The 72,089-nt window shown below is 36.2% G+C and overlaps 3 protein-coding genes across 8 annotated transcripts in view; 1 reads left to right on the top strand and 2 right to left on the bottom strand.

Annotated features, from left to right (window-relative positions):
* The window catches only part of LOC132548884 (cleavage and polyadenylation specificity factor subunit 6-like), a 21,161-nt gene extending 14,172 nt beyond the window's left edge, over nucleotides 1-6,989 (bottom strand). For 4 of the 5 annotated variants that reach the window (XM_060212786.1, XM_060212801.1, XM_060212808.1 and 1 more), the window contains exons 1-7: nucleotides 6,930-6,989; nucleotides 4,855-4,935; nucleotides 4,461-4,556; nucleotides 4,121-4,224; nucleotides 3,764-3,960; nucleotides 2,775-2,987; nucleotides 364-488 (exon numbers count right to left, since the gene is read on the bottom strand). In XM_060212786.1, coding sequence (XP_060068769.1) covers nucleotides 364-488; nucleotides 2,775-2,987; nucleotides 3,764-3,960; nucleotides 4,121-4,224; nucleotides 4,461-4,556; nucleotides 4,855-4,935; nucleotides 6,930-6,989 — 876 coding nt within the window. The remainder of the gene's footprint in view (nucleotides 1-363; nucleotides 489-2,774; nucleotides 2,988-3,763; nucleotides 3,961-4,120; nucleotides 4,225-4,460; nucleotides 4,557-4,854; nucleotides 4,936-6,929) is intronic. The other variant, XM_060212815.1, reaches the window with a different exon arrangement.
* A 39,536-nt stretch (nucleotides 6,990-46,525) lies between these two features.
* On the top strand, nucleotides 46,526-53,430 carry LOC132549408 (ras association domain-containing protein 9-like). Of its 2 annotated transcripts, none has more exons than XM_060213344.1 (2): nucleotides 46,526-46,565; nucleotides 51,776-53,430. In XM_060213344.1, the coding sequence occupies exon 2, from the start codon at nucleotides 51,776-51,778 to the stop codon at nucleotides 53,402-53,404; it is 1,629 nt and encodes a 542-aa protein (XP_060069327.1). In that variant the 5' UTR covers nucleotides 46,526-46,565; the 3' UTR covers nucleotides 53,405-53,430. The 2 variants fall into 2 exon arrangements, with proteins under 2 accessions (XP_060069327.1, XP_060069335.1); XM_060213352.1 differs by lacking the exon at nucleotides 46,526-46,565 and adding an exon at nucleotides 48,500-48,535.
* Nucleotides 53,431-60,461: 7,031 nt separating this feature from the next.
* LOC132549135 (regucalcin-like) lies at nucleotides 60,462-64,501 on the bottom strand. The gene is made up of 5 exons (XM_060213060.1): nucleotides 64,327-64,501; nucleotides 62,355-62,543; nucleotides 61,776-61,991; nucleotides 61,504-61,647; nucleotides 60,462-60,667 (listed from the first exon to the last, which is right to left on the bottom strand). Exons 1-5 carry the CDS (start codon nucleotides 64,499-64,501, stop codon nucleotides 60,462-60,464), a joined length of 930 nt encoding a protein of 309 aa, XP_060069043.1.
* Between the last annotated feature and the right edge of the window lie 7,588 nt (nucleotides 64,502-72,089).

Raw genomic sequence — 72,089 nt, 5'->3', positions numbered from 1 at the left:
GTTAGAAGGGGCAAGCCACACCAGTCTTAAACTAACCAGGTGAACATCATTAGATCTTTTCTTTTTAAATTTTTCATATAACAGGGCTGGTGCACATATATATTTTGAAAATTTAAATTTTATGAAATATATTTACAAAAGAAAATTCTAAAACTGTGTATTTTGAACTTTACTTTTAACATTTCAAACATGGAGTACAGATGTATTTGTCAATCGTGAAATCATTTTTTTGAGCCGCCTCAGCCATTTCAACCAGTTCACATGGAAATAGCCTATTTGCACAGAAAATTGCTATTCAATGTCATTTGGTACTAGGTACTTTATCTGTAACTACAAACTAAGGTCATAAAAGTATATACATACCATTCCTGGTGGAGGTCCGATATTCCTTGGGGGCATAGGACCACCAGGATGCATCGGGCCTGGGGGTATGTTCATATTAGGGGGTCCACCCATCTGTGGAGGTCCACCATGACGTGGAGGACCACCTACAAACCAAAAGTCACTCATTAGCACACCAAGTCAACAACACATTTTGTTTAAAAGGAAGATATACCATCTAAATTCTTAAAGAAATAAAATATATGGTTTACTCCTTGAAATGTGTTTCCCAAATTTGTGGAAAAGACCCTGATTTACTATTTTGGCATTGTTGGTAGCCCCATACATTGTTTAACATTTTTAATAGAAACTTAATCAAAATAATTGTCTATCAATTAAATAAACTGAAGTAAGTATAAAGGTTTAGACAGATATGCATACAGCAATGGTGACAGACTCCACACGATACAGCTTTAACACTTGTAAATAACTGTTAAACTGCTTTTATTACTTACATGTGTGTGTTATATAATCTCTTTGTGAAACTCACAATATCATCTATATTTATCTATATCAGAATAAATTGCATGGTGATTTGGCTTGTATAAGGGTATATTATCTTGTCATTACTTACACAACAATTGTAAATGTACAATGTTTGCTTACATTAAATGGTATATAAATGTGGTTAAAATGTGAAGAGACAAGCAAGACATCTAAATATAACTCCAGATGATATATCTATATTTGTAAATAGTAAATAAATACATCTATTTGATAATTTTCTCTTTAAACTATGTTGTTGTTGTTGTATGATTGATGACACTAAAATGTCACCACCTACTTTTTCTAGTATAATATGGCAGTTCAAATGAACTCACTACTATTCTAACAATGTGAAGAAAGTAATTTGTTTTTTAAATGTTCTATGAAAATCTGTGGCTATCAAATGTAAATATAAGAATTATTTTTCATCCTCTGTATGTGCATCAAAGTGTATTTACATTGGGGTAACTGCCCTTCAATTTATGAATAAAAAAACAAATCAAACAATTTGAATTGTTGAGCAAAGAGGAAATAAAAAATGTGATGTTATAGGGACAGAAGAGTTCTATTTTAAGACCCTTCCATCCATGAAGAGTATTTAAATCTACCATATTTGGGTATTAAGAAGTCTTCAAAATTTCAGTCAATTTCATCCTTTATGGCTACATCCATCAGACCCTGTTGGTCAACCAGTGTTAAAGCACCAGTCAATTTGACCACTTCTGGCCCCTGCAGCGTGGAGACCATATAATTTACTATTTTTGTTTATCTTTGATGATGGAAGGTTTCTGCTAGATTTCATGGAAATCAGTTCAGAGGTTTCCAGAAGAAGTAGAAAATGAAAAAAGTTTACAGGCGCTGGGCAACACTGCACAAAAGGGTATTGTAATAAGTCATCATGAGACAGTCTCAGGTGACCTAATAAAGGTGAGGAACTTTGGGATTGAAATGGGTGAAACAGCAATATTTTACTTTAGGAATGTAACATTCATCAAACCATACCCTCCAAGCTCTAGAAAGTTCAAACCCTTGCCTTCATGATAACATCAATGCATTACATTATTTTGAGTAAGTATCTGATTATAAGGACTTCTTAAAACTTCATTTTACCTAATTACCTCTTAATGAGCTTACAAAACTCCCAAATCTAGTGAAATCCAAGACTGTGCTCTCCTGTATGTGTTAGGAGCACACTGTAACCCCAATTTCAAAGCACAAAGGTAACACTGAATCTTGCCAACAAATAAAACAAGAGATCCCAGAGGGATCTTGGCGCCCACCATTTGAGGATCTGTTTTCAGTTCTTGAAGATTTGTTTATGTTTTTTTTTGTTTGTTACAGGTGTTGTAAATGTTCATAAACTGGTCTTCATTGAATGTACTCAATGATGGCACAAGATATTTTTATTAAGCACCTGTTAGCAAATATCATTTGAAAAAGATCCCAAAGTATTATCAGTATTCAGTTACAGGTGGATAATGGACAATATGCTTGTGCTGTATTACTGTCGACATCCAAGATGGCTGCCTGTGGGCCACCTTGATTTCAAATCAGTCCAAAAAAGGTACAATGCACAACTAGGGACCAAGGGAAACCAATATCTATGAAATATCAGAAGGATCCATCCAGTACTTCCTCAGATATAGCAGTAACAAGATTTTACTCTCAAAATCCAAGATGGTCACCTGTCTGCCATCTTGAATTCGAATCAGTCCAAAAAAGGTACAATACACAACTAGGGACCAAGGGGAAACTGCATATGAAATTTGAGAAAGATCCATCCAGTACTTTTCCAGAAATAGCGGTAACAAACTTTTATTTCAAAATTCCAAGATGGCCACCTGTCTATTAGATGGTGGTCTAAAAAAATACCTTCCTGAAATATTAATATGTAAATCTTTAATTACCTGAGAAAGGAGGTCCGCCATGGGGTGGCATTGGTCCTGGTGGAGGGGGCCCTATAGGAGGTCTCTGTCCTTGATTTGGTGGGTGTTGATGTCTTTGTTGCATCATGTTTGGAGGTTTGTTGGACTGCATCCTCTGTTGTGGGGGCCCACCTTGATGAGGGGAGTTGTGAGGGGGCCCACGAGGAGGTTTGTTTCCTGTAGAAGCGTTAAATCCTATATGAAATCACAGACACTGATTAAAAAGACTGTAATTGGCAACAAAGAATCAATTTACAAGTAAAAGAAAACTTTTGTTCAAACAATGAATCACTAACAGGCTTTAAAAAATAAATCATAGAGAATTTGAAATCTGCAACCCTTAGCTGAAATTGCATTTGGCACTGATAGTAATGGGCACAAGTAAAGGTCTTCACAGAATATGTTTATGTTGTGTAGAAACAGTCTTGCTTGTAAAGTCTATCATTAGATAAGGCTTTTATTTCCAGAAATTGAATTGGCAAAGTTGAACACACTTGAGAATCAATATCTAACTTCAATAACTTGATTCAAGTCCAAACTCTCTTCATGTAACTCCAACTGTATTGTCACAATGCTTTCTGATCAAATATAGTAATTTATTCTTTTCCTCATTGTGCATGATGAATCAAAATCATTTCATATTTTGAAAAGTGGTTTGATTTTACTTTTCAGTTTAATGAATATTACATATAAATGAAACTGTAGCAAAATTGGGTTTGACTTAAGCTCAGGCAAAATTTAATAATTATTTAAATCATTTATTCACTCCAACCAAGTATAGTAAATTATCTTCATGGTAAAATTTCTCTCTGAAAACAATTTAGCACATACCACTTTAAGCTAATCTTGATTGTAAACTTGTTAAACACTAAGCAGCTGATATTGGCTTTAAAAATATGATTTCCTACTCATTATTTAATAAAAGAGTAACTTTTCTTTAAATACTTCTCTTAAAAGTAAACTCAGCTCACCATCCCTGGAGAACTTGTTTGAAGATTCCCCATTCTGTGGAGAGGCATCACCCTTGCGTGCTTGGGCTTCAAACTGACTGAGGGCCTGTTTGTTGCAGTGAGTGACAGCTGGCACCTGGCCATGGATCTCTTTCCTCTGGAGTTTGTCAAAGATGTGTCTTGATGAACTGTCTGAACCCACAACTACCACCGCAAAGCTTAAAATATAAACGCATGAAAGATTAGGATATCTACACAGTACTTTTACAACAAACAAATCATTAATATGGAAACAATGAATTAAAACATCATTAAGAATACATCTAGTGAAAGCATCCACTCAAATGAAACAAGGACGATAAAAATAACTTTTCTTACCCTTTCGATTGGCCATTAGCTCTGTTTTCATAAAATTTGATTTCCACAAGGTCGGTGACGCCAATGGAAGCTACAGCATCAGTAAGGTCCTGGTCTGTTGTCCACTACAAAGGACAATAATAAGCAACAAATTACAAGCACACTCCTAGGAAAACATTCTTAACAAATCACAAATCTAAACCCCAAGGTACTTCAGTTTAAAATGTCGACTAAATCTGAGAAAGCTTTACTTATTATTACATTTCTTTACAAAGAAAATCAGTAAATAATCTGTCACAAATTTTGTTCTCTAAAGATATATATATAATGAAATTTGTTGACATTCAGTATATGTACTTACCCATGTTAGATTTCCAACATATAAACTGATTCTTCTCCCTGTGTATCCATGAGGGACAGATATACTCGACAGAGATTTGCTGTCTCCATCATTTTGCTATTAATAAATACAAGCAACATTATTGAAACATCCTATGTATAGAAAAACATCACAAAATACTGAGTTACACTGAATTTAAGTGGCATATGAAACAAGATTATAAGACAATCTCTATTGTTTGAGACAGTTAGGTCAGTCTAATGGGAGGGTCTTGATTATCAGAACAGTAATGTGAATAAATCAATAGACTCTTTGTGATTTATATTTAAGAAGTCAAATATAATACATTTAAATTGAAGTTGGAAGTTCTGGAAACTTTAAAAGGGTGACAATTATACTGTTCAACATATCTTACCGGTAAATCTATTCTTTCAGAACTGGAAGATGCAGTTATAACATCATTGTACAGGTCATCATCTGGAACAGCGTCGTTGTCCTGAAAAGGATTTAAATCAGTAATAATTTGTGTGTAATTGTAATATCATTAAAGATATTTCTTAGGGTGAACATTTTTGCTCTTGTATTCCAAGTCAAAATATGCAGCAATTCAATTTTCTGCTAAATTTTCTTTTTCATTCCTAAACTGAATGGATCAAGGTGCAGTGAACTAAAGCGGATTTCTACTAAATGATTCACAAACTGAATGGGTCAAGCTGCAGTGAACTAAAGCAGATTTCTACTAAATGATTCACAAACTGAATGGATCAAGCTGAAAAGAACTGAGTAGGATATGTTACATCTTGTCGAAACTTCATCCCCTGGATTTGTCATTTGTAAAGACCATGTACTTCATTATTCTTAATAGTACATAAACCTATCCAATAAGGCGCATGTAGATCTAAAAGTAAACTTTTCTCTAATTTCAGTCATAGCAGTAACATATTGTTTGATTTTATAAGCCCTTTACATTTTCAATCTATGGAATTGATCATTTGAAATGAGGGAACTTCATGAATTGTTTCATGCAAAACATTATGCTTTCTTTGCCAACATGGAGCAGACAAGATATCAGCATTCTCGCTTCTACAGTTGAGTGGCAAAATGCCATGTCCATGAAAAAGATGAATATGTAACTACAGTACATACATTGTTATTACAAATCCTGTTTACAGTTTTTCTATAATCTTTCTACCATATTGTTCATAGGATCATCATAATGCCAAAAGTAAGCTAACTCTATACCATCACACTGTTCATCTGTCTGATGAAGTTAACAGTGTAGTCATTGAAACATCTTAATAAATACATCTTTAAATCTTCTACTGGTTATTAGCACTTCTAGTCTGAAGAAATTATTCTGAAATAACCTTCTAATATGTCTTACTTATTCCAACCTTTCAATCAGACTATTTCTGGAAGCATATTTATATATGAGTAGATTATGTCCGTTACCATAATAAAATCGGAAGAAAGCAATATTTTTATATGTCCTTGGAATTTTAATGACTTTCAGGCAGCTGCTTTCAGACAATTTGGACACAAATGATAAATGATTTTCATCAATCCACAGACTTCTAATGGTGGTAAATCAATGAGTCTATTCTGGTATTTCAGTAGTCCTGGTTGTCAGACTATTATATATTGACTGAAATTACCATGTTTATAAGCTAGGTGGATCAAGCAATGGAATAAAGCTGGAATTTATTTTGTGATAAATTATTTTATCTAATATAATACCTTAATTTTGGATACACATAACGGTATTCAAGCTTTAAGCTATATATAGTGTGTGGGGAATAAGTGGTTGCAGTTGGCACAATAAAGTTAAAACAAAAACGGCTGGCCAGCAATGTCTGGTCTTATGTTGAAGGACTTGGAGAAGACACACAGCAAGTTGTCTTAAAGACTGGTCAAAAGTAAAACTAAAACAAAATATCAGGATGGAATCAGACGAGTTGGCCAAATGAGTTATCTCCCTTGATGAATTTTCTAACTATTCAAAATGCTCTTTTGACAAAAATTAATATATCAACAATCGGCATTATTTCTAAATAACCAGTAAGACATATATATAAAGATTAACATTTCTACGTGTATGAACAACCCTAATAAGCACTGATGGGGTTAATCAGCATAAAAACATGGCTTGGCTTCGATGTCACGCGAGCACGTTGCTACAAGTATGACCATGAACGAGACTACTGATAATGTGATTCGATCTAACCCTATCTCAAATCACTAACACTAAATAATGTTAACCCCTATCTTAACATTGCATCGTCACCAGAAACATATAACCCGTTTTCTTGAAATAACAAACCAAATCTCAAATTTAACAGAAAACAACAATGGCGGCTCATGACTGAACAATTGCATGCAATTAGACAATCGCGATATCGTGTCAACATAAAAATGTTAATCCCTAATAGCTCATTCCAAATGCATATAAATAAAATATCTTCGATACTTTTTTTCAGTGTAACCACTTACACCTGCATCGAACCCGTCCTCTAAATTGTCGTACAAATCTATGTCCACGCCATCCGCCATTTTTTCCCACACAATCTCGTGGTCTATAACTTCCGGTGGTGAAGACGGCCATTTCAATATCCGGAAATACTAATATATCGAATACTGTTTCTACTATGATTCTTTCTGAGCAAAGATCTGTTGCTACTTTTAATCCTGTAAAATGCTATCTGGTCTAATATTCAGATTTAATATAATTATCGTATCATTTATATATCTATGTCTACCTACGTCGCAGAAATACAAATGCATCACCGTGATGCAAGTGACGAAAACATGGAATATTTCTGTTGCCTTCTCGTGATAAGTTTTCGTATGAATTATTTTGCTTTTTTTGTCTTGAATCATAGCCATGATTATTTACTTTCAAATACGTGGAGATACTTCAATGCAGTTCCCCATTGCTATAGCATGTTTTACCCGTTGGAATTTGAAAACAGTCTTATAACTTATTTTAATTCCTTTCCAAAGTAGTTATAAAACAAAGAAACCTTTTAAACTGGAAACGCCTTACTTACATGGAATGAATAATAATTAAGTTTTACAATTAAAATATAAATGAATAAACACACACACGTGGTGAATCATGACGCCTTAGATTGTTTATATATATGTTTGGTGTAGTAGTTCAATAAAGTAGTGATTACAGCATTTTCTTCTTTGTCAAACGACTTTTAATCAGCCAGTAGACACCATACATGGATTTAGTGTTAGACTGAGGTACAGTGGATGAAGAACGAGGAGTCGATTTCAGGCCTAATTAGATATAGATATGATTTATACAATATTTAAAAACAATTGATACAAAAATATCTAAAATGTTAACTTCGTTTGATAAAATATTGAACCATCAAGAATACTACATCGATTTTTTTCTGTTCGGAGTAAGCATCATTTCCCCATAGAAGCGTTTTTCTGTAATACATGTAGTAATGTTGAATTGCGGTAAAGTTATTTGTCTATTTATGGTTTATTTTTCACAAAATAGTGATGATGGCGTGTACTTTCAACTAATCCACAGTTACTTAAGGAAGTGTCCTTCAAATTTCCTATGTATAACTGTTGTTTGATATTGCTACATCATGTATGTACAATTTTAAATCGTGTACTTCCAATGTTGAAATATTGAATGATTATTACTCTGTCTTTTTGTAAGAAACTTTTAGTGGCACCGAAAGATGGATTTTCACGAAAATCGACAGGTAACGCATTCAATAATCATATTGAGGAATTTTAAGATGAGTCTTTGTTAAATTGTGTTCTATAATTAACTGAGGGTTAATGATTGAACTTCTTGTATTATGCTACTTTGTATGCTACTTTACCTGGGATTATGATCGAATTATTATGTATAATACGTTTGTGTATCAGTCAGCATTTTAAGTAGAATTTGTCTCCCCTCTCCCACTCCCAACATTAACGTTGCATAGATAGGAGCAACCATATCGTCTAGTCAGGTTGGAAAAGAAATTGAGCATTGATTAGCTTTTTTTTCTTGACATCATACTTGATAATCAGACTTGATCATCAGTGTCATAACATTGTCATCCATTCATCATCATCATCATCATCATCATCATCATCATCATCATCATCATCATCATCATCATCATCATCATCATCATCATCATTATCTTACTACATATACTTTACTTGATCATCATTGCCATAACATTGTCATCCATTCATCATCATCATCATCATCATCATCATCATCATCATCATCATCATCATCATCATATATTCATCATCATCATAATCATCAACACCATCAGACTTGATCATCTCTGTCATCCATTCATATCACCATCATCATCATCATCATCATCATCATCATCATCATCATCATCATCATCATAATCATCATCATCATCATCATCATCATCAAATTTCATCAGACTTGCAGTTAAGTGTTTTTGCATGTATGACTCAATATAGCCACTTTAATTTCTATACAATGTACATACCAATTATAAGTTCAGCTATCTACAATGTATCACAAGACACACTTACACACACACACACCCTCACCCACCCACACACACACACTCACACACACACCCTCACACACAGTGTACACACACCAACGCTCAAATATATGCATGTATTTAAATATTCTATCTTAGTGGACAGACAGGGAAAGTAGAGAGAGAGAGAGAGAGAGAGAGAGAGAGAGAGAGAGAGAGAGAGAGAGAGAGAGAGAGAGAGAGAGAGAGAGAGAGAGAGAGAGAGAGAGAGAGAGAGAGAGATGATGAAGTGATAATTTAGAAATGTTATTAAGTATGTTGTTTATTCCATCTATTGAACACATTTTGTATTTGTGTTTGTGTGGAATGCAAAACATGTGTCAAGAAAAACAAAGATAACAAAGATGTGGTCAGAACATTAATGACTGATTATGCTAAAATGCCAAAAATCAAATATCTCCATATCAACAAGCTCTGCACCCCTACTCTTACACTAAAAAATTCCCAAATAATATACAGTACACAAGCCTGATCTTTAATTGAGGAAACAAAGTATCTATTCGCTAGGTTTTTTTTCTGTAAGTGTACGTTAAATGTCGTACGACAGATAACCGGTTTTATTTACACTGTAAGATGATGCCTGCTTTATGTGTTACACATTTTCAATGATTAATGTATAATGCAAAAAGCTCATCTTGGAATCAAACAATGATTACTAGTTAGTCATATATCATTCAATGAAACCAAAAAAAAATCCAATAAGTTCATTGTAATAGTTAACTTCGTTGCGATGATAAAACTTCGAAAAAAAGTGAAAAGGTAAGAGGTAAGTCCGCTTTTCTCGATATTCCAATCACCAGCAAATTAAAATCGAATTCATCTAGTCCGTGTTGATTACTTACATAATAAGTAGATCTTGATCAAAATCAAATCCAATTTGCATATTTAAATAACTCATTTAAATATGTTGTCAAATTTGGACACAGTGAGGTTTAAAAGATAAGATAAGATTTTGATGGACGCAGGCAAAATAAATGCCTCTATATCCATATCTACATTATAGTTTTAGAATTGATCAGTATTTCGATTTAAACATAACTCCCTCATTAGTCCAATTCACACAAATCTTATGATCCCTACAAAATTAATTAATTCATCCTATTCCCGATTGTTAAATATTAATTGCCTGTAGTTTGACTACTCTCCGTTTCCATGGAGGCCCACGGACCCGGTAAACAAAGCCTTCGGGTTCTTCGCTTTCTTTCTCGATGGCTTCTGCTCTTAGTTCCTTCTCTAGACAACAGTAAGATCATTTCTGATTCGGATTTAAAATCTCCCTTGTTTAGAAGCAAAGACACGCCCACCATCCTTCCTTTGGTGCATTTCTTATATTGGTGTCATGACGTAGTCTATGTAGTTTTAAAGTCATTTGCATACATGGTGCTGTTTCACTTAAAATTCAATGCAACGATTAAATCAACCTGTTAGGAGGTATCCATGTTTAAAACAACTAACTACGTAGTAATATTTTTGCGGAAAAACTTAAATATGGTGAGGTTTTGAAGCTATTATGCTCTGGTGTTGTGGATCTCTTTCACATACGTTCTATATACGTTACCTATCCCGTGATACCTAATGTTAGCATGTAAAAACAATGAAATGAAATCAGTTAAAGGGAGGTGAAGACCGAAATTTATTACCACAATTTACAAAGTGCAATTCCCGACATTAGTTCACTGTCTGATTTCATTGACATTCTGAAATGAGTGCATTTGAAATGAATATATTTGAAACACCGCGATTAAAATTTGTCCTGTTGTATATATACAGAATACAAGAGCGTGTTATATATATCTTCCAAAAGAAGCTAAGTGTGATTTTCCTGTCAAGCATGGGTTGTCACATGAACAAAGCTCCCTAAAAGAGTGCTCCGCTTGCTCCCATTCCTATTCGCTTCTATAAATACGGTGGTGCCGTGTAAGGTACGGTATACTGAGGTTTTGTACACTGTTAGGATTTCTTTTGAGCACACGTTAACCGTGTCTTTATTCAATGGTATTTATATATGAATTTCCGTTATTGTCTGTGCAAAAAGTTTGTCTATATAAGGATGTGTGATTACAAAAGATTATGTCTTTAATTCGTTAATTTAATTCTTTATCAATTGTTGTAAATTGCACCTTGTCGATGATCTATGGCCCCTTAGTGTAAATGTCAAGGTTATAAAATTCCGATTGATCTGTATAAACATATTTGATGTAACTTCGAGAAATAGGTGATCATAACAGGTACTTGTTTTCAGCTAGTACAAATAGACTTCTCGGACGGTGGAAGAAAGTCGGTATGTATCCTGTTTCGAACAAAATATACTAATGCAATTTATATCAACTTATATCTTATTTGGAGAGAGAGAGAGAGAGAGAGAGAGAGAGAGAGAGAGAGAGAGAGAGAGAGAGAGAGAGAGAGAGAGAGAGAGAGAGAGAGAGAGAGAGGGAGACACACAGCTTTGTATTTGATGAATACCTTTTTAAAGTGGACAAAAATTGTAGCAAATGATGTCAGGGTCTTTACAAGCTATTACACTGTAAAACGGTAGATTACTAATAGTAGTATAATTCCATATTGTAACTGAAAATGAACAATTTTCAGGAAAGACTTACTAAAGTTCCAGAATGGGCTTCCATTTACTCCAATCAACTTCAAACTGCTGTTTACGGAGATCCGTTTTACTGCTATAGATATTTTTTTGAGTCCAGTAATGGTCCTTTATGGCATTGACAACTGCATTAAGGTGTAGAGAATTACTAAGACATCTACTTTTATATATGTAATACTTGATAACAAGCAGTATTTCATTATCAACAGGAGTACAATTTTGCAATATTATTCCAAAGAGAAACGATTCTTTGTTATACGCAAACGGAATAAATAAAATATCAAGGAGATTCAAATTGCTGAAGTAATGTCTGGACCTCTTGGCACTCCCAGAGACAGTGCACAATGGTTTCATTTTCCCGATTACAAATGGTACATAAAGGACTATCAACTAAGTTTATTTTATGAAGAAAAATATGTGTTGCCAAAATACGATGTATTATTCAAACCTGGAGCCATTGCAGTTTAGAATTTTTGGTAACTAAGAATGGTATTTTGAATATTTTCTTCCATTTCTCATCATTAAAATCAAATTGCAGATTCCACTTTCTGGTCCCAGTAGGCTCTGGTGCTGCTGGAATGATACAATTATAGAAGTCTTTTGACCCTTTTCGACTTTTGAAAAAGATTTCTAATAAGGAATGGCAGGCTGAGAAGGAGTTTCCAACACAACATAATTTCTAAGATATTGTTTGACTAGACCATAGTATTGAAGAAAATTAGCAGTCATCCAGAAACTGTGAAAATTCATGGAGAGAAAGTTCCTATTATCAACATTTTTGAGTAAATCATTAGCTGTATAGACACCAGCATTGAGCCAATTGGAATAAAAAAAACCCATGCCTTCCATTAATCTTGATGTCTTTGTTATACCATAAAGGTGTTTTTAGAATTGATTCCTGTTTATAAATACTCTCAGAATTAGTTATTAAGTAAATACCAAGCCTTGAAGACATCTCGCCAGAACACATTACGACAATTAGATGCACAGTAGTAGATATACTCATTTCCACACTTATAAAGCTTTTTAATATCAACCATTGATTTCAAAATAGATACCCACTTACCATTGGAATAAAAAGTTCTCCTTACCCATCCTAACTTTAGGGAATTCATAAATGCAAACACATCAATCATCTTAAGCCCCCTTCAGTATAATTCTGTATAACAACTTCCTTTTTGATCTTATGAGATTTACCATTCCATAGAAATTCAAATAACAGAGAGTTCAACTGAGAGATAATTTTTCGGTTGGATTTGGTAAGATAATAAACAGATAATTCAATTGTGAAAATTGAAAAATGTGTGAGATTTTATAACATTTATCTTACCAAATGGTGTCAAAACTCTTCTACTCCAAGTGCTAATTAAAGCTTTTAGCTTAACATTTTTTTTATCAAAATTCATTTTTGGAATCTCGTTTAGATCAACTGAGAAATCTATACCCAGAAACATGAACCTATGTTTTCCCCATTGCAGATTAAGTTCTGGCAAATATATTGTATCACTATACTTCATACTTCCTATCCAGACTACTTGTGATTTGCTTGTGTTAATGTTCAGACCAGAAATACTTGTGTAATCATTTAACTCTGTGATCGACTCCCTCAAAGATCTCACCGACATATCCAATATCAGCCCTGTGTCATCTGCGTACTGTACATTTAGAACAGCTGTATTATCAATATCAGCCCTGTGTCATCTGCGTACTGTACATTTAGAACAGCTGTAGCATATTACATTTAGAACTGTATTAATATCAGCCCTGTGTCATCTGCATACTGTACATTTAGAACAGCTGTATTATCAATATCAGCCCTGTGTCATCTGCATACTGTACATTTAGAACAGCTGTATTATCAATATCAGCCCTGTGTCATCTGCCTACTGTACATTTAGAACAGCTGTATTATCAATATCAGCCCTGTGTCATCTGCATACTGTACATTTAAAACAGCTGTATTATCAATATCAGCCCTGTGTCATCTGCATACTGTACATTTAGAACAGCTGTATTATCAATATCAGCCCTGTGTCATCTGCCTACTGAATGTTTATATGCTGTGTCATCTGATATGTACATTTACCCTGATTAACAGCCCTGTGTCTCTGCATACTTTACATTTAGAGTAGCTTTCACAATCTTCTGCTACCGTCTCGTAGAATTATGTAACATTATATTCATTTAAGGATTATAGAGTCTTTTTGGCGGTATTATTAAAGGGATACAGATCAGTCGGGTATCGCAATTTGGAACAGATCGCCAAGTTCAGTTGTAGACTGCAGGAATCAGAAGGGTCTATACCATTAGTTCACCACAAACTGGAAATATTGTTTTATAAACTGATATATATATATAATTTTTTAAGTAAATGTAGTTTTGAGTCTCACACAGACAGAGAAAGTTATTTTGGATATATACTGCTTTACTATTAGTCATTATCCCTGTACAACTCCGGCATTCACTTGTTCCACCACCACCACCACCATCATCATCATCATCATCATCATCATCATTTCCTGTCCCGAAGATGTTTTTCTTTTTTCTGTCTGGGAAAAACGTTAAAGTCGTGGGGAAGGAGAAGTTCATAGCGACGCTGGAGGACAGCTTCATTCACACTTTCGATGGAGCTGAATCACTCGACAAGATTCATCGCGACTTTTCTCATTGATTAATTGGTACACATTCTTCAGTTACCTTACTGATCCTCATTTATTATGGTTCTATGGGGCAGTTAGCTGACGTGAACACTCCTCTATCTTCAATGTTGACCTGGTGGCTTTGAACTTCTTTGGTTTTGGAGGTGTGGCGTGTTTCCATTCCATCAATTCCTGTTTACTCTCCACATCATAATGATAAAGCCAGGTGCTATGACAGGTTACAACCTTAAAATACAAATCATCTGGGTTAGTGTTGTACCAATCTGGTATTCTTAGAACTCATCTTGAGTGTACCTCGAACATGTGCAGGTTGTCATGAAGTATGTCACTTATGGACCCCCTAAGAAAGAACCTGTTTTCCCCTACAAGCTACTAAAGAGTATTGGCGGTTGTCCGTCACTAGATTGTGTACGGTGTACAATGGTTCTTGGGGTCATCTTTCAGACTCTGTCTGCAACGCTAGAAATTCTTCACACAGCGTTTATAGTTGCAGAAGAAGAGAAAGACTTTTCATAACCGGCAGTCATTTTGCTCTTCAACCTGTTTGGCAAATTGACCCTCCAGAACTAGCCTTAATTTTTGAGAAGTTGAAGAATGAATTTTAATGCTACCTGATCTCTGAAAGTAAATATCTCGATTGAGGAGCATGCAAGGGTATAATACAATGACGGGATTACATGTACGAGGTGAGATATCAAAAAGTGACAAGCCTCACACATTTTCCTTGTGATATGGTAAAATGCACCTCACCTAACACCCTACTTGTCGCAGCTATTGATTTCGTGTAGGAGAGAGATAGAGAGTACATGACCAGTGTCTTAAAATATAATCCGGTGTACTTTTGTCTCTTTGTCCCGAGAAAAAATGCAACTTCTGATTTATGACAGTGTATTCTTTTTATCCTTTAACACTGATATAAAATTAGACAATCAAAACTTCAATAGCTTTTGTTGTTCAATCTTTGTTTACCTGACGCTGACGTTACGGTGAATTTCGCCTGATGACGTATGCCAAAATATTTGCCATGCGCGGAAATATCGTTCCAATGTTTAACGGGAATACAGTTATTTGATGAATTTCCTCAGATAAAATTGTTCATTACAACAAATAAGATCGCTTATTTAACTGTAAATTATATTTATAAACGTAATATTTGAGTAAATTCAGAAATTAATTCTGTCGAAATTAATGCACGTGCTAAAATGCAGTTAAAATATCCGTGGCAGGTGCATTCCGATAATGGCAGCTCCAGTTGCTGAATAAAAATGATAGCTACTACTCGCTGCTTAACGATCGATGATTTTTTTTTTAGAAAGAATTGAAAGCATGGACTCATTTCTACATTTATGCTACATACTGTATCACAATAACGATAATAGTGAAAACATACAGGCAAACAAACAATGAGTCACATGTGTTCCAAGTAATGACACACACACGGAAAAGGAAAGGTTACTTGGCAGGAGTATCCGCTAGCCAACACCCTCTTATACACCGTAAGTAAGGGTGTGGCTAATGACGTTACATGTTGACAGGAACAATAACCGTCAAAGATTGTCAATTACGTTCAACTGTTGGCATCTCCTTGTTGTGTTTAGATAGGGGGCGGCCTATGGCCATCGAACAACCCCTAATAACCTACTTATAGGTATGCTTTACCGTCTTTAAAGAATAGAGAGTCAAACTTTAAATATCCCCGTTCTGGGCCCTACAATTTACAACTTAACCACATAAGAGAAAATTCGGCTATAGTAAAAGGACACAAAGTCAACAAAATGCGTTTCTTCTATATAAAAAGTCCATGGCCAATGTTATATTCTTGGCCTTGCGATAACTATAATGAAAGGATTTTAAACTGGAAAAAACCACAAATAGTTCACCAGAGTCCAATGTTAGACCACTCATTCATTCCTTTTGACAATATGAACATCTGACGTTGCTTTGTCAATTCTAGTGATCCTTTGATGTGAACAATCTACAGCGGAGAATAAAGTGATATCAAGGAGACCCAATCAGTAATAAAAATGTCAAACCCGATCGATTATATTTGATGGAATATTGAAGTTGTATTAATGTAAAAACAGTGTATCTCCATTACCGATAGAACGCATAGATTTATAAGATAGACTTTAAAATGTATCTTTAAGACAATTGAGGGTTTGTGACGTGTCTAGCGCGTGACAGAAGTCTTCATTAAATCAGAGTTCTACAAACCATACCATAAATACGGTTAGCGAAGACATCTTTTAGTAAACTACTTTTCCCCATATTCCTGTTAATAAACGAATAAAGTGATATTAAGTGGGCTTTCAAAACTTTATTATAAAGACTTTACCACCTTAGATTTTCATACGTTTTAATATTGTTTGATATAAAATGTTGGCCTTTTGATTTTTTGCACTAGAAGGCCAGGATAATAGCCTATACATCTCCATTTAATTGTAATCATATGTAAACACGCTGTTATTGATCCCGATAGGTTAATGAATATAAAACAAACGTTTTAACTTGAGTAGTTTTTATCGTATGTGTGGATATCGTATTATCTTCCCAACAAGAGACAATAACAGTAGTATCACAGTAAACAATAAGATTTATCACCGAGGACACAAACCATTGTTACAGAAATCTAGTGACCAGTCTTCTATGACGCGTTTGTAGGTCGAATTCAACAGTATTCCCGGGCCTGACACATAGCTTTGCACACAAGCATATTTCTTTCTTTATTCATTTATTTCCCGTGAAATTAGAAATTTGAACTTGTTTGTTTTACGGTTCAATGTGTGAACAATTTTGTTAAGTCCCCTAAGAAACACCTAAACCGTTGATCCTTCAGTCTTTCTTAGTCCTCTCCGCATTTGGGATGCTATCAGTGAGATTGTGCGTTTAAATTTCCACTTCAAGCCTTAACACCATTATATTATCATCTATGCATCCTTTTTTACTTTCTGGTGAGAGTAATTGAGAACGGTTTTCAATTTCTTTAAAATATAAACAATGAAGGACTAAATATTTCTATATCTATGACATTTGCAACCCGTTAAGAAATACCTGGTGGCTTTATCTATTCTATACTATTACAAATTCGATCAACTGTAAAACTGTCAGGAAACCTTTCCCAATCATTGTATATTTCCCTCCATGTGCTCTATTTGACTTGTTACGATATCTAAATGACGAAAAATACTTGCTGCAACAATTTATTCTATTTTCGTTTCAACCATATGTTAACTTCTAAACACCTTCCATGGAACTATTGAGATTGTTCATTCACACAAGAAAACTGATAAAAAATATTCCTTAAACAAATGAAACGAAAAGAGGATAAAATCTTTCTGACTAAGGACTGACAGCATATTGTGAGCGGATGGAGTAACAGGATATATGAAAAAAGTGGAGGTAACGTGAGCTCATGTCTCGTTCACGCATGCACGTGTTTTATGTATAAGATATTGAAAGCATGTTCTTTTTAATATTTACACGAAAGGCAATATTTCACATGGAGCATAGGACGCTTTTACTTCCATAGCACATGGTATGTGTTTACATTTTCATCGAATTTCAGTTAGAATTGATATTTTGTTACACACAGGTTCTATGTAACAAAGGTGTTGCAGAGCTGTAACACATGATATTGATTATTGCAACACTTGGCACCATCAGTTTTTTGTGTTCTGTCTTGTCAGTGTTGTCAATTTTTGATACCACTGTGTATATCGCTATCAGAACATCACCAACAAGCAAGATACCGTCGCCAATGTAATCAACGCTTTGTGAACTGTGGATATCTGTGCTGCCCTGAGAGACTCCAGAAAAGTGGGATAGACCAAATAGTAAGTGGAAATGTAGAAAGTGGAGCACTTGATGATTTATAATCATTGACTGTTGTACCTGTAAATAGCTTCTCTGTAAATATAACAGTGAAGAACTACACTCGAACGATCGCTTTATTCTGTATTATGGTTTAAGTGTCAAGAATCCTTTGATTTTTACAATGTGATTTTAGAGAATTTTAGAGTGAACGTGTTGTATCTAGCACAATATATAATGACTTAATAAATTCATTAGTTTGCCTAACACAAACACGTCCAATATTTTTGAGCACAAAGAGTATCAACCAAAATACTATAAATATTAAACAAGTGTGTTTTAAAAGTAAATCCCAATGTGAAGGTGGTCCATCCAGGTAATCAGCTGTGTACACTTACTATAGGTTGGTATCGTTCCACAAGTACTACAGAACAAAGTTGAGAAAACAAGTTTACGGTAATTGAGCGACTTAAACCCCGCAAACACTATGATAACACAGTGGTACTTACAGGACAGTTGACATTAATGTAGAAGAATGCTATATCTAATATTGACAACATGAATATCTACACAGTATAATCAAAACTTCAAACCGGTTTGTTGAAGTATGAAAATTATCTTATTTTGTTAACAAGTTTAAAATACCAGTATTTATTTTAAACACATGTATGTACATTTGATACATAAAGTTCATGGAGTTTGTATTATTGCTTTCTGGAAAATAACAAGGGAAGGCTTGACGAGAGGTCTTCAGTTAGTTGAAATCTGATTTATCTGTTGAAATCATCCACGAGTCTTGGTCCAATTAAAGCTATGTTGAAATGAAACGTTAGTATTTCTTAATCATCATTCAATACAGAAATGAAAAATAATTGAATTCTCCAAAAAGCTTTGAAACTTCATCTTACAAAATAATCCAGTTTAAGGTTTCAATTAACTTAATCTTCTGATTAGCAACAAGTAAAGAATTGATTATTAGGTTTGATATAAAGACACCGAATCGAAATGTATTTTTGTCAAGACACTGTTGTAGAGGTAGTTAATGTATAGATTTAAGTTGATGTTCTTTATATAATGGTGGTTCCCTCTTCAAATTTACACTTATACATCTCACCATTTCAACAAGGACAAGATAATACAACACCATTTGATTAACATGTAAAAATACTTTATACCTGCTTGCGGACAACAGGTAAAATATGAACAGGTAGGCTGTTGATAACCCTACAACAACCTAAGACTAGGTAATATCGACCACCAACTATCGTTATAAATACGAGACATGTTTAATATGTAAAGGCATATTTCATTGCTGACATCTTGTATATGACTAAAATTTATTGACGATAGAGCCCGAGAGAAGCTAAAGTTATAAAGTCCACGTTCGGCGGCCACTTTTACCTGTTAAGGTTATTAAATTTAGGATTTCCGAGTTGACACTTAGGAATTTATTTCAGGTGAAAAAGTCAATCCATCCTTACACCTTATATGACCCGGCGTTGTAATTGAATATAAAACTGTAAAGGTTCGAACGATATCAAAAACACAAGAACATTTATCAACTTTGAAAATCCCTACCTGAGAGAAACGTTCACAGAAGATGTTACTTCTCAGATAATATTGAATAATAATTTGAGGACTTTCACCCTTGCCTTGAGAAGTGAATACGTACAACAATTTAAAACGGGCTGATGAATTACAAACTGTTGTAGAATTACAGTTCGCAGCCAAGCACAACTATGACTTAAAATATTATTTCCAATCGCTCCGTTTTCAGTTTCTAAATAGCATCGTCCTAAGACGGCAGTATTTGAATCCTGAACATCTGAGTACAGACATTCAGTCAGCGTTGAGGTGAGAGAGGCGATTACGCTGAATAAACAGGACTAAATGTATTATGGCCTATATGAAGAGAAAACATTTTGTCAATGTAATTTTTCCATGTAACATACATGACAGTAATGGAATCGATTCCCTTTCCGAATTTAGGTCGACTACCTGTTTAATAAAGACATTCCAAACGGCAAATAGAAAAGATCGCAGAAAAGTTTAATCCAGTTTTATAGTCACAGTGATCCCATTGAGAAATATTCTATTTCATTTTGTGATATGAAGCTGGATGTGTTTGATGCTCGTTAGTTTGCCCGTTGGTTCTGTTGTTCTTTGCCTTGTTCTCATTTGAGATTCGTGTGAATTTTTCTTTTGTTCATAGTATTGACCTAGTTTTATGAAATTTAAGTTTGGATTATGGTTATGTTGACATGTTGGTATTTTCTGGATTTCTTTTTTTGGACCGAGTTGACAAATGAATAATTTTGATAAATGAATTAACATTTTAAAAATATTATGATATAAATGTATCACGTATAACTATATATACAGCTAAGGGATCACAAATATATTTTTCCTGGAAGGAAAATTTTATATTAATCATGACGCTGCTATTGTTTGAATTATATTGAAAGTTTCAAATTTGGAACTGCTTTGTTCATTTACTTGGGAAAACAAAGTCACGATCGTTACTGAGATCCTAATCCATATGCAGGATCTGATACGAAGTAAATGAGATAAATATTTGTTGATTTGTAACAAAGGCCATGACCTCTATCGTGTAACAAATGACACAGCATGGAGAAATTAAACACATACCGGTACTATTTAAGGCCGGGGTTTTAGACCAGGGTCGTTTCTTTGTCGGCTATCTCGGTAGAATGACATTCTTCAAAATCTTTCAAGCAATGAATGAACGTGTTATAACTGAGATTATACACATTTAACTCCTCTATCTAATTTCGGCTGAATGCTTCGGTCATTTCGTCAATTCGAACTGACCATACTGACCAGTGGCTAGTATTGCAAGAATTACCTGGTCTGGTCACCGAATTCCTCTACCAATTCCAATGACTTTTTTGCCTGTATATGAAAATAGTGATTTTGAATCTCATCTTATTTAGATATTAATTCTGATTACGTGTGCGTCAAATTCATATATATGTTCAAACATACTAACACACATATGGAGTTTGGCTGAAATATGCTGTCTATATGTAATTTAATTTTCTAAAATATGACATAATATTAACTATTTATTTTGTATATTTAATATGTATCACCTATAACGTAATCATGTATATATGTACTGAATGTCTCGTTTATATGTTTGATACAAATTCCTCTTTACTTATCTTTTCGAGACAGTAAAACGAATAATAATGATCCATTCAGGTAAAGTGTACTTGGTTTTCATTACGTTCGAGTTTGGTATCGGATCTCACATCATCGGTGTTCAAGTGACTTATACTGATCCTTAAGGTAGTCGTGTTTAGCCATGTTAATGTGTAGAATAAGATGTTTCAGCTCATTTTTGATTTTTGAAAACTGAGTTCGGATATTCGATAAATGCATTGCATGGTTTTCGTAATGTCACGTCATAATGATGAGGTAACGGACGATATTATATCTACATGTTCAGCAGGTAGAGGTGATTTTAACTTGGTAGCATCGTTTTGTGGTTTGGACGATATTCTGTTCATAAAACCGACCAAAACCACAAGTAATCTGCTGACATAAAATGCAATAAAGTTACATCGAATTGAATAATAAATAAAGTGTTTGAATACCCGCTGTTTATAAATGTCATGAGATTATATTAGGATGGATGGGCCAGCTAATCAGCAGTTGACATATATAAGGTGCACTGTGGGTTAGACGGAAGAAAAGGTCGTATTGCTCCCTTCTCCCTCAGACATAACGGCCACGTCTTAACATTATGCTTTTCACACGTTTATCGTATAGAAACGTCTTATCAGCTGGTGCTATTTTTACCTAATTTAAATATTTGAATAAGTTTTAAATCCTTGTAGAAATGTAATAGCCAGGTGAGTTATGACTTAGGTAGAGACGTTACCTGTGGTAGTTTTACCTGTATCTGGGTAGGTGTAACATTGAGTATGGGCCGCTATGGAGAAAGCAGAGCAGGTAGTTACATATAATGTTCAAGTGTACTGCTCTCATAGGGAACTATCACAGATATCAAACAAGTCTATTGGGAATAAGTTTTAATTGAAGGAGAAAACACTTTTCGACGGTACTACTATTAACTGGATTTTATAACGTTGATCAAGGACAGGTAAGTTATGGAACATGAACGTGACATATGTTAGTCAATGTTGAATACTTCTTAACATTGTAAAGAGTGACGTTAATTGGATTGGTGATTCTGTTGACTTTGCTATAAACCTTCAATATTCCGCTGACTTCGGTTGATATAGATATTAAATAGGGAGCTTATATACAACCATATGATACATATTTTAAAACTCTTTTGATCAGATTTTAACGTTACGTTATACTGTTGTACTTTTTTGTCGTTTTGATCTTATTATTTAGTGGGAAAGGTTAATTACGTATAACTCTTAACTGTGTTACTTTAATTTATAGAATATTAATAATTTGAAAGATAATTTTGCTATAAAGTAACAAACACCTTAATGAAATAATTCTGATTTCTTTTATTGACTCAAAATATCACAGATGTTGTTTCCAGAACTCTTTATGACGAAATCAACCCCACTACTCCAAGGCTATAGGTGGTTGTGACGTAATGGGAATTTATATTACAAACATTGGTCATATGTATCATTTTCGTTTCGATAAAAATACCAAAAACTTATTATAACCAACACCATGGATAATTCACCCAAATAAACCAAAACATCAACATATTTTCTTTTCCGCTCCAAATCACATATATAAATTCCATTCAATGTTCAATCGATTGATTTATTATTTATTTACACAGGATAGGTGTATAGTATCAAAGGAATTTCTATCCCGAACGCCGAGACAACTTAATTGAAGAATTATAAATCACATTTGGTTCGTTATTACTCTACCGCGTTCACCCGCCTTACACTAGTATGTACGGTGCTAAATTGTGCGAGAAGCGTTTAGGGCGTAATTGGCGAGCTTTTTGAAGACCTCGCTGTGAAAATTGATCTTTTAATACATTAAAATTAGATATAGGTTTATAGATAATTTCCTTAACAGTTATAAAGTTCCCTATGTTGATTTAATTTTCTTAATATTACATTATGTATTTGTAATGATGAATTGTCAGTCACGTTAAGAGCTGCTTGACGTTCTGCTTATTCGGGTAACACGGGCGTTAGATACCATATACAGTAAATCGAAGGAAATCCCTTAAAATCATGTTCATTTTACAGTATCCTGAAAAAATAATCTTCTCGTGTTTAGGGAAGGATTTCTCATCAATTGTAAGAATCCCGATACCCTGCACAGACGGGATTTTGATATTTCCAAACATGGCTAAGAACATCAAAATATATTTGTAGCAACCTCTTACACGATAGATTTATTTTACAATAAGAATAATCGACATAGATGTTACTTTTGTTTTGTCCATCAAACATACAAATCAATTATGTAACGAGGTTATCAGTGTCCAGGGGCACGCGATGACGTGAAATTATATAGAGAAATTCAAACACTGTATAAAAGTGATGTTTCCATACGGCATGTCAATGATAATTAGTTAAGAATGCATTTACTAATGTGATATGTGATTAAATGGCGCTAGGTCACGGTCGGATGTGTAACGGGGAGATTAACATTTTTCGTTAAGCAGGATGTTGATCGCAAAACTGCTAAATAGAACAAACAATTTGAACTGACAGTATGTCCTGTTACACCAGAACTTTGGGCTTCTTTCATTTTATGTTGTAACTATTGCGATGGAAATCCCATATCTCTACACTTGCAATCAACCGACCATTTACACATTGCTCCGTGTGTCATAGCAAGGATTGGCTTTCCTGTTGTAATACTGCATCTTCAACACCAAATCACACATGCGAAAATTGTTTTAACTGGTCATACACATATTCTAGGTCTCTATCATCAATATTTGTTTCAATGGTATGTTATCAACATTCTTTCTGTTTTTTTTTTTTTTTTTGGATGACGTGGGTGCAATGTTACTTTACAGGACATGTAAAATGATCTATTGATAATACCAAGGGTTTTTCATAATGTGACCAAGGTTCGGAATTGTTAGCTGTTACAATATCCGCGGTCCGCCATATGGCGTCAGGGAAATGCCGGGTTAAGCGTCAAAATAACCTTGATCAAAGAACACCAGAGAGGTTAATATGCTTAGATCACAAAAACACCTTGAGATGCATATGATCAATCATATCACGTATCACAGTGTATATATCCTTCTCTTTGGTGTAATATTGATATCAAAAAACTCATTTTCTTCAATTAGTTAATCCTTACAACAAGCGTCTAGTTAATTTTTTACGTTATAATGAATTATACTTGTCATTCAAGAAATACTTCATGCATTACTTAGCTTCGTTCAATATTGACGATTTGTGATCTCAACTCGGCGACAATATTGCATGGAAATATTCTTTAATTCATTGTAAGAAACGACCGTCTCGTGAGGTATACTAGGCATGAGTTACGACATCGCCGAAATTAAATTACCTGATTCTAGAACCGTGTACCGTGAAAACGGTGGAAGTATCTTTTTAAACGATCATTCATTGACCAGGTTACTGACCAACTAAATCGGACCATTGGTCTTAATAGCCATGGCTATAGCCGGCATCCGTGACTTACTTGTCATAATCTTGCCTAACTACAAACAATGATAACGTTAGATTTCGTTGTCTGAACATGATACTGCAGACAAAATGTCATGTAAATGAACGGTATCTTAATTATGTCGAACAAATGAACACACTGATCTTTGTAACAATGTAGGATATATTTGTTTGTTAAACAAGTGTGTTTTTGCTATCTTAGATACAGAAAAGGTCGGAACACATTCCTCTTATATTGCATAGTAATTCAGCTATCACAGAAATGGGAAATATTAGTTTGTAACTGTTTAACAGTTGCGTGGACATGACGTCATTACATGTATCTTTCTGCAGGTAATGTCGTTCTTGATACAAGTAAATAACTGTTCCAAAGCAGACTAGAGATAATTAGCTACCACGAATTGATGATAAAGCACGTCAACTTAACGTGTTAATCATTGGCCATTTTACACTATATAACTAAATAAAGCGTGAGACCGATCTCCCGTCAACCATCTAACATTGATCGTTATACAATTCGGTCGGATGCTGGTTCGTCAGGTCTATGGGCCCGCGGAAGATCGATCCCCAATAGAAACTCATCGAATTATTTCGCATGAAGCGAACATGTTCGCTCAATTAAGACAGGCAACGAGCTGTTTATCTTGATAGTTATTTGATAGAGACATCGTCCATCACGGCCTGGCCACAGATATTGCCTTGTCCACGAGAGACACGTAATTCAGACATCAATCACACCGGACAAAATAGAACTCGTCCTGAAAGACGTATCATGGTACTAATGGTTTTCCGTGGTCATTGTGTTACTAACCAGGTCATTGTTAACCGTAGCAGGTGCGCGTTAGACCACCTCGTCTTTTACGACCTTACGATCCCTCCTTCTCGTCCCTCCCTCCCATATTGTATCCTTAAGCTGGTAACATGTCGTTTAAATATCATTGTAATCGATTTGCTATATTATATGGCGTCTTATTTCGATTTATGTCCACCAGCTTGTATCGACTTTTGTATCCGTGATAAAGTTCAGAAGAGTTACATCATTCTTGAAGGTTTCAAAAGGAGGGTGGCAATAGGTAGAACGTTCTCCGTGCTATATACATCAATCAGTGGTAGAGATTAAAGTTAATTAACCGACATATTTCTAAATCTAAGAATACGGATGTAGCGGGTACCTCCTTAACCAGCTAACAGATGACTAGTCTAGTGCTGATTGTCACTTAAACATGACCTAGATTATATACAATAATCGAGAGCATTAGAAGATAACGAATAAAAAAAACATATGTCATTACTCTGAGCGTTATTTTTACGGCTTTTTAATCGTGTAAACATATTTACAAATCCTTTGTATGCTTAGAGTTAGGCGTTGACTTAGATTAGATATTAATAGTCAATATATATATATGTATATTCGTGGGAATTATTTTTTAAAAATTATTTAAGGAATATCTGTTTCGACTAGGGATTTCCAAGCTGGAAGTGAAATGTGATAAAGCATGAATTAGGTCTTAGCTGTGATATTTGAGAGGAGACCTGAAATATTAATGTAAACATATGCACACCCACGGCTCAATTAACATACATAACAACCATGAGATTGGATAGCCCATCATGTACAGGCAGGTATTCACTCTTATACCGCACGATATTCGACCCTGTAACTTAACCTCTTGCTTATGCAATGTACGGATATTGTGATCTATGAGTTCTGAGTTACGAGGTCCTTTGTTTAGAGTAGATAATTACCCACCTTTCGAATCGTAATGGATACGATTTTATCATGCCAAAAAATCGCAGCAATTTAGTGTAAAGTTTTCTCCGTCGAAAATCTTCAACGGAATAACCACATAAAGCGGCATTCATAGCATCATGAGTGCAAGCGGATGAGCGTCAGGTTGGTCGTCTATCAGAAACTATTATAAGAGACAAGCGTTTTTGTTTACTGTTTACCTGTAACAGGTATGAGAGACACTGTCGATTCATAGATATATACTTATATACTTATGAAATGTACATACATGTATAATTTTTTATAAACTTAAATTTGTCTCCATGTTTTTACAATGGCCGCAGTCAAGTCCATTTGACATGTCAAATTACTTTGTAACCCCCTGTCAAATACAACACTGATAACCCTTATCTATGTGAACGACATTTGATCTATTTGTTAAATGGACACTGTCGATTTTGCGTTCTTACTGAGAGTAGTTTTAAACATGTCCGATAAATCCCTGAACTGATTGCTGTGTCCTTGATTGCTGCCTGTTCTCTCCCTGATACCTGCGGTTTTACCGAGGAAAGTCTCAGGATTTATTCTGCTTAACACTTCAAATTATAAGTCGTCTACGTCTTAATCGACACATCAATCATTAGCTTACGATTTAAAAGTAAAAGTGTACTGCCTTATTAGAATGTATCACCTGACACAAACTTGCCGACAATAAGTGATGTTGTTAGGATCACCACGTGATAACCATCCGAAACAAATGACACCATTTAACAAGCTATTAAGATTGAAATCGAAATAAGTATAAAATGTACACATATAGACTGCTTCGTAATGATTGTGACTATTTACTAAATGACAAGACATATATAATATATGTAATTTATGTACATTTCGCTGTCAACAAACCCTTTCATCTATACTGTAGTATCGTATAAAAAATAACAAAATCCTTCGTAATATGTAAATATATCTTAGAAATATATATATTGAATCCTTAAATGGAAACAAACCAAACAGAATGCGCTGTACCTTAATGTAAAGTATCGGGATCAAGGACAGTATATATATACATGTTTACATTCTTAAAACGAAAACATTTATACATTAGAGGCAAATATTGAATTACACAACATCATACAGCCACCTCGCCTTTCCAGGACTCGTCAGTGAAGGCAAGGACAACATATACATTCGTTTTGGGTGGTTTTATGTTAGAAATTCCCGATGCATGTTAAGTTTGCGTGTTTCCAGTTTATCCGGGACCCCATGTTAAATTAGGTTTTTATTCTGTCATTTGTTGGCTGTTTTGAGTGGCTTTTAGATATACCCACAGTCGAATACTGACTAGAGGTACAAAGAAGACCTTCTATGCCTAAGCCTTGTAGTGCTTTATTCCAGAAAATACAAACATACCCTTACGTTATAATGTTTACTTTGGATTATAAAAACGTTACAAAAACATATTAGGCCGTGACGATTTACACGGGAACGTTTGGTGCTCCACCTTTCTGGAAGTACACTTTTATATATACGGGTTCACAAAGGCCATGTAGACTTTCAGATATCTCGGGATGTTTTCCCAAACCTGACGAATGACGATATCATAGGTGTTATTCTGAGTTCCCACGAGAGACGGTGTCTTTGTAGCACAGGAAGATTTAATTCTTGTCTATGTGTTTTTACATTCAGATTGTGCTGCTTGTGACGAATGTCGTAGTCACGTCGGCGTTTTGTATCGCGTGCTACGTCCACAAAGCTGTAATTATACATTAAATAGGTAAAAGTACATTTATGGAAATGTAACGGTTTTCGAAGATAGAAATGATTACATTGACCTGATGGTGATGGTATCTGGGGCTGTGTAGGGTTGGAAGGCGATTGTATCGAATGCCATAAATCAGAGCGACCTAGTGAGCCGGCCATTTAACAAACAATTAACCTTTCTAGACATTAAATCGGGTAACATCACACTAACCAGCTATGGTTAATGACCGTTAATAATCCCAGATCTTATCACAACATTTGTAATCTTCTAAAAACAAATTTAATTGTCAGCCAATCAGTTCACCTTATTTGAATTTTTAAATAAAACAGTTAATTAAAAACGCTAAATCGGGTTACCATGAGGTCTATTCATGATTAACAGAAATCGATATAAGACGTTTTCGTGATATTCAATGAAACGATTATTATTTCAAATAACTTTTTTAGATAAAAAAAAATAAACTGTTACATTACAATCCTCTTTCTTTGTCAGTAAAAATTAAACACTACTTTGGGTGTTAGTGAAGATGACGAGTACTTACAGATAAACATGATTACCAGACGGCAACTCTTCTCATCTTTTGACACGGTTATGCACACAGTTGGAAAGGCTTGTGGTAATCATATTGGTTTACACTTTGCATTGCTAGGACACTCTTTTACATTTATTATAATGTGCTCTCATCTGTGTCCTGCTCCGGATGTTACGTCATCCGTAGAATTCCAGCAACCAATCACAATAGGCAAACCAGCTCTGACTTATTAAGCTTTTTTGGTTTTCTTTAATGTTATTATCTAACATCATATTGTTGGAAGTTTTAGTAGTTTTCACGCTAGCAACCACGCTACATCACAATTATTATCTTTATTTTCAATCGTTTTTCTAAAGTCACAAAGGACCACCGGGCTTAACGTGTGTAACGCTCCTACTGATATGATCTTGTGAAATAGAATTAGCGGGATATTTGGACCCACTGGGACGGTAAATCCTATTTCATACATAGAATGACAAAGTGGACTTGTGTAACTAATATAGAATTAAATTTACGACTCTCAACTGCCAATAAAATATGCTCTGTTTTACAGTTGCTGTATCAGATGCAGACAGGTCGAAAGTTATCTGCGTAAAGAAAGGGTTTAATATAATATCTTAATAATATTTAGTTCTTAATTAATTTACAATTAAAACTTAATATCCTAATGATTAGTCAAATATATATGTCAAATTTAAAGTTTTCATTAGATGTGTGTTAAATTCTTATGATTGTGTCACAATGGCATGGCGAACATTTTCGAGATAATGTTACAATGACAACGTGTGCATGTTCGAGTTAATGTGACAATGACAACGCGTGCATGTTCGATATAATGTGACAATCACAAGGCGTTCATGTTCGAGATGTCACAACGGTTAGATGTACATCTGTATGTTCAAAGTAAGGTCTTATCATAAATAATAGAAATCTTTACACACGTCTGAAGCAATGCTGCGTTTTGAAATAAACGTCGTCAAATAACTTGGACATAACGGTTCGATTATTTATGAATAACACTTACAGTTTAAAATAAAACAATGGCGGACTTTCTCATCAAGTTGATAGAAAACTTGGTGATTTTTGATTTTCAACATTGTTTCAATGATCAATAATGTTGCATGTTCATGTCTATTTGAGTGATGTCTTCGATTCTCCTTGTGGGTTTAACTAATCTTTATATGCGATCATATTTGTAGCTGGAATCACATGTTAAGTTGAATATCTCAATGCCAGTCTTATTTCCACATAATATAAGTAGGATCAAATAATTCCTTGTAGATTTTTTATGAAACAGTGCTGATTTCAATCATTTACCTCTACCTATAAAAAGTACTGTTTGAAGAACCCGTTGTCGTTTGGAAGAGTTGGGCATTTCCTAGCACGCTACCTTTGACTAGATTCCATATTGATCATTTCAATTGACCTTGGCGACCCTAAAGTGTCACGTGACATATTGGTGGATATCCCATTGGAGGAGGGATTATCGATCTATCTACACAGTACACTTGTCTAGAAGGACTCGTAAAGCAGTTTAGTCTTATTTCAGAACGTGTTTTTATGAAAAAATATAAAGAGAATGAACCCTGGTGTTCCGGAAGAGTAAGCGTTGTCTTCTGCTTCATTGACGACACCTGCCAAGTGAACCTTGGTCAATCCAATAAGTAATGTCACTTTCTCAAATCGGAGAATGAGGTATATATACAACAACGGAACCAACAAGCAAACTAGCGAGCATCAAACACATCCAGCTTCATATCATACAAAGAAATAGAATATTTCCTAATGAGATCACTATGGAGACCAAATAACTTTAAGGAACTTGTTGATATGTAATAATGACAATATTAAAAATTGTCAAGACAAATTATCGGCGTAATTATGTAGAATGATTTAATTAGATGTCTTTTTGTTATCTTGTTTCCGGAACTTGTTTTCCGGATGATTTGGCTCTGAATAGATACATTATTGAAAATGTTCTTTTGAAAATTTAGGTTCGCCATAATGAATTTTTTTCGCGAACGTTAACCCTGTCCCATCTGCATGTGGTCTTTCCTCCGTACCAAGGTACCGTATTGAAAATTCCAACACGGCTACCTACATACTGCTAACGATAACATTTGTTCAGCTTATAAGTCAACGTCTTTTAAGTGGCCGAATGACCACACCTATTTGACAGAAGATTTGACCACCTTTCGAATGACCATTGACGCGCTAATGACACTTATGAAGTGGAAGTTGACTGAACATAATGTAAATATTTACCACCGTTAAGTAGGGTTAAGCATTATATTGTTCTCATCTCGCTGCCAGTGGTGTTGAAGAGTTATCGGACTTGGTCAATTACTGAGAGTCAGGTTAAGATATGGTCCTTATAATGACACGATTACGTAGTAATATTGACCTATCACACGTTACTCTCTGGGATATTTATATATAAACGGATGTTGGCAATATTGAATTCTGTGATTAATTCAACACTTCAGGTGTGATAGGAACGTCTAAACACCTCTTCACGGAGACATGTGGCTATATGGTCCCAGTTTTACATAACAAATGTATTTACAACGAACCTACTGTCTGATCTACTAACTTCAGAGGCAACAAATAGTCTGGATATTATCGACCATAATAAAATAAAATGATGTGTGAACTTCAATCTTACAAATAGTAAATAGAACTCCATGGAGGTCATATCGATTTCCGAGAGGTGATAACAGAATCAGAACTTGTCTGATAGTCTGATATACGTTTATATTTTTAATCAAGGTCAGCAACTAAATGACCCTAATGAAATAAATATGTCTCCAAACAAAGTGTGAAATGACACAACCGCTCCAGCTATCTCTTTGGGAAGGGTCTGGATCACCATATAAATAACCGTAGTTACCTCCAATCCGGTGGATGAGATGTGATACACTATTAGTATTTAATGATATTTACCTTTTTTGTGTCATCATTATACTAGAGAGGTTTTATGAACAGCTGAATAATAATCGCTGATTTTCAGAGACATACATTTTACGAAGGCAATCGTATTTCCAATTTGAAAATGTTATTGTTGTATTGAAGAGTGGGCTAGTTCTCACATCTGTACACAACTTGTAAACCAGCGACTGGTGAGTGGGTCTATGTTCAAGTTTTAGCTGTAGTCAAAGGGTAATAATAATTTTTGCTTGTTTTTTTTATATCAGTGGTACAATGTTTCAAATGTATTCAAACGTGTTAAAGGTATTCATGATTATATTTGAAAAATAACAGATTAAAGACGAAAAGTTCAGTAGTGATTCTGAGGTAGAATCATTGTAGTTAGGTTTCAAACTTCAATTTTCAAAAAATCGTAAACTTGGCTGCCAGTAACTTTGTCTAAACACACTTATGTTTGTAACTAAGTCAGATGCCCATTTCAGCAGTATCACATTGAAAGTTCACTTCAAACACATATGGATTTTCACTGTTGGAAATATGATAATGTTAAGTCTACGTCATAGTGTCATAGAATGAATCAAAGTGCACCACATTTGTAAGATCAAGTCTTTAGATGTTTTCATCGAAGTTTTCAAGCACGGCAGCTTACGCCGGAGATTATTTAACACGAAGTAAAAAATGCAAATATTATTTGATCTGGATATGCTAATGATGTAACGTGACCACACATTTTCTGTTTCAAGAGGTTGCCTATCGCGAGCAGGATCTCATTGTACAGTGCATACAAAACCCACTAGCTCTTATCTGGGCATTGCATATTCTTGTACAGTGACCTTTGTGTGATACTTTTAAATATCAATAATGTTTTAAGATGGTGTATTTGAACGGATCAAGGACATCTAAAACCCTCTAACATCTCTTTATATCCTTCTTACGGGGTTGTATTACTGGAGCGCAGTATCTTTTATTAAGCAGAATGCGGCTGAAGAATCTGCTCCCATTTCAATGGACGCCTTCCCCAACTCAATTCCTATTTCAAATGCTCAAAAGATCCCGACTCTTAATCGCAAATTTGAATAAGTCTGTGAAAGGTCATGCAGAGCATACATTGGAAGTGATTTCCATTCTGTCCATAAAATGGTGTTTATTACTGAATGTCAGTTTACTTATCAATAAACCTCTATATTAATGTATTTATTGGTACGTAATAGCAGTTTGATGGCCTCGTTTCCCGATGTTTGTGACGTAATTTAATGTAAATATTGATCAGTCATTGGTAATAAACTATTACACGTAGTATATATATGTCTTGTAGGACACATAAACTTCAACACGAGGTGGAAAAGGGTCACGTGATGGCAGCAAGAGTAATCAATCCTGATCATTTTCATTGGGCGGTAAGTCTTTGATGTAGTCTTCATATTGATATTTTTGTTTTAGTTATGTCTCATTCATATTCTTATACAACTTTCTTGCAAAATTTTCAAATGGTATGAATTATTTCAATTAAGCTTATGTTAACTTCAGAATATTTTAGTGTAGCTTATAAGAGTACCTTTCTTATTTCATGAATTATTTTACTTTAACTTTATTTGTTTAATTGAGTATAGCTTTCATTTAATTAATTTAGTTCGACGTGTTTGTTAATTGCTATGGAACGAAACATAAACCACATAAACATTATCATAGCTACCATTCTGTTGAGAGTGGATAAAGATAATACATATCCACTGAACATTCAGTACATTTTTTCTCGTTTATGAAAGTGTTAAGTCGGACATCAAAGAAAATTTATCAAAAATATATCTAAGCATAGTGCTGTTTCATTCTGCTATATAGCCATATTTCTATAGAATTAACACCAAATATTTCTACCAGAATTGCGGTAACTGCAATATGATATGAGAGTTATGGGTTTTTTTTATGAATTTTTAATCAAATAATACATGTTGGGTTAAAAAGTGACATTGTGATTAAATCATTCCTGAAACAAAATATTTCTCACATTTTTTAGTGTTATGATGATGTGGCTATGTAAAATTTCACTTACATATAATACAACATGTTGGCAGTTAATGAAGACAGAATTTCACGAAATTGGAAAATCCATCAAATACTCCAATAAACTGCGAGACACGAACTTAATTTTACAGGACGACGTTATAATTAAATTATTTGTCTATAGGGTTGTAACAGGTGAATTTGTAATGATGTCGATTGTGTCGTTAGAAAAAACTATCTATTTACATTAATACCATCATTGTGACGGCGACACCTGCAATATACAGCTGTGTTGTGCTGACATTACGACATACACGTGACATGCTGTGATGGAGCAAACACGTGTAAAAAGACCATTAGCAGAACTAGAAATAACCGTCACTGTGTTTCATGGATATAATATACTCCCATAGTTAACATAAACAAGGACGATGAACATGCGAGATTGGAAGCCACCTATATTCGTGTACTATTAACGTGTCAGATATTGTATTGTGATTAGTTTTCGTTAAAGGAACGTGTCAAGTATGACAGAAATTACGGTGATTATAGATAGGAAAGTATGTTGTATGAAGTATTGTGTTAGTATCATTTGTTGATTATAAATAGGAAAGTATGTTGTATAAGGTATTGTGTTGGTATCATTTGTTTTCGGATCATGCTACGTATGTTAGTATCATGGTTGGTTTGAGTTATAGGAAAATGCTTGGAATGGTAATGGTATATCATGTAAGTAGGGTCTTCTCTATCATAGATGGACACGTGTCCAGTTTACTATAAAGAGAAGGATATCAAATACAATAATAGGGGCCGCTGTATCAATACGCCAGTGTGTCTTGTAATATACACATGAAACGTAGCAACATGCTGTGTAATCCATATTAAAAAAATGGCGACTCCATAAATCTGCTTGTGCCAATATCATACAAAATACTAGAGGAAATGGTGAGCGATCTCGTGGGTTTGGTCCAACCAAATTATCTGAAAATAACTGCAGAAAAAAGGGAGGTATTCCGTAGGTTTTGTACAACCAAATTATCTGAAAATAACTACAGAAAAAAGCGAGGGATTCCGTAGGTTTGGTACAACAAAATTATCTGAAAATAACTACAGAAAAAAGCGAGGGATTCCGTAGGTTTGGTACAACAAAATTATCTGAAAATAACTACAGAAAAAAGCGAGGGATTCCGTAGGTTTGGTACAACCAAATTATCTGAAAATAACTACAGAAAAAAAGCGAGGGATTCCGTAGGTTTGGTACAACCAAATTATCTGAAAATAACTACAGAAAAAAGCGAGGGATTCCGTAGGTTTGGTACAACAAAATTATCTGAAAATAACTACAGAAAAAAGCGAGGGATTCCGTAGGTTTGGTACAACCAAATTATCTGAAAATAACTACAGAAAAAAAGCGAGGGATTCCGTAGGTTTGGTACAACCAAATTATCTGAAAATTACTACAGAAAAGGGCGAGGTATTCCGTAGGTTTGGTACAACTAAATTACCTGAAAATAACTACAGGAGAAAGCGAGGGATTCCGTAGGTTTGGTATAACAAAATTATCTGAAAATAACTACAGAAAAAAACGAGGGATTCCGTAGGTTTGGTAGAACTAATACCGTATAAAATTGGTGTGTGACGAAACTCTAGGTAAAATAACACCAACGTGTTTGTACAACATGTGATGCGATATACTACAGGATATAACTTACATGCGAGGGAATCTTAGAGTTTGTTCTAACGATAGCTTATGTTATATAATACAAATACCTATGTTGGTTATAACAAATAAACAGCACCGTGACACGATGCCAGATGAGGTTGTTTACGGCTAATAGGTTTCGTGTTAAGTCAATCACCTTCGGTTGGATGACCAACAAGATTAGCATCTGTCATTAAGCTTTAGAGTGTTACCGATGTCCCCCATCAATTATATCACCACACTAAGCATAGCCATGGGCCAAAACAAAAATCTTTTTCTCGGTACCAGTTAGAGTGCCAGTATCTGAAGAAGCTCCTGAAACACTCAATGATGCTATCAAACCCTGCCTATACTCTAATGATATAAAACATTCAGATTGTATCAAACTTCTGACAAGTTTAGGGATTGAGAGGTGTCTGTAACAATAGAACACTGGTTTAGACAAGACGAAATTGACAGAACAATAGTGGGCGTTACCCTGGGTGTTACCTATATCTGATAACAATGGCCGATCAGAGGACCGTGGTCAGAAAGTCACAAAATACAAAAGATAAAGGCATGCCGACACAGCTATCGCATTGAGTGCCTTGAGTGTTTTTAGGTTTAAGTGCTATAAGTATTACTTATCAAATTGTCTGATCAAAGAAGATTCGTTCCATACTTTCTAACCCATTAAGATCATAACTATCCTATATAGTGCCCTTCATGTCCTTTCCATTAGTCCACAATTCATCACGTTTTCACAAGAGATGCGTTATCATGCCAGATAAAAACATGATAAAATAGAGATATTAAAATATACATATAAAAATTCATTAAGGTGTGTTAGATAGATGCGTTTAATTTTAAAACACGATGTATTCGTATGGTAATTAAGGGAAAAATAAATCGCATTGCGTGTTCTATCTAGTTCTCGTAAGTTATGCGCCGCCGGTACCACAAGACTTTGTTCTGTTTAAATTATGTCCTGTTAAACTGACAGTTTCCTCCCCGTTATCTCTAAACATTTCATCCAACATGACAGACTTTTATAGGTTTTTAAAATAATTTACAAATCATGCGAATCAAATTATTTTTTTCTGATTTATTTGAAAACGGAGTTGGGGAACATCTGAAGTAGGACATTGTTATTATGTAAATATTACGTAGTAATTAGCATATAATCACTTGAACTGACAAGTCGTTCATGATAAAACTACAAACAAGCAGGGAATCAACTTAAGGTTTGATATGGGTGAGTTATATTTCCTTGCGATCTGTGGACGATGCACCTCGACACACCTGATAAGAGCATTGGGAACACTTCTCGTGAAGTTGACTTTACTTAAGTACGCTTCACAAAGGATTACAATAGCTGTATATTATGCAATATTCTCACACAAATCGTACAGTTATCGACGCTTCCCAGAAACAAACTATGAAAAAGACACAATTGATATTTAACTCTACTTGTTTACTAATCACGACAAGCATGCATCGTAGTCAGTTCTTCACAATAACAAATCTACGCTGTATAAAGGGGGAATGTGATGTTTTAAAATACACTGTATGATATTTAATTGTTTTCTTTACAGTCAATTAAGTTATCGTATAAGAGTGATTGTATGTTTTAAAATGTCGAATGGATGTCATTGTGGGAAAGTGACAAGAAGGATTGTTTCATTCTGACATAAGTATTGGAATGAAGCTAGTATCATATAGGTAGGTTCATGGAGCATCAAATAATCTCCTATTACGAAAATGATAGATGTCAATGAGATACGATAGGATTGCTTCGAAGGACATTTACTATGAAAAGTTTTCAGAATGCGATGTTTTGGTGTAAATGTTTTCATCTAGATAGTTCAACAATACCATACTCTGTATAAAATATCATAACTTGTTTTACTTCTTACGCCTATAATTATCCGAGCTGCATCAAGCTGAATTAAATCTGGTACGTTGCGTTCTCCCTAGTTACAATTTGCCCACACAATGACTGAATATTCCAGAATATTACAGCTAAAATTAATGTGTTGTTAGATAACCTAACAAATCCTACGGCAGCACAACTAATGGATGTGAAGTGTACATTGTTTTTATCAAACGAGGATGTTCATTTATTGATGAACTGTACATGAATTTAATTGTGTAAATGTGTCCCTAAGTATTTTCTTGCTTGACAATAAGTATGGTCAAAGCATAATTTAATTTTTTATTTCGATCAAAATATATGTGACAATTTTGTAGTTTTAGTATATAATTGAAAATCAAGTCTGTTTTAATTACGTTACTTTATAATAAATACATCAGTTTATTTACGGAAGTTTGTCTGATGTTCCTCCTTCAAATTAATTCAGTAGTCTATGCTGACAGATAATTAATATGTCGGGACAGGACCTCCTGGATGTTTGGACAGTGTCTCGTGTTATCACTGACCACTGTCCGCAATGTAAATGACCAGCAGTGTGTAACCGATGACGTAACGACGTCTAATAGATCATGTGCCTATCGTAAAATTGATGTGGACGTCGTGATTAATTCACCAACCAGGCCTGCCCAAGGGCTAGTAAGTTTCGTTTCGGATAATTAATTACGTTTGGTTTCCGTTGTAGCTTTGTAATAAGTGATATCTTTAATCTGTTAACGAGATAAGCGAAACAATGGTGATTTTGGGGCAATAATCGGAGTTAGCAATTAACAGTAATAGTTTTGTCTAGACAAAAATAGGTGACAACCAGGAATGATTATGATCAGGTTTAACCGGGAACGAAATTCATGCTGATGATATAATTATATTAACACTTGGTTCGGTAATATAAGTACAAAATTGTATGATTGTGTACACGCATATTCTCTAAGAAAGGCTTGGGTCAGAATGCGTTTTCTGGTTTGTCACACAAGTACATAGATACATGTATATAGTTATTGTGTTTCTCAAGTCATGTCAATGAGATGAAATCATTACGTCATCGTGGCCAGCTTCATGTATGAAGTATAAGTGACATTTCTCTTGTAAATGTTTGGACGAAGTTGTAAATAAAGATATGCCAAAGTATATGCAATCCGGAAGGCGACATTTCGTCGTCATAGCTGTGACAAGGAGCAGGCCACCCCACCCTAATAAATCTGCCCCCGTGACATGTTGATGGTTTTCTCTATGAGTACAGGTAACTAGTACACGTGTACCTGTCCACACCATCAGTCGTTCCAGGGTGATCTCCATTACAGCCCTTTTGGGAGGGGATGCGTCTAATTCGAGTGCCAAACTGACCCTAACACTGACCAGCTTACTTCTTCTACGCCAATCAGTAGACATCTTTTATGATATATTAATGTTATACCATCTATATTCTCTATACGGTATTATACGCTAATTGGTACGATTTTAATTAATTGAACAATGACTGAATCACACAACAGTTATGATGTCTTTGACTATCAAACCATTTGTAAACCTTCAGTAGCGAACCTCCTTTTTATATTGTCGGAAATCCTTTGATCGATGTCACGTCAATTAACATCGAAATGGAGAATTCAACAAATGTGTTTCTATAGATGTCACGGCGTTACCAGTAACAGTTATGACAATACGCAAGCTTGTAATGTAAAAAGGTCTGTTTCGGAGGCGCAAACAATTATAGAACATCTTGTTAATCATTCCAATGGTCCACTGCCTTGAAAGTTTTTATTTGGTAGTGTTTCCAAACTTGACGGTTTGTGTTTCGGTTTCCTAGGGTCTTTCGAGGAAAAATAATCAGGACACATGAAAACAGCAAACCAGTGACGCTATATCGTAATCACTGAGAAAGTGGGTATCGATACGTACCTAGATACTTTTCTATACATCAAGTGCACAATAATACAGTATTTGTTTCAATAAGAAGTTTATCAGCTCGGTGATGTGTTTGAGAGTTTTGCTGCGAGGAAAGACAGTTTTTTTTTTACATAAGATGGCTTTGTGGAAGTACACCGCTCCTCTGTAAGATTATCCTATTCTGGTCTTTTATTACAGGTCTGATCACATAACTAATTAAATCTCTAATGTACGACTCAAGTTTTAATTTTTGTACGTCACGAAATAAGATTTGTTTAAATTTTTCAAACAAATCCTGTATGAAATAAGATCATCTTTGTTTTATTTATTCCCATTTACTTAGATTTGATCGCACCACAGACAATATGTGATGTTTACCAACACCGCCCTACGACACACAGTACAGGTATCGGGTTTATTGTGCCGGGTTCACTGACTACAAACTACCTGATTCCCTGTCTTTGTTGATCTATATAGTCTATTTTAACAATTCAATGTTGTTTGTTGTTTGTACACCATATGTATAGGGGAGAGATGGTTCCACGTACAATTGTTCTGTCAGAAGATTACGCCGGGACAGTAAAGTGATATCGGACCCTCTACTACATACTGATTAAAGCAATATCGTATTATACAGTGGATCTCGGATGACATTTCTGCTATCGATAAGTTGAAGAATAAATCGTGACATCAAGGGTACGAAGGGACAGACAATATGGGAAGATTTTTTGGAACCTAGTTCAAGCTATTTGAGATTTGTTTGTTGACAAGTGAACAATTAATTTGTAATCTTTGTTAATGATTTAGAGCAACCCAACAGGTGTATTATATTGTATTACCTTAGGTGCCGATTTTAAAACATTAAGAACACGTCACGCGGTAGTGTACTGGTCCAGAGTATGTGAATCTATAATGCTGTTAGACTGAACGATATACTTTGTAATAAATGATAGTTTACCAGGTTTATTTTCATTAGATTCCGATATTTGAGGTATAAATGTGCGCTGTGATCAATAACGGTGTAGACTATGTTGATGGATATTTGACTTTTATAATGACGAAAACGGGACCATACTAATGACATGTAAACTTAAATATTGATTGGTTTTGGTGAATTATTGTGACTGTTTATGGGAATCTGAGCGGTACTTATTTCGAAATTGCTACTTTAATTTCTTTCAGATTGTGTAGAGGAGATGGAGCCACATTCTATAAGTTTATGCTCATTGATTGCTTGCTTGCTTGCTTAATTGCTTGATTAATTGATTGATTGATTGATTGATTGATTGACTGATTGATTGATTGATAGATTGATTGATTGAAATGTTAGCGAAAGTACTAGCATATGATGGTGATTGCGAAATGATCGACTTAGGAATTTTTTTTATTAGGTATTTTCAAACATTTTTCTTTGTAACGTAATCATAGGCTATCGGACCACAGACTGACCACTTCCTCGTCGTTCTGTCAGTGTTCCACGGTCTGGTTTTGTACATGTACTACAAAGTGAAATGTTTGGATTTAGGGAAAGGAGCCTTACAACATGGCACAAGTTGAAATATGTCTTAAAACAACGAATCCTAATTACTAGCACTCTGTAACTGGTCCTTATAAGTTATTATTGTAATGACCATCTCAGCTCATGGACAAAAACAAATTATCCTGTCCAAGATAAACCTGATACAAATACTATTAAAAAGGAATCCTAACAGACATTCTATCATCAGAAAGTCTACTGATGTATATTGATTCATAACGACAGTCAAAATTTGTACAGAATATCAATTCCTGAATAGCTTTTCTCAGATGACTTGCCTAACTTCACAGCTCGTTCAACAGGAAGTGAAAGTAGCCTTATTGAAGCATCGACGTTTTAAAGACTTCTACGAGATTTGTCGGTAGATACAAAGAAATTTGATGAAATAACGCGGCCCGAATCACAGGTATAGAGAAGTATCTCACAGATAGTGTACATGTATAATCACAGGTAAATAAGCTTTAATAGGCATAGATAGAGATCGTACACCTGTCCAGCCCCAAACCTATCAGTAATGGATCAGGTTTGCCTGTCCCCCGGGGCGCCGGGGCGGGAACTACAGTAGGTATACCCGGGTCACAATCAATCCTTAGTTGATTTTAGTATTCTGTGTGGACGGACGTGGATGTAGCGGGTGGGGCTGTTCGGTTCGCTCACTGTGCGATAGATACGATATTTACTGAAATAAGAAATAGTGCTCAATCGTCATTTGTGTGTATCCCTATGTACCGAACGCACCTACACCGAGTCAAGGTAAGAACAAAAGTTGATTTGGTATTGTTGACAAATATTGACTGTTATCTTTTATAAATTGACATATTTCATGTATTGATTTGTAGTTGATTTTCAATTTGCCGTTATCGATCTGATTTATAGATTTTCGCGGTCTAATTAGACCAAACTATACATGTTTGTAGAAAATCTGAAATATTCCTAATATTAAATACCTAGGTCGTACTGGGTAAACACGTATGGATTATTCAATTCCCACGGATTATTACCCTGCACGCTCCGTAAATTTCACACAACACTAATGATTGAAGTAGAGATACGATATTTCTGGAATTCAACCTTCCCGTCGATAGCAGTTACAAAGAACAGACGGAGAAATAGTCATGTCATACACACATATAAAAAAACATTTCCTATTTATCTATTTGTTTATCCTTTGATGGATTTTCTGCTTCGTCAAACATAGAATTGTGATACACGAGGCTGATAAGCGTCACGCTTCATTTCTTCTTGTACATATATTTGACTTTTTCACCTCGCTAAGTCCAGTTCAAACCTACTCATTTTAGTAATATTTTAATGTTTGTTTTTCTGTGATCTTTACTTAATAATTTCCTATGTTAACTTTCGTGTATTTCATCTAAATGTTCTGTTCAACATTTGCATGTTGTATCGTCGATAAGGATAGAAATCGTGAACCTATAGAAACTAGCAAACTAACAGTCGGAGAATGAGAGTATCTCAATATCTACTCGTCCTTTCTTACCCCAGGGACATCACATCGATAAACAGTCTTTATTTAATGTGAACGTTTCTGACAATGTTTGATCCAATAGAATCATTTGAAAATAGTCGCTAAAGATGTAAAGTCAACTCGGTAACCCTACTGATCAGTCATTTTTTGAAGATTTTTTTCGATTGAGTCGAGGACACCATGTCCAAAATTTTGATGAGTCCAGTTACTAAAAAAATACACTGTATTTTCAAAATTTGTGTGAGTCTCATACGAACATCCGTCTAGAACTCAAATATCTGAGCCCCAAAAATAACTGATATTATAAACAAAGCCTAGCTATGGCAGTATACTATGAGCACTTGTACCCCAGTTGAGATCCGCATTTTGAACGTCTGATTTTGTTTATAAACATTGTGACCATGTTACAATGTTCACACGCACAAAATGACTCTAAAGATGTGTTTGACAACTACAAATAGTCATGACAGCAGATGAACCTACATTCCCTTGTCTGCTCCAGAATCCAAAATGTGGAGGTGTATTCGTGTGAAACCCTAGAAAAGGTCCCCGCCTCATTTGTAACAGTTCTAATTATATCAAGTAATACTATTTTAAATGACAGGGCCTTTATCGTGTGAATGTAGACCTGGTTCGGCATACCAGTAAGGCTACATCATGTGCGCGTTGAATATCCTACAACTTATCTACAATTAATTCACACTCACTCGATAAGTGTGTAAACTGTGCTGAAATTGCCTTGGGAAAAGGACTTTACGACATTGTTTGTGAAGAAATTTGGGTTATCAACATAGCATAAAGTGGTGGCTACTTTGGTGTGTTGATAAGCATTATTCTATAGACATGTTAAACCATACAAGGGTCTTTAAGTTGCTTTCTTAATTGGTAATGTAATATGCAATAAGGATAGTTAATGGGCCCCTGTTTCCTCGGCTACAATACAGATACCATTTTATTCTGGCGATGTTGGAACGGTTTGCAGTATGTCACTCTTGCACTAGAAGACATCAAAGAAAGACTGAAATTAATGTCTAAATCAATCGATATTTTGAACAATACATGTTACGGCAGGAGTCTGTTAACATCAAAGATGGGTTGTAGTTTTGCAAACTAGGTATCAAACCTTTCCAATGCTTCATTAGTGTAATCGAGGAGCTCCGAGAGAAGCACCGCCTGGTATGTCCTAACGATGTTTTATCTGTACACACTCGAGGGACCTAGAACGGCATGGTGCTTACAACATATCGATATTAGGGTAATTATAACTTGGCACTTATATGTCCCTAAGGATCTGTTTCAAAGCATAAAGCAAATGGATGACCAGATAAAATCCACTTTGTCTAATAAGCAGATGAGAGATGAGTTCTCGCGATGTCATCTTCATCTTATTTTATCGTATTTTGGCCTATTTCATATTTGTTTTGCTCTCGTTACTCTAACTTAACTATGGTGCCTTATAATATAAAACTGAAACTTCGTTTCGTTGGGTGAGAAGATGACATATGTAGAAGTATAGACACGACAAGATAACTTAGGTACATAGTTAGAGGCTTCATGTTGGAGAATAGTCATTATCTACTGTATATGGAGGTCGTTACCTGTTATGACAGAAGTATGTAAACTGTAGTACTTTTCGGTTCTATATAGACACAGACCCCTACGTTTACAGATGTTAAGGCGGCGGTGACTTTACTAAGGAGTTGATAGTAAATTACACACCCAAGTACCTTTGTAAGCTCTACCAAAAATATCAAAACAAATATTTAGAGCCAACATTTTAACCGTCTATTTTGTCTATATATAAAACTCGTGTGTAAAAGCCGGTGAAGTAAGGTCAATCCCAACACAGGAAGTAGTATGTCGGGCGTGTCTGGTCTGAACATTTAACGACAGTGAGGACCTAGGTCTACTTCTAAACGCCAATTGGTTTAGTAACAACATTTATAGAAGGTTCGTGGTATTGGGACACATAAACATGCCTTCACACGGTTAAGTTGTATTCAAGTCCCGAGCAGCATGTTATATTGAATATCACCAACTTTATATTTGCGTTTGGATTAAAGGTTTAAAATCGAATTTGGTTTGTTTGTTCTGTAAATGTGATAGACGAAATTCAAGGACCCAAAATCATTGTGACTGTGTACGATACCGTAATCACAGTGTATTCTATATACAATCAGTTCAAAGATATATAACCAACATAAGGACAACCATTCAATGTATAAACGTAAAGAAAGGATGGATATGAAAAATCAATGTTTTCTTTTGATAGATGATGAATGTATAATGACAGAAGCCTTTAAGAATGTATATCTTTAGACTTTTTGTAACACCACATATAAAGTTATGCCGTCCAAAACAGCGAGTTGGCCAGCAGATGTGTACCTCACACGTTTGTAACAACATTGACCAATAAAAGTGACGTAATGATGTTTGTTAAATAAACAGGATAATTTCCTCTATACTCCAAATTCCTTTGTAACTAGAAGCTGGTCCGAGCCCCTGGTGAGCCACACTTATAATGTTTGTGTCGACGAAGGAGTAAAATAAAGGGTCTGTTTTTATTTTGATATCATGAAGGTTATCGCCCTTGTAAATCGTCCCTAACGTGTTAATCGGTGCAATAATTGAGCAATCAGAGCTAATTTTGGGGTGTCATGTGGTCACGGCGGGATGGCTGGTATAAGAATGACCACTGTGACGTCATACTGTGGAGGGCGTTACCAGACCTCGGGGTGTATGTAACACGTTAGGGTTTACTATTAGTATTTTACACGGATCATTTATCAATATCGGGTTACCTCACCACTATGTACTACATTTCCCTCACACTGTATTTCCTGGTCTGGTTAATAATGTATGTGAATGATTACCCACGGGAAGTGAGGCGACATGTACGATGCAAGTTTGTTGATACTGGTGTCGGGATTTTGATGGCGGTGTTTACTTTTACGCACGAGTAAATAATTGTATATAAGGAAACATAAACACATAATTAGAATTGTTCTGGAATCACATTACCTATACATTGCAGAAAACATGTTCAAAACAATCTGCCGTGTCATTCTTAACGTGCGGAAGATACATATGAAATGTATTAATCCGTTAACAGTAACAAAACTTTTCAAAATTGTCAGAGTCGAGTTACGGCAGGTGTCAGGAAACATACACCGTCTGTCTACCTGTCAATGTCACCTTCATACGTAACCTCGGCCTAAAATATCCGTCTGGCACAATTTTATTTTAAAATGGAAAAAGAAAGATTCAAATTTTCAACGGTTTTATAAACAACACTAAAATTAACTGTCTACTGTTGTTTAGTAGACTAGTATTGGAAATCCTAGAACGAAGAGGTACTTTATGAAGACCCCCATTCTAATGTTAAAAACATCTGTTATTGGTGATTTATACTTATTTAATACCAATTTTAAAAGATGATGGAAACATTTTTGAGCCGAGTAGCTTGCTCGACAAGCTGTAAACAGCAGTACTGATAGATTCCGTTGATCAGAACGTATATAACACACATATATTCGGTATAATCGGTTATATTTCTCAGACGTTGCTTACATCGCATACATCTCTCAGTGGGACTATCTTTTAAATGTGATAATAGGAAAGCAAATGGAATCAGACTTGGTGAAGCCCAGAGTAGAAATCTCTAACATAGTCTTTTGGATAGCGGAGAACAACACCTAGATTACAAAGCCGGAAAAAATACCAATCCTTCGTACGTATGAATTGACATAATTAACTAGTAATAACAAAAGGCGAGGAAAATATATACACAGTTTGTCTTAGCCTTATAAACACAGGGATATTAACTCATTAACAAAACTCTATAAACATGTTTGTGCGAACCTTGCTAATTGAACCCATGGAAATCCTTTAGATATTTTCGGTCAGCTTATAAGTCCTAAACAATGGGTTTCCTGTGACGTAACATCTTGACCTGGGCGATATTTACTATGTAAATGATCAGGGTACTTAAAGGGCCGATCTGGCAGGTGATCAAGACAAGTGTTAGTGATCGATTATCTCCCCTTTTGCGGTGTACTTAGGATACGCATTGAGTACGGATTAACGGATAATCTTCTACTCATACACTGTATGTAGAACATGTCGGATTTAGATTTTCATTCAATATTTCGCAGATTAAATATTGTATTAATAAACATGTCTTATATCTGAGGAAGTTGACCAAACCTACAGGTCGTTGTTGACGTAATCTTGTCTGAAAAACTGAAATATAAGGATCGCCTGGGGTGCTGTTTTCACTCGATGTTACTGGTGCCTGCTGTGTGGAACAGGGAGGATTTTAAATGTTTCAGAGTAACTGTATATTAAGTGGATTAGAAAATACAGCGGAGAACTGTGGATTTGTACATGTTAGGAGGTATGTATACTGTTGATATGGATTCAACAGAGAAATTTGTTTACCCGTTTAAAGGATGGTTTGAACATGTAATTGCTCGGTTGGTTGTAGGCTTTCTATCTCCTTGACTTTCACTACTACTGGTAGAGTGGGGAACTGTGGATATGTACATGTATTAACGGTAATGAAGAAGGGAACAGTGAAATAATATATGTTTTACTAGTTGTAGGGTGGAGAACTGTTGACATGTAGTTGCCTAGCTGGTGGTAGGGTGAGGAATTTTTGATATGTATATTTCTAGCTGGTGGTAGGGTGGGGAAACTTGTACCTATTTTCCCAAACGTTATTAGGTAAGGTGTACCTGTAATTAAAGTTCCTGCAATAAGTGCCTCCACAGGTGTTTACTTTGTTTAACCACACATTTATCTGCGATAATCTACACCAAGTAACCGAGGTCTGTTGTAAGTTGGAATCGGATGACCATATAAGTATACCTCACTCTCTGGGGTACATAGGTCACCCAAACCTCTCCCAATGTCGTAGCATGGTATGTAATAACTATACTCGTATGCATGTCTACAGGTTGAGGATCTGATCTAGCACTTTTATACTAATAAATCAATCGTCACGCAATGTTCTTATACCATATCATGTATACAACGACAAAAGACCCCCACACAAACTCAAGCTTCGAGTACAAAGGCTTTGACTTCTTACCATCAACACTATACCATATTGTAAATAATTTCGATTTTCAAGTTTCATCTTTAGCACGAACATCGTAAAAACAATATAATATGATATTCAAGGATGCAGATTGTGAGACGAGAAAAAAAACCAAGTCATCGACGAGCTAAAAGTAGTTTTCATGAACACGATACCAGGCATTCTGAACATCAACCTAGCGACTATAGTATAATATTCATGATAAAGTGTGATCTAGCCTTTGAATCGATCTTAAATTTTCTTTTAAGTTTCTTTAAAGAAATACTGAATCTCGCTGAAGCTTTCCATATTACCTTATCGCGTGACTTAGCTTGCATCGAAAGCTGTTTTAGCTTTGTAATTGTCGAAATTTTGTGTTTTGCAATGCGTTACACGTGTTTGCGGGACGAGATACGAGATGACTTCGGTTCTGGCGTTGACGGGCTATAGAAGCAATATTACTCATGGTTTAGCATGCTCATGGCTTTAACCTGCTCATGGTTTTAGCTTGCTCATGCGACTAACGATTTTCTCCACAAAGATAACGGCTGGTGTGACGCCCTATGTTTCGCGTTGTGCTGTTTTCCGGTCATTAGATCGCATGGATTGACATATCAATAACACACAATACGGTTTTCAGAGTTGTATACATTTTAAATGATAACTGATACCCATTACTTTAAATCGGAACCCGTGATCTCATCAGACAGTGGGAAGACACGAGATCTATGGGAACACAGGTCGGTGTACCGGGGGAACATTCAGTAGTGTTGGGGGGACCATTCAATGCTAGGACTCGGTGGGGTCACACGACACAATGGTCTATAGAGCATCTATAATAAACCAACTTAAACCCAGCCATCCAATCACTCCAATAAACAATTAAAACCGCGTCTGTTTCCATTTAACAGCTAACACAATAGGACATTTCCCAGTAGATAAAGTTTTATTGCAATAACGGTCTCTTGAGTATTGTCTCTCAGCTCGGGATATCCCGCAATCTCGCCGAGTACCTTACATGTATAGCGGTGTGTAGCGTTGTGTACACGTCAGTCCGGATCTAGCAGTGTAACGTTGCACACCGTGTCGGGATGTAGTCACTATCGGATGGATACAGGAATTATTGGGATGTGTTGCCTGAATGCTTTCCAGCATATGTGTCCAATAACATAAACATTTAAAACATTCATTCGATTTGAAATCTGGATTTGTGCATTTTTGGATTTATTTTCAACAGTATAGAACTAAAATGTAAACACGAGAGAATATAACCGCAGTTTGCACAGGTAGGCATTGTGTTAAATCATTTCATCTAAGTGGCCGTGCACGTGACGAGTCGTCCTTTCACGGATACGGTAAACATAGTGAAGCATGTACTTAGGAAAACCTTTAAGCAGAAGTGGTTTTACATAACTGAATCTCTTTGTTTACAAATTAAATAGCTCTCGTTTGCCGTGTTATCCGCGCGCTTTTAACTTGTAACGCAACCGTATGTTCTTGTACATTTCCACATTTAGGACAATTTTTCGATAAATATCTGATTTCCAACCTATTTATTTTGATTTGTGTGTAGTTTGGTTGAAATGTCGATATATATCGATGTTTAACTGGGTAGTTTATAATATATTTTTCGAAGCTTAGAGAGATTGATGGATGCGCTGAGTTTACTAACGAAGCATATTACGATAAATAGTTTTGCAGTGGCTGTGAAACTATGATTTAGCTGTCTGGTAGTGAAGGTCGGGGTATTGTGAATAATTAATGGTGTTTGTGTGATCACTCTCTGCTACAATAGTTGTTAATTATATCACAGAACACCCAGTAACATTCTTCCCCACCATGATAGAGTTTGTCGTCAAGAAACCAAAACTTAATCAATTATTTATTTGTTGCTTGTTTTATTATGGTCAGTCAATAAAACGTACACTCCTACACAACGTGAAAACCAACCCAATTTAATACATCTAATTATTGTTAGAACGTGTGAGGTTAAAGTTACTTCCGTCTCGTTATTATTGTTTAGGTACAATGTGGTGACGAGAGGCTAGTTAACCTTAAGTCATTCCCTACTACAAATGTGATTGATTCTCTGGATCAAAGCCAGGTTTGTACTGATTCCGATCCCGACTGTAGATTGTCCCGGTCGTGATGTATGTCTGATATGTGTGGGACAAGAACCCCCGCAGTCAGGGAATAGATTTGACAGTACCCCAGGTCAAGAACCACAAGCGGTCCTGAAGAAGGGATTTTTTCATCAATCTCAATAAATCACAAATTAATCTGGGCCTGAGAGCTTGTTAGGATTCTAATGTCACCTGCAGCATGATCGTCATACTGGACCGCTGACTCATACCACAAGTTTGATCAATTTTAAATTTGTCACAGACATTTAACCGTAAACTCGGACCGAGTATTGTTAGGACATGTATCCGTGGGTGTTTAATCTTTGAATATTCTAAAGATGTGGTCAGATTTCCTATCTATTTAAACGCTTGGCTGTACACGTGTGTAAGACTTATTTCAAAATAATTTCACGGTTTGAAGTTATTTCCTGTATTAAGAGCTGTTAGATTGTGGTGTTTGGAAGTCAGTTTTATATATAACTGCTACTATACATACATTGTATATCACTCGTCTCAGAGGAAGTCGAGACCGCACAACAAAGCGTGTCACATATTTAACTTTGTAATGATAAAAAAGGGATTTGACGCTTGGAGGACGTTTATGGTTAAAAGTTAAATATTAATGACTAATAACTCTATAACGGTCCTGCTGTCTGGGTTACACATTCTATCGCTGGATCTTTCATTCACATTTTATCGTAAGAATTGATGTGATTAATGACTTATACGAGAAAGAATTCACGTTTTATGATAAGATGACCTCGAGTCGAATGTTCTCAGGCCGAGTCTAGACTCCATGGCCATACCCACTGCCTTAAACCCGTCCCGCACCCAGATGGACTTGATAGAAATTTCCGACCCACGGCCTCAAACCAGTCCGACACCCAGATGGACTTGATAGGAATTTCCGACCCACAGCCCACCTGTATATGTATATACATCGGTATTATGGAGGGAATTCATGGCATGTTCTCAACCTGCCCACACAGCTTTATGACTTCCTAGTTATTATAACATGACACATAACTCGGCCCATGCTTACTATGTACAATCGTATTTCTAGTATTACTCTAAACATAAAAAATGTAATGATAACTGAATGTTGAAGGACCAAAATTAATTGATTGATGCGACTTAGAGAAATATTCTGATGTATGAATAAACCATTCGTCCAGGCAAAGAACTTCTATCTACGTGTACATAAAACAGTGGTCGGATTAACGATTTTCCTGTATGTTCAAAGGCAAATATATTATATTTCTAACGGACATAAAGAATAAAGAATATGAATAATGTAAACTTGATGATATTTCTGAAAATAATACAGACCATAAAACTATACTATTACAAATTCTAGCTTATTTCATTCCGAGGAAATATATGAAAATTTGTTATATAAAATCTTCCCAGTACAATAAAGCCCTGGGTTTATAACTGGGAATGTTAGTGATATCTTTATCCGGCGAACAAGATATCCATTTTAACTCCCGAACACGACACCCATTTCACCACATGTCAATTACACTAGGATTATTACCGATATAGAATTACACGTAATTTAAGGTGTAACGTGGCATATACAGCGCATTCTGATTCCTAACTTAGCTGATATAGACTGAACACACCATTACATCTTTTACTAACATAACTCTGTTAGCGGACATTTCAAGTGACAACTTGTATGTTCAGGTGTGAGTTTCTGTGATTAATACCTTAGATGACAGAGCTACGAAATTTACGTAAGACAAGCGTCGTCCAGGACGTATATTACTCTGTTGTGGGATGTGGTCTTCCCCTATCTGTCCCCTCAGTTTAAATAACAGTAATTTGATACCAAACTAAGCCTACGTTTATTCATGGATGTTTGCAAACTCGGAAAGTCATTTCAGTAAGTGTTAATTATACCTACATATCGCGTTAAAGTTGACCTATTTTACAACGTAGTATGTTTATGTTGAATCATATGACCTAGATAAGGTAGTTGGCGTGCTTAAACGGCATAACTTTATATCAACAACACAGTATTACAGACAAAATACGGGATAAAACTCAGCCAGTCAATAGTAAAATCAACTTTAGATTTTTATCAGTGCTGCACGACGCATACATTTTACCTCTTTTATTTACAAATGAAATCTTAAATAAATAAAGTATATTGTATTGACACAGTAAACTGCCTAATACATATTTTATTGTATCAATTCGATTGTTCTGTTTTGGCAATTATAAAGAGAAACTTCCAGCTTTGCATTTTTTTATATTAGGAACACAGATTGGACAAATTCAGTATGTAGCTAAATATAATTACTGGTTTCACAACCACAATTTGTATATTTGTAAGTTATTTTTCCTCTAACGCTCTTTGGTGCATGTATTTATTACGTGTTTTTTTGTATGTTATAGATGGAGGTTCAAGAAGCGATCGAAATTCCTGTCTGGGTGGAGGGCACGCAGAAATGGGTTACGGGACTGACAAAGAGAACAACTTGTGATGACGTTATATACGCACTTTTGTATCAGGAAGGAAGACACGACCGTGATTCAACAGACAATTACACCATGTATGAACGATGGCGGGACGTGGAGCGCCCCCTGCAGGGTAGGACGAAAATAATTAAAATCTGGCGCGCATGGGGTGCAGAACAGTACAACGTACAGTTGACAATGAAGCACAACAAGGAATCAGATGACTATGCTGAGTTTTTACATCATCGTCGTCGTCATCATCGCCGTTCACGTCATAAAACGAGAACGGAACGTAGTTCGAGGTCAAAGTCGGACAGCGACGACAAATATCAATCGACAAATGACCGACTGAAAACCATGGAAAACCTTGCAAAACTCGTTGTTACTCAAGAACGGAAACTCCACGACATTCGTCACTGCATAAAGGATACGGACAAGAGAATCGACGGAATAGAAACGGATATGCATTACACGCGCATGGCCGAAAATGGCGAGGATTACCTCCAAAATGCATACTTAGAGAATGGTTTAGAGGATAGTATGGACGAATTTTTAAGAAACGTAGATCCGGACAACTTAGAGATGTACATCCAGTTCTGTGAAAGGGTGATTAATCTGGAGACTCGTATTCAAAGAGAAACATCAAAAATTGAAGATTTATCACTTCAAATTCAGGAAAGTACGCATAATGAAGCTTTCTACGAAAACATAGAGGCAGCTAAAAACGGAGAAAATTTAGAAGTAGAATTGGCAAATCTACAGGCCGAACTCAATCGTTTGGTATCCGCAAATATGATGCAAAAATATCAGGCAGCACAAATATCAAGAGAGATTGAGCAGTGTGACCAGTCACTGAATACCAAACTCCAGACTATCTCGCAGCTTCAGCACGAGCTTGAGGCCTTGGATAGGTCTGACGCAACGCATCACAGTGAAAAATATAGCGTGGAAGATGCCGCGTCTGACTATTTGAGTGTTGTGCCGGAGAACCACAGTACTCCTTTAAGGAATGAGTATCATGAAGAAGCAGAGTATGTGAATCTAGACGCCATCATTGGCCTGTCTCACTCATGTGACCCCGACACTTCAGCAGACACACGTGATACTGGAAAGGGAGACAGTTTCGATTCCGGATGCGAGTCCAACCGAAAGCAGCTAAATACGAGTGACCTTGACGACTCCTTCTCAGGTGATACAGATAACACGTCCAGTGACTCTCACTTTGGACATGGCTCACAAACTCAAAGTAACACATTATCTAAATATTCTTGCCGAAAAAATTCACGACTTCCAGAAACATCTTGCCGCGAATATACTCGACTTCCGGTAGATCACGCGACGTACCAGTGTGACGAACTGATCAGTGAGAGGATTAAGTCGGAGATTTACGTGTACAAGTCCGCTAGGACATGCTACATGGACAAACACATCGCCTTCTCCGGTTATCGTTCAGATGAGCGACAAAGCTACCGGAAGTCAGAGGACCATGATTCGAATTCAGACACTGGACTAAGTTCTTTACATAGTGACGAATCGCCTACGTCATATCTGGAGACATTAGTTTGATTCCATCACTTACCATATGTGTTACTCAGTGCTAAAACATTATTCATATAACCTTGTGAGTTCCTTATAAAGAACTCTTACGAAATATCCGGAGATTAGAGATTACCACGTCACTCCATAATCGATCGCTTACTTGGTGGTAAAATTTAACACGTGACTTATAATATGCCCAGTGATTGGTCTGTCAACTCAAAAAAGGGAAACAAAAACTCTTTAGTGCCATGTGTGTTCATTCTTTTGTTAAACACCGACTGACACCCATAGTGGTGCCGTGTTAGTATATATTGAACTTAGACAAGACATAAATGGATCCTATTATATTGTACATCATGTATATGTTCCGTCCATTTTATGAAATTAAAATACCAAATATAAAGTCATTTCCTTTTAAGACTTCTGATTATATGCATTAAACATACTCCAGAATGCGATCAGACATAAATCATTGTCTCCAGGACGCTTGTATTAAGTCAAATATACACGTACGTTTACATTTTACTTCCCATGTATATTTCATGTCATTTTTAACACTGTTAAGATTCACCAGGAACGTTATCACTTCATTAACTTTATTTACAGTGGTTATTGATTTTTTAAAATAGAAATTAGACATTATTGCAAACACAGCTATAAAGTTGTTGAGACTGGCTAATTTGATATTTTTGAGTGTCAAATTTGCCTTTTTACGTCCTTGATCTTTCATTAGCATCAATTTGAATATTTTTAAGAACCACTGGTTAACACAGACTAACCTTTGAGAAACCGGGATGTTTTTGTTGTATATATATACTACAGACTATGTGCGTGGTGGTGAAGTACAAAATTGTTGAACAGGCACAGCTCTTACAAACAGCTAACAATAGCTTCGGCATTACTTGTTTTTTAAGGAATATTACTAGACGAAGAACCACTTTCACTGAGGAATTTTGTAACAAAGTTATAAATTATCACAATAAATTGTGCCTTCAGAGTTAATTGAAAACATTTTAAATAAACCAAAGAACAATAGACTTTTGATATATTTCTAAAATGTAAGGTATGCATACCGCCATACCAAAGGAATGCTGTGTGAGAACTACACCTCTCTTCGTTTTGTTAATAATTAAATGACACCAGCTTACGTAATACTACAGAGTGTGGCTTTGAAATGTACCTCCAGCTCAGTGGAGCAACAAGCCTTAACATCGGTTTAGAAGATTTGGTGAGATTACAAGCTGCGAAGGAAGGTACCTGGGGACGGGTATTGACTCCCTTTGAGACCCGCCGTGGGAAACGGGCGCTACTTGTACAACTTATCAACATCCCTTTCTTAAAATATAAAGCTATCCTGCTAATAATGTTGACTTTCTGGCAGAAAACGACAGAGTTTACCGTGAGCTTAGTCACTAATAATGTGTGTTCAGCTACGCAAACTAGCCTTTATTATACACAACACGGGTTAGCTTTACTAAGGCAGTGAGTTTTCAATGTAGGTGCATGCCTTTGTTAAGAAACTTTACAGATATGATACAACACAGTCATGCCAGATACCCGATATTCGGTCAGCAAAACTAGACTTAATCAATAACTCACCTTTTACACTGTTTGAATCTTAAATTCAATTTGTATGTTTTCATTATGGTTCCGATGAATATTTGAATATGTTCATCTACGTGTTATATATCTAGAATTTATGAATTTTTGGAACATAATTTGATTCTTGAATCATGAGCGAGATTAGTCAGTGTATACGATACAAATAGAACGTTAGTTTCCACCAACAACCATTGCAAATCAACACCCTTAATCCCCGACACAGAAGCTAGATCTATAATCACAGATTAAAATTTATAATAGAATTCAAATTTGTTTCTTATGCAACAAGTTAAACCTTCTAGAGAATTTAAATGTTTATTCTAAAACCACAAATATGACTCAAGTTTTTAATCCGATTTCTTTTTACAGGATACTTTTGTTAGAGGAGAAAGACAACACAGATTTAAATATTCTTGAAAAATTTGACATACAATGTAATCTCATTGCCAGTGACTGACTAATGAATATGAATTATCACGATTGTGGTTGAGTTGTCTACCTTCTTTGAATCTCATTCGCATGAATTATAATGAGTTTTATGACGCCAATACAATACAAGTGTAAAATATTCTCATCGAATATTCTCCACTTCTTTGTTTTGTCTGATTCTTCACTAATGAGGGATTGTTATTTAAATCTCCCTGTAGAAAAACTTCCCCTAGTTAAACCGGATACATGTGAAAGAAAATATGATGTCGAGATCGTCAACAACAAGATGTCGATAATTGCCGTCATGCCTGAATTTGAGTTGCCCCAGTGACATTTCTAAAATCGCCTCCAACACAAAAGACTTTCTATATTGCGATAATCATTACTGTACAAGGGTAGTACCCAATCGGCAACCCTCGGCACTTTCCGCAAGCGAGAAAATACTCCCGAGGTATTTTCTCGCTTGCGGAAAGTGCCGAGGGTTCCCGTTTGGGGTAGTACCACGAATAAGGATAATTTTAAAAGTTCAACGTTAATATGAAAAAGCTAGGAACAGATACATTAATGTGATTTTAACAATAGCGCGTTACTAATCATCAAATTGGTCCAGATAATCAACTCACGGAGGTTTGTGACATTGGCCCGAGTCCAATTATTTATTATATCATCTATAATCTACTGAAAATAACAGTTCGATCTAGTTCATTCCGAGATGCTGAGAAATCAATTGTTTGGAATCCGTACTAATATGGGTATAGGTATATTGGTAACATTTCAGAATGTTGTTGTATTTGTTTTATACTTTGTCTAACTAAATTCGAACCCACATCGGAATTTGCTCTCTTGCTCTAGAGTTGTTGTATTTCGAATAAAGGAACTCTAGTTAATTTGAGATAGAGGTTATTACATACGATATCTTAAATTTTGCATACGTTGCTTTTCAAATTTCCCCAGGGACCGGTTACTTGTAGTTGAGATTACGATGGCCGAGTGATCCACTATTGTGTGTACAACATATATTCTTGTGTACAAGGAAATAAATGTTTAAGGTATATTTCCGTGTAAGGGAAATTATACTTGCAATGTCATCATTGTTTCCAGCTCGGATGTTTGTGTAATTACCATTAATCCTACCTGATAAACTAATCATAAAGAACATCGTCTATATATCATCTGGTCGTTTTTTAACTTTGTATCTCTTTGAGTTTGGGGCAGTGGTACCGCGATATCTGTATACGGTTCAACTGGATATATAGTGCAATGACTCGCTTTCCTGTGAGTCAATTGTCCAATAGCACACTAAGTTAATCAACTATACGTGAGTCAGCTGTATACTTTTATACAAGTAGTGACCCGTTTGTCTGTGAGACAACTATACTTTGTAACACACTATGTTACTTCATTGTACGTGAGTCAGTTGTATACAAATACACGTAGTGACTCGCTTGTCTGTGAGTCAATCGTAACGTAATACACCAAATTACTCCACTGTACACGAATCAGTTGTATACTAATACCCGTAGTGACTCGCTTGTCTGTGAGTCAATCGTACCGTAATATACCGAATTACTCCACTGTATGTGAGTCAGCTGTATACTAATACCCGTAGTGACTCGCTTGTCTGCGAGTCAATCGTAACGTAATACACCAAATTACTCCACTGAACGTGAGTCAGCTGTATATTAATACCCGTAGTGACTCGCTTGTCTGCGAGTCAATCGTAACGTAATACACCAAATTACTCCACTGTACGTGAGTCAGCTGTATACTAATACCCGTAGTGACTCGCTTGTCTGTGAGTCAGTTCACTCCACTTCCAGTTACTCCAATGTACGTAAATCAGCTGTATGTCGGGGTGACTTATCCCTGACCTCGATATCTTTCTTAAACCATGCACAAATTGCCGTTATTATCGATGGTCAAACCGCCCTAGGATTTTCTGTCTCCGGATGGAACACCGCAGCTACACGCCGATCTACTAAAATATGATTGATGTGGCTATTATACCATGTAATTTCACTGTGTAAATATTTAACATGTGAGTAAAAACATTACTTAATACCTTCGTTAGACTAGATCCCATCGGCCATATGTAAACAGTCTAAAAAACTCCATGCACATATCGATAGCAGATGAATGGAAAACGTTGATTTGATAAATCCTGAAATGCAAAATTATTAGTTTTTTTGTCAGTATATATTTAGAAAATGGTTTCTGTATATAAATCAGATTAATATTGTGCAGACATTCATTCTGGACCAGCCGAATCCGCTCTCAAGTTATCGTAAGAAGGGAGATAATCCTTACATACAAAATTGTCCGGAGTTTACTTCGAACTATGACTAGATATATGCTATCGATGAAATAGATAATCCGATCATACCGCAGATCAAGCCATTCCATAAGGTAATGTCACCTATTTGTGTCTGGACATTCACTCTTAAACCACAAACGAGAAAGCATTGAATGGGTTTCATCTGTGATAAAAATGGCAAGATACATAGAATAAAAATGTCCCAAATTTCAAGCATAAGTTAATTGCTTTATATCTTTTTTCTCTTCCATTTAATTATTTCAGTCAACTTCACAAATCCTTCAGGGGAAATAATTTAAAGGAAACATACTCTTGTATGCTTGAATCATTTGAAGTTGTAACTTTTACCGGTATATTTGAGTTTGTCAGTAAATAGTAATATCAAGCGACGATTTATATTATATTGTGTATTTATATGTTAATGTATAATGCATGAAATCTGCGTTTTTAAATGAATAAAAACCTCTAGCCGGAACGTTAATACTGATAAAGACAAGTCCCAGTGATACAAGTTGGAACCTACATTCCTATGAATTAGTTTCCTGTAGTGTTGCAGTAGTTACTTCCCTTTTTTTAGATTATGTTTTGTTGACAAGATAGAGACCTATACAGTTACGGCACCGTGGCTTCATCGACTGTTTGCTCTACAGTACATAAGCAGTTTGCCTTTATTCTGGTCTTCCATAGTAAATTCCTTTCGCTTATAGCGATAACCTTGACAGCTGATGGGGGCCGAAAAAGTTGCCTTTAAAAAATTCGTGTACATACCTGCTGCTGAAAGGAAACGTGGTCGTTAATTTTCTGGTGTTTCCAAGCTTCCTTGTTTAAAACTATACAGCTACGGCACCATAAAGTTATCGACTCTTTGTTCCTCAACATATAGGCTGCATTCGAGTAACCCGGTTAGAAACGGTTCAGGTGGTCTGGAATTATTCTATCTTACATATAAGCTAAAAATGCACAGTTTCGGAATTTCCTGTCAAGCATAAATCAATTAACAAAAATTAAGATACTCTCTATTTCACTCACACGTTATAGCACAGTGTTCCCGGAAATATGTGAGTGTACAGACCCTCCTTTTTATGCTGAAATTCTCGAACTTCGCGTGTCAAATATTCCGTAGTCCAGCCGTGGTTCCAATCTGTACTTGGCGTTTTTCTTGCAGGTTCTACCAGTCCAACCGTTTTAACTGAATACGCGAATGCGTCCTTATCCTGTATGTAGCTTGTCATTCACGAAAAAGTAGCCGATAGGTTTCTGGTGTATTTAAGAGTGAGTCAAAAAGAAAATGTCAACAAAATGGCGACTGTAAGCAGAAATTGGGATTTAATAGCGTTAACTATATAACTGTGTTTTTCCCGTTTTCTGATTGGCCAATTCCCAACATTTCCACACTTAATTAACCATAAATCAAATCCTTGACGACAAAACATCATTCCTGGTGGATATAACAATTAAACACCACCAGCTCGTACCCAGATATAGAAACGGGGGACTTCCCTTGACGACAAAACAATTCCTGGTGGATACAACAATTCAACAACACCAATTCGTACCCAAATATAGAAACGGGGGAATTCCTTGACGACATAACAGCATTCCTGGTGGATATAACAATTTAACAACACCATTTCGTATCCAAATATTTAGTAACAGGGATTTTACGTGAGGTCACAACAGACAATAGATTAGATATGTGTGGAACAATTCCAAAGGTTTTTAGAAGAAAACACTCGAAAAAACGCTAGTAAAGTAACAGTGAACATTATTTTGTTACATCTATTAAAAAACACGCCATCAGATTTCTAAAAGTTTTCGGGTACTGGATTAGATGTTGTGGAAATTTTATGCTGAGACAAGAACGGTAAAAGGGATGGTGTTGTACAACACCAGGTACATGTATTTCCTGGTAATTTTGTTGATTTTTGACAATAAGGAATTGCCCATTATGTTCAATATCACCTAGGATTATCATTGTAGTATTGACGTATCATAGAATATCTAACATGTCCTTGTCCTATCAAATGACAGGAAATGATCTAAGGTAAAGTGAAAGTATTGGTGAAATATATAATAAAACAGTTATTGACCTGATTTCTTGTAAATACGATCATTTATTAACAATCGAAACTAACATTTCCCTCGGCCTTCTGTTATAGGATATATCACTATCTCAGGTTGATACATCATCTTATTCTCCTAAAAACAGGTCGAGAATTGTTTTAGATTTCATCAGTAAACCTTGTAGAATGTCCTCGTTTGGTCAGATCACCTAATTTATTGAGATGAACTCAAATCAGTTGTTGTGCGGCCGATAGGATAATTAACAGAAACATTCGGATAATATTTTTTCAATTTTTTATTTAATCATTGAAGGCCCACATGGATTGAAAAGTCAGTAGGACAAACAAATGGTTAAAGAAAAGGTCCAAAAAGAGATGACATAAAAAAAATAGGACTGCTATATACTTCCATGCACAGTTCTTACCTGCCAAGAAATTTTAAGTAGTCTAGCATTGTGTTCTAAAACAAGAAAAAAAGAAACATTCAGGTAATCAAATTTCCACTTACTAACTGCAATTTAGAGCTTTTCCATAGATTACCTGTACTTTGGAGAGTTTAACAAATCAAGACTAATGTTGAATTTAATTTGCAGGATGTTAACTAACAAACATACAAATAATTCATTTTAAATTGACAAGATTAGTCGGAATATTGATGGAAAATCACGGCTTTGTCCTAATTTTGATACACATGGTCTGGACATCCTTTCACTCCCAGGCCGGTGACTCTGAAGACGGATCCTGGTGGAACTTCTCCATCGGCCTTGTCGTTTATTACTGCTGAATTTCCGCTCGTTACATATAACTCGTCCATATTTTCTCCGCCAAAACAACATGAAGTCGTACCCTTGACAGGGAACTGAATCGTCCTCAATAGCTTTCCTGAAAATGGGAAAGATATACATCTGACACTTAGCTATAATTCTACAGGAAAGATAGGTTAATGGAATAAACATTCAAATTGTCAACTGTCAAGCATATAGTTGGTAAAAACCGCATATCCGCGAAACTATCTTAAAAAGGCCGATTGGAGTGACTGTAATCGCAACGTAACAAAATATTTAAGCAATTGATAATAATCCCCATGAACAAATTCGTCCAAGATAGCGACAAAAGTTAAATTTTTAACAATTAGTTGCACGGTAACCTTACTTGTATGGGTATACCTTAAGTGACGATTTGTTTTCATTCAGACTTTGTCCGACTAAATCCGAAGCGAGATCGGAATTCACCCACCCCATTGGTCCAGAGTGACTTCTTACGATTGTAGCTACAAATCTTGAATTGGATAGATAGTTCCTTACATAGTCAGTCATTTTCGTATATGTTTCCCAATACGTTATCAGGACGATATTCCTAGAATCCCTATTCCTGGCTTATACACATATCCTCCTTTCTCAAGCGTTCTAGAAGTTGAACGAACCTTGCAATGTGGTTCATGGTCTCGAGCGCAAAATGTTGAGAAACAGAACCTTATATCAATTTCCATCTCCCATGAGATTCTTGACATTCGACCTCGACAGAGGCTGTGTAAAATGAAAAATTCTCAACTCTTATGTACGTTGTATAAACAGAACACACGTGGTCAGAATAAGATCATTACAGAGAGAGGTCCAAAAACCAAATTGTTGAGGAAACAAAATATGACAACTCACACAATTCACTCGTGCTTGCATCAGCTGAAGAGAGAATCGCCTCTCGCGTCAACTCTGTCTTACCTGACTGCGGATCAAAACAAGCCACCTTCCCTACTAGAATACAAGCGACCCACAGATTGCCGTCTGTGTCGATAGTTAAACCGTCCGGCATCCCGAGAGTTTCTTTGCTATCCGGAGGGAACGCCACGGCTACACGACGATTGGCTGAAATATAACAAATATTGTATTATACGACTCGAGTTTATTTGTCAGTTTGAGAATTCGGATGGTTTGGAAATATTAATCTTTTTCCTTAATATTTTAATAGAAAATGAGGGATGACTCTTACGTACATAATTGTCCAGTGTTTACGTCGAAATCAAAAGCTAGTATCTCCCTCGGTATGGAGTCGACGAAATACAGTGTCTTTTCATCTGCAGACCAAGCCATGCCATTAGATAAGGTAATTTTATCTGCCTGTTTCTGGACATTTGCTTCAGCAATACTGACGAGGAAGCCTTGATTGGGCGGAAGATTTGATATGTCTTTGACATCGGCGGGAAAGGTACCTAAAACGACAGGACAAAACTGCCACAACTGACATATTTCAAGTGTATTTCAAAATAAATTTATTCGTGTTCCATTAAGGCTGCTAATAATTTCGTAAATGAATAAAACATTTAAAGAAAATCAAGTACATATTTTGTGAATAAGCTAGATGAAATTATGTACTATTAAAGCCTTAGATAGGACACGATACTCTTATTAGAACTGTTTATTTTCTCCGTCCTTAAAACTTAACAAGCCACATAGTAGAAATATAGTGATAACGTCATTTCTACATTTAGTGAAACGACTGGTAATTTTGAAACTACAAGGACATATTGCTATGATAAGGGACATTCTGATATTTTCTCGTTACTGACACGTACCTGCCCAGAGACGCCCTTTACTATCACATTTCCCGTCATTAAAAAGCACTTTAACATCAGACTCCACTCCATCGATGTTCGCAAGAGCTGTTAGGTTACGGCTTGACCAATCCAGATGACTGACCGTCCTGCCATGAGTGACAATGTAACCGCCACTTTGTCGAGGAACAATAAGACTTGGGCGAGTTTCTGTAAACAAAAACTATAGTATAGACGAAAAAGTGCCTGGTCGGTACAAGACATCTAAACGACTATATCGGTCTAGTATAGGGCATCCAGGGGATGGGGCAGCACCGTGATCCGTAAGGCCATCCAAACAGCCCGGAGCTCTAAAGCCATCCAAATGGATATCCGAAAAGGCCGGATCTGCACCGGACACCAAAACGGGTCATATTTGTTTGGATATCCAAACCGTCCGGATCTGTATAAGACATAAACACGGACCGGAACAACACAGGTTGCCCGAATGATCTAATTCGGTATATGATATCCAAACCAACCCGATCTGTTCTGGATATCAAACCGAACCGGATCTGATTCGGAAATAAAAATGGGCCGGAACTGTTCAGAATATTCTAATGGGCCGGATCTATACCGGGCATGGAAACGGGCCGGATCTGTACAGGTTATCAGAACCGGCCTGATCTGTACTGGACATACAAACGAGCTGGAACTGTAGCGGACATACAAACAGACCGGATCTGTAGTGGACATACAAACAGGCCGGATCTGTAGCGGACATACAAACAGGCCGGATCTGTACCGGACATACAAACGAGCTGGATCTGTAGTGGACATACAAACAGACCGGATCTGTAGTGGACATACAAACAGGCCGGATCTGTAGCGGACATACAAACAGGTCGGATATGTACCGGACATACAAACGAGCTGGATCTGTAGCGGAAATACAAACAGGCCGGATCTGTAGTGGACATACAAACATGCCGGATCTGTAGCGGACATACAAACAGGCCAGATCTGCAGCGGATATACAAACAGGCCGATCTGTAGCGGACATACAAACAGGCCGGATCTGTAATGTACATACAAATGTTCCAGATCTGTACAGAATATCCGAACGAGCCGAGTCTCACCGGATATACAAACAGGCCGGATCTATACAGGCTATCCTAATGGGCCGGATCTATACAGGACATCCGAATCAGCTGGGTCCGTACAGGATATCATAACGGCCCGGATCGTTACAGGACGTATAAACGGCCTGGATCTGTACCGGACGTACAAACAGGTCGCATCTGTACATCTTTGAAAATATGAGGGCTTTATCACGAGCACGGTATTCATAAAAGTATAAATGCCATGTTATCCCCTCAGCCTCCAGACTGATTCTTAAATAATGGTGGTCGTCTGTCACTACAGCTCGAGTGAAGGAGTGTATGATAAGGTATCTGGAATGGTAACTTCCCTGTTTGGACGAATAGATTACTCAATTTTCCCATCATTCAAACTGTGCATAGATCGAAGTCGAGGATCGCCTTTCAATGTATAACTGTAACCACTTATTCTGGAATAAGAGAGTTCTTCAGGTTTGTTCCTTGGTGTTATTTTTCTATTTAGAACATGCAACATACTTATTATTTCATAAATCTAGACGAAATTTGTGATGATAGACACGATGTAAAGAAGCTTTGCCCCTTTTAAATATGATGATGATTGGTATTTTTCAAGAAGTTTGGCCTATCTTACAAACATGAAGTAACCATGCGGCACGGAACAACAAAGAAAATGAAACGATGTCTGTTTGCATGTAATGTACGGTGAGCATTTGACAACTGGAAATAAAACGACTTGAACTGGAAACCTGGTTTAAGTGTGAAAAAATAAACCCTTTTATTTAGTTTCTAAAACATCAGCAATTCAGTTTACAGATATACATAAATGTTCTACAAAAATTGCAAATATATGATATAGCAACACTTGACAACAGACTAATACAGCCACGACTCACTCTCATCGATGTCCAGATTTATCACTTCGTCCGTATTAGTGGCCGCATTCCAGCGGTGAACCGTTTTGCCGGTCATGTCCACGTAGAGTAGCGACTGTGTGGACACCTCCCAATATGGGCCCTCTAGGAAAACAGTGACGCCAGACGGAGGTTTCACCACGGGTGTAACGGACATTGTGATGTCGTTTAGGTCCAAGGTAAACTGTACCCAGTAATCTTTCTTTATTTCTTCTACATTGAATACAGAATAATTAAAATATCAATATAATTACGGTTTTTAATTTAGTAGCATGTAAAGTAGTGTGAGAGAAAAAACACAAATATTATTCATAACTGATAATGCCAATCAATAACAGTTTTACCATTGACATAATCAGGTAAAGTTTGAGTTACTTCCCTTTACGCATCTATCACATTGAATATCACCGAATCCGACATAAACCTCCTACACTAAACACTATATATAGGGGTATCACTGCCTCCGTCATAGACATTCTACACTAAACACTATATATAGGGGTATCACTACCTCCGTCATAGACATTCTACATTAAACACTATATATAGGGGTATCACTGCCTCCGTCCTACACTAAACACTATATATAGGGGTATCACTACCTCCGTCCTACACTAAACACTATATATAGGGGTATCACTGCCTCCGTCATAGACATTCTACACTAAACACTATATATAGGGGTATCACTGCCTCCCTTCACTAAACACTATATATAGGGGTATCACTGCCTCCGTCCTACACTAAACACTATATATAGGGGTATCACTGCCTCCGTCATAGACATTCTACACTAAACACTATATATAGGGGTATCACTGCCTCCGTCCTACACTAAACACTATATATAGGGGTATCACTACCTCCGTCCTACACTAAACACTATATATAGGGGTATCACTGCCTCCGTCCTACACTAAACACTATATATAGGGGTATCACTGCCTCCCTTCATCACACGATATATAGGGGTATCACTCCGTCCTATACTACTATATATAGGGGTATCACTGCCTCCGTCCTACACTAAACACTATATATAGGGGTATCACTGCCTCCGTCCTACACTAAACACTATATATAGGGGTATCACTGCCTCCGTCCTACACTAAACACTATATATAGGGGTATCACTGCCTCCGTCCTACACTAAACACTATATATAGGGGTATCACTGCCTCCGTCCTACACTAAACACTATATATAGGGGTATCACTGCCTCCGTCCTACACTAAACACTACATAAATGGGTATCACTGCCTCCCTACACTAAACACTATATAAAGGGGTATCACTGCCTCTGTCATAGACATTCTACACTATATATAGGGGTATTACTGCCTCCGTCCTACACTAAACACTATATATAGGGGTATTACTGCCTCCGTCCTACACTAAACACTATATATAAGGGTATCACTGCCTCCGTCCTACACTAAACACTATATATAAGGGTATCACTGCCTCCGTCCTACACTAAACACTATATATAGGGGTATCACTGCCTCCGTCCTTCACTAAACACTATATATAGGGGTATCACTGCCTCCGTCCTACACTAAACACTATATATAGGGGTATCACTGCCTCCGTCCTACACTAAACACTATATATAGGGGTATCACTACCTCCGTCCTACACTAAACACTATATATAGGGTTATCACTGCCTCCGTCATAGACATACTACACTAAACACTATATATAGGGGTATCACTGCCTCCCTTCACTAAACACTATATATAGGGGTATCACTGCCTCCGTCCTACACTAAACACTATATATAGGGGTATCACTGCCTCCGTCATAGACATTCTACACTAAACACTATATATAGGGGTATCACTGCCTCCGTCATAGACATTCTACAACACTATATATAGGGGTATCACTGCCTCCATTCTACACTAAACACTATATATAGGGGTATCACTGCCTCCGTCATAGACATTCTAAACACTATATATAGGGATATCACTACCTCCGTCATAGACATTCTACACTAAACACTATATATAGGGGTATCACTACCTCCGTCCTACACTAAACACTATATATAGGGGTATCACTACCTCCGTCATAGACATTCTACACTTAACACTATATATAGGGTATCACTACCTCCGTCATAGACATTCTACACTAAACACTATATATAGTTGTATCGCTGCCTCCGTCCTACACTAAACACTATATATAGGGGTATAATTGCCTGCGTCCTACACTAAACACTATATATATGGGTATCACTGCCTCCGTCATAGACATTCTACACTAAACACTATATATAGGGATATCACTATATATAGGGGTATCACTGCCTCTCTACACTAAACACTATATATAGGGATATCACTACGTCCGTCATAGACATTCTACATTAAACACTATATATAGGGGTATCACTGCCTCCGTCCAACACTAAACACTATATATAGGGGTATAACTGCCTCCCTTCACTAAACGCTATATATAGGGGTATCACTGCCTCCGTCCTACACTAAACACTATATATAGGGGTATCACTGCCTCCGTCCTACACTAAACACTATATATAGGGGTATCACTGCCTCCGTCATAGACATTCTACACTAAACACTATATATAGGGGTATCACTGCCTCCGTCCTACACTAAACACTATATATAGGGGTATCACTACCTCCGTCCTACACTAAACACTATATATAGGGGTATTACTGCCTCCGTCCTACACTAAACACTATATATAGGGGTATCACTGCCTCCGTCCTACACTAAACACTATATATAGGGGTATAACTGCCTCCCTTCACTAAACACTATATATAGGGATATCACTGCCTCCGTCCTACACTAAACACTATATATAGGGGTATCACTGCCTCCCTTCACTAAACACTATATATAGGGGTATCACTGCACTGGGGTATCACTGCCTCCGTCATAGACATTCTACACTAAACACTATATAAAGGGGTATCACTACCTCCGTCCTACATTAACACTATATATATAGGGTTATCACTGCCTCCGTCCTACACTAAACACTATATATAGGGGTATTACTGCACTATATATAGGGGTATCACTGCCTCCATTCATACACTAAACACTATATAGGGGTATCATTGCCTCCGTCCTACACTAAACACTATATATATGGGTATCACTGCCTCCGTCATAGACATTCTACACTAAACACTATATATAGGGATATCACTACCTCCGTCATAGACATTCTACATTAAACACTATATATAGGGGTATCACTGCCTCCCTTTACTAAACACTATAAATAGGGGTATCACTGCCTCCGTCCTACACTAAACACTATATATAGTTGTATCGCTGCCTCCGTCCTACACTAAACACTATATATAGTTGTATCGCTGCCTCCGTCCTATACTAAACACTATATATAGGGGTATCACTACCTCCGTCATAGACATTCTACACTAAACACTATATATAGGGATAACACTACCTCCGTCCTACACTAAACACTATATATAGGGGTATCACTGCCTCCCTTCACTAAACACTATATATAGGGGTATCACTGCCTCCGTCCTACACTAAACACTATATATAGGGTTATCACTGCCTCCGTCATAGACATACTACACTAAACACTATATATAGGGGTATCACTGCCTCCGTCCTACACTAAACACTATATATAGGGGTATCACTGCCTCCGTCCTACACTAAACACTATATATAGGGGTATCACTGCCTCCGTCCTACACTAAACACTATATATAGGGGTATCACTGCCTCCGTCCTACACTAAACACTATATATAGGGGTATCACTGCCTCCGTCCTACACTAAACACTATATATAGGGGTATCACTACCTCCGTCATAGACATTCTACACTAAACACTATATATAGGGGTATCACTGCCTCCGTCATAGACATTCTACACTAAACACTATATATAGGGTATCACTACCTCCGTCCAACACTTAACACTATATATAGGGGTATCACTACCTCCGTCATAGACATTCTACACTAAACACTATATATAGGGGTATCACTGCCTCCCTTCACTAAACACTATATATAGGGGTATCACTGCCTCCGTCCTACACTAAACACTATATATAGGGGTATCACTGCCTCCGTCATAGACATTCTACACTAAACACTATATATAGGGGTATCACTGCCTCCGTCCTACACTAAACACTATATATATGGGTATCACTACCTCCGTCATAGACATTCTACATTAAACACTATATATAGGGGTATTACTGCCTCCGTCATAGACATTCTACACTAAACACTATATATAGGGGTATCACTGCCTCCCTTCACTAAACACTATATATAGGGGTATCACTGCCTCCGTCCTACACTAAACACTATATATAGGGGTATCACTGCCTCCGTCATAGACTAAACACTATATATAGGGGTATCACTACCTCCGTCCTACACTAAACACTATATATAGGGGTATAACTGCCTCCGTCATAGACATTCTACACTAAACACTATATATAGGGATATCACTACCTCCGTCCTACACTTAACACTATATATAGGGGTATCCTGCCTCCCTTCACTAAACACGATATATAGGGGTATCACTGCCTCCGTCCTATACTAAACACTATATATAGGGGTATCACTACCTCCGTCATAGACATTCTACACTAAACACTATATATAGGGTTATCACTGCCTCCGTCATAGACATACTACACTAAACACTAGATATAGGGGTATCACTACCTCCGTCATAGACATTCTACATTAAACACTATATATAGGGGTATTACTGCCTCCGTCATAGACATTCTACACTAAACACTATATATATGGGTATCACTACCTCCGTCATAGACATTCTACATTAAACACTATATATAGGGGTATTACTGCCTCCGTCATACACTAAACACTATATATAGGGTTATCACTGCCTCCGTCCTACACTATAACACTATATATATATAGGGTATCACTGCCTCCCTCACTACACTTCTACACTAAACACTATATATAGGGGTATCATTGCCTCCGTCCTACACTAAACACTATATATAGGGGTATCACTGCCTCCGTCATAGACATTCTACATTAAACACTATATATAGGGGTATCACTGCCTCCCTTCACTAAACACTATAAATAGGGGTATCACTGCCTCCGTCCTACACTAAACACTATATATAGTTGTATCGCTGTCTCCGTCCTACACTAAACACTATATATAGGGGTATCACTGCCTCCGTCCTACACTAAACACTATATATAGGGGTATCACTACCTCCGTCCTACACTAAACACTATATATAGGGGTATCACTGCCTCCGTCATAGACATTCTACACTAAACACTATATATAGGGGTATCACTACCTCCGTCATAGACATTCTACACTAAACACTATATATAGGGGTATCACTGCCTCCGTCCTACTCTAAACACTTTATAAAGGGGTATCACTGCCTCTGTCATAGACATTCTACACTATATATAGGGGTATTACTGCCTCCGTCCTACACTAAACACTATATATAGGGGTATCACTGCCTCCGTAATAGACATTCTACACTAAAAACTATATATAGGGGTATCACTGCCTCCGTCCTACACTAAACACTATATATAGGGGTATCACTGCCTCCGTCATAGACATTCTACACTAAACACTATATATAGGGGTATCACTACCTCCGTCCTACACTAAACACTATATATAGGGGTATCACTGCCTCCGTCCAACACTAAACACTATATATAGGGATATCACTACCTCCGTCATAGACATTCTACATTAAACACTATATATAGGGGTATCACTACCTCCGTCATAGACATTCTACACTAAACACTATATATAGGGTATCACTACCTCCCTCCTACACTAAACACTATATATAGGGGTATCACTGCCTCCGTGATAGACATTCTACACTAAACACTATATATAGGGTATCACTACCTCCGTCATAGACATTCTACAATAAACACTATATATAGGGGTATCACTGCCTCCGTCCTACACTAAACACTATATATAGGGGTATCACTGCCTCCGTCATAGACATTCTACACTAAACACTATATATAGGGGTATCACTACCTCCGTCATAGACATTCTACACTAAACACTATATATAGGGGTATCACTGCCTCCGTCATAGACATTCTACACTAAACACTATATATAGGGTATCACTGCCTCCGTCATAGACATTCTACACTAAACACTATATATAGGGGTATCACTACCTCCGTCATAGACATTCTACATTAAACACTATATATAGGGGTATCACTGCCTCCCTTTACTAAACACTATAAATAGGGATATCACTGCCTCCGTCCTACACTAAACACTATATATAGGGGTATCATTGCCTCCGTCCTACACTAAACACTATATATATGGGTATCACTGCCTCCGTCATAGACATTCTACACTAAACACTATATATAGGGATATCACTACCTCCGTCATAGACATACACTAAACACTATATATAGGGGTATCACTGCCTCCGTCATAGACATTATACACTAAACACTATATATAGGGGTATCACTACCTCCGTCATAGACATTCTACACTAAACACTATATATAGGGGTATCACTACCTCCGTCCTACACTAAACACTATATATAGGGGTATCACTGCCTCCGTCCTACACTAAACACTATATATAGGGGTATCACTACCTCCGTCCTACACTAAACACTATATATAGGGGTATCACTGCCTCCCTTCACTAAACACTATATATAGGGGTATCACTGCCTCCGTCCTACACTAAACACTATATATAGGGGTATCACTGCCTCCGTGATAGACATTCTACACTAAACACTATATATAGGGTATCACTACCTCCGTCCAACACTTAACACTATATATAGGGGTATCACTGTCTCTGTCCTACACTAAACACTCTATATATAACTGTATACATGATTTCCATCCAAAACCAAACAATATATATATATATATATAGTTGTATCACCTCCGTCATAATACAATACCTTTCAGTCTTCACTAAACACTATATATAGGGGTATCACTGCCTCCATCCTACACTAAACACTATATATAGGGGTATCACCTTCTCCGTCATAGACTTCATACACTAAACACTATATATAGGGATATCACTACCTCCGTCCTACATTAAACACTATATATAGGGGTATCACTACCTCCGTCCTACACTAAACACTATATATAGGGGTATCACTGTGTTGACTTTTATATCGGAATGATCGTATATTCTACCAGAATATTCTATTGGTTCCTCTGATTCTTTGTTCGAAATGAGGGGTATGCAGTAAGTCAGTAATTGTAATCGACAGAAGGGTTATTTTCCTATATTCACATTTCGCATGATGACCTCCCATTAACTCAGTGTTAATCTGGATTTTATTCACAGGCGTATAGACGTGACGTCATATTGAAGCCATTCTGACCGACGTCACTTCAACGCTTTGCACATCGCCTTAAAAACACACTTGACGTTAAACATTTTGCTGATTAGGATTTTCATTAAGCTTTTCATATATGTAAACAAACAGCAAGAAAAACAATTTTAAATTAGAAAAAACATGTTATTTTTAAAAAATAATATCCGAAATGTTAATAAAATGATTGAATGTCTGGTCAGATTGTATGTGTTGTCACTATGAATGCCATCTGGGTGTCAGATAAATAATCATGATGTCGGACGTCATCCTATTCATCTGTCACCAATATTGCATTCATAGCGGCA

The sequence above is a fragment of the Ylistrum balloti genome, unplaced genomic scaffold, assembly GCF_031769215.1.
Source record: "Ylistrum balloti isolate Yb309-2 unplaced genomic scaffold, AGI_CSIRO_Ybal_v1 Utg369618, whole genome shotgun sequence".
NCBI lineage: Eukaryota > Metazoa > Mollusca > Bivalvia > Pectinida > Pectinidae > Ylistrum > Ylistrum balloti.
This window is presented reverse-complemented; position numbering and strand designations above follow the sequence as displayed.

Coding starts and splice junctions, on each gene's coding strand:
- LOC132549408 (XM_060213344.1), top strand. CDS start 51,776: ATGGAGGTTCAAGAAGCGATCGAAATTCCTGTCTGGGTGGAGGGCACG.
- LOC132549135 (XM_060213060.1), bottom strand. CDS start 64,501: ATGTCCGTTACACCCGTGGTGAAACCTCCGTCTGGCGTCACTGTTTTC. Junction 61,648..61,775: donor CGTAAACACTGGACAATTAT/GTACGTAAGAGT, acceptor GTTATATTTCAG/CCAATCGTCGTGTAGCCGTG. Junction 60,668..61,503: donor TTGTTTTGATCCGCAGTCAG/GTAAGACAGAGT, acceptor TCCCATTTTCAG/GAAAGCTATTGAGGACGATT.